Raw genomic sequence first — 72,089 nt, 5'->3', positions numbered from 1 at the left:
TTGTTCGCGATCAATAGATCGCTGTACCGGCGGATCGGCGATCTGGCGATCTAGCAGCGGGAGATCGTGTAGCGATCGTTCGTTCCGCGATCGCGCACAATACGAATCGTACGTTCCGGGGTCGTACCGGGGGCGACTGTCTACGTATACCACACTTCGGATCCGTGAGAAGTGTGCTAGCCGCTCACGGACCCGTACACCGCCTCGTGCTGCGCTGGTTAAAGATACTTTCGACGACGATGTATCGTACGCGTTCGTACCCCGTTGCCACGGGGTGCGGCGCCAAGGCCTTCTTCTTCGAGACATGGGGTGCGAACGCGCGACGAACACCATTGCAACGCCTCAACGTTTCAGAAATCCGTACCAGACATCGTTCTGGAACGAAATCATCCCGTAAAGATTCAGTCTCCTCGATATCGCGAGCCTCCCTTCGAATCATCGCGAGGAGGATCGAGTGCACGTCGTTTCGTCGGTGGAATAATATTTTCGAAGGACACCGATACGCTTTTCGCCGGTTTCTCAGGCACGCCGGGCATCCGTTGCCCGCGTAAGGTATGCGGCGTCAAGTATCTTAGCCGGGCAAAAGTTATATTATACCGAGAGCGTATCTGATGTCTACATGCATGCTGCTCGTATATAGCCGGGCATTCACGCCGCGGCGTTGCGCAGGCCCCGGGCACGAAATAATGCGCGAGGATCGGCCACGGCAGCTGCCGCCAGCCTCGCAACGATATCAAAGGATTTGCTGATTCAGAGGCGCGCACACGGGCAGCCGAGCCGGCGCAGGAGGCGCTGGGACCAAGTGGAAGAAGAAGAAGAAGACCGGGACGAGGAGCGGCGAGGATCGTACGTTTCCCTCCGCGAAGAATCGAGAACGTCGATCGATCATCGAGGGCGTAACTTCTTCCACGGGGCGCGGATCTAGCATAGAGAAATCGAGAAGGGGGCTGACAGTCGTTCCTCGCTAGGAAGATTTATTTCGTCGCTGAAAACGAGCCCGTGGGAGACGGCCAAAAAAATTCCACCCCTTGTTGCGCGAGGAGCTCGCGCTTTTATCTCGCGCTCCTAGACCAAATGCTGTTTTACCACTTGACCTTACACCTTTTAAGGGGATATCGTGGAAATTGCATGATTACTTCTCGAAACGAAACGATACGAGGTATTCGCATTTCCAGCGATTATTCTAGCAACAATCTATCTCCCCGGCTATCGAGTCCGCTCTTGAATGCGCTTGTTTCAGTCGATGGGATCTGCGGGGTGTCCCTAGGGCGACGTTTCGCAACGCGATTTATCGGCCGTTTATTTATTTTCGCCCGTTCCTGTCAGAGCGGAGCGGGCCGATACTGGGGTGTCGATCGCTATCTTAATTTCGTATTGTGATCGGTCAAACGGTGCTGGACTCGCGGCTGAATGGCCGAGCTTATAGTACGTACACGCGCGACACTTGGATCCCCCGTAACACCCTTTTCTATACAAGGTGTCCAGCTAAAACTGTTCTAGTCTGTTTCGCCATGGACTACTACGAATAAAGCAATTGCGAATATTTTATCTTCAATTCAATTTTGTAAACGAACGTCTGATGGGGTGTTAAGTACCACCCTGAACCCTCTGCTGCGTCAGGAGGATAGGTTCGTCTCAATTTTTCCAAAGGGGACGGTGTATTATATAAATTGTTGTAAGTAGATAGTCGTGTATGACACCTTGTATATCTCCAAGACGACAACGTGGACACTTACACGATGACATAGTGCGACGAGAAACTACACGGAATTTTATAACACGTCGCGTGCAAACTATCCCGTGTCCCTTGTCAGGCAATCAGCGACGGTTTGTGCCTGTCGCGACTGCGAAGGTGAAAAGAATTTTTTAGCCCTGGTTAAGCGTAGATATCGCCGTAGCATTCCTGTCACACCGTTCTAACGTGAAAGTACAAATAATTTAGTTACTCAAGGAACGTAGCGGCGTGACTATTGGGACACCTCGAACGCATCTAAGAAAGAATGCGAAAGACTCTGGCGGTATAGCAACATTCGAACGCATAAACGGAGTGCAATTAAACGAAAGATCAGTTCCCAACAACTGGTCCGCTACAAATCGTTCCACGCTATTTCATCCCTCGAAGGGGATCATCCCCAGAAAATAAAAGAGCAGAAAAATTCGAAGAAGAAACGCTGAATAGCTGGCGCGAAAGGAAGGAGTGCACGGAAGGCCCATAAACCGTATAATTTACGTATTCCGGGGGTGTACAATCTCGTTCGAAATCTGCGGCGGTGGCGAGCCGAAAATTCCCAAGACGACAGCTCAGGTAGACGCGAGCATCCACGGCATTCGGATCCGCCACGATTAAACCGGTGGGAGGAGCTCGCGATCAGATTAATGACGTCATAAACCCAATAAAATATCACCGTCAGGGGCAACAATGCGGGCGAATCCCCCGGGGAATCGGGAGCGGGGACGTCGTGCTCTCGTCTCTTTCGTTTCCACGCGTCCGCGCCGTTTACCTTCGCCCCGCCGCTGATGGATGATGCAAATAACTGTGCCTGGTCCTGACGCAACCGTCGAACGGTCCCGGAGCACTTTTCTCAGCAGGTGGCTCGCTGCTTCGGGTGGCAGGTCCGAAAAATAAGAGGAAAGAAAGAGAGCGCGCGTCTCTAGGCCGGGCAGGGGGGGAGAAAGAAGAATGCAACGCTGCGCCCTCGCAAGAAAGTCGAGCTCGACCTCGACCGAGGATGCTCTTCTTCCTTTCTCGTTTTTTCCCTCCTTTGTTGCCTGGCGAGATCGACGGATCGCGCGTAGGTCAATAAAAACGAAAGTCGGTCGAAGGGTAGGCTCCATAGCTTGCTTGGTCCTTCCACCGCTCTCTGACCCACCTTTCGCGCCGTCTGCTCCGTAACTTCTGCTTAGACACTCGATACAATTATTGCTATGTTTTATGAACGTCAGTTTAGAATTTCTCTTCATGGTGTCGAATGAAATTCTTGAAATTTCATTCCACGTAACAACCAGCGATCAACAATACCGTCGAATCGTCTCGTTAATCGCTCGTCCACGAAAACATCCACATCCTTGGACGCGTACGCGCATCCCCGTAGCAGATCGGATCGCGTTTAATCGACTCTGGCCGTCGGTGAAGCGAGCAAATGAGTCTGCCTAGCGATGTTCGATGGAACATCCGAGCGATCTGTCGGTGATACCGACCTGTCCGTCTCTCTCGCCCTTCGCGCGTGGATGTACCGACAAATTCGTGTCCCGCGGCGAACGAGGCAGATCTGTCACATCCGTGGAGAGCAATCAGAACCCGCGGCATGTATATCGCGTTCCGCTCGTGTGGATCCACGGAACCGAGGGTCGTGGGGGTCGGATATCGATAGTTTGAATCGACGGACGATGTCTCTCGTCGTGCTCATCAAGACGCGACAGGACGGCACGCCGGCTGCTGCGTCATCCGCGTCCAGACGCAGGATGTACTGCTCGATGACCACGTCTTCCTCGCCCTCTTCGCCCTCCCGCTTCCTACCCCTTTGTTTTTCACGCTGGACCCGCGAACGGGGATAATCGATACTCGCGGATCTTCAATGTGGAGCTCCGTAATTACGCGCTCCTTTTATTTCCGCCGGAAGTTCGCTCGAATGACATCCTTTTATCTCGCTTGTTCGATTAATGAGAAGCGGTGAGAGGGGTTGCGAGTAAAGTATCGCGCGTGTTACGGTGCGTTCGTTCAATTGTTAATTTCAGAATACAGAAGACATTCTTTGGAGTTTTATTTAGAAAGTTTGTCGAAAAGTTATGGTATTATGGGTTGGCGAACGTCTCGCGTCAAGTTCTTGATGCTTTTCATTGGTAGTCACGACGAAGAGATCGTAAGATTTATGGTGACTTTCGCATCGAACGATGAGCCAGCTTGATTGATTTGTGCTTTCTATTATTAATGCACAGAAGTATGTTTGAATATTATCTACGATCCTCGAACTTCATTAAATAACGATACTCTCGAACATCCAGTAATGTTAAAAAAAATTGTATATTAAGAAGGAAATCTAAGCGAATAAGGAAATCTGCTTAGAATGAAGAAGCGTGGAGTCTATGGCAACGTTTCCCTCGCGTGGAGCTGCTTTCCCCAACATCTTTTTGGCATTTCTGTTTTTCTTTCGTTTTATTGCCTCTAATTGCCTGTACACGACGACCAGTGAAAAGAAACGAGAAGTTTGGAGCTGTGAGCCGATGGCTCGAGTCAGGTACAAAGCTTAAGTCTGAAATATAATGCAGGTCAACGCGGCTCGAATTTTTAGCGAACACCGGCGTGGTGTAAAAAAATAAAAAACTCTCGCTCGACGAAACGATCTGTAACAGTTTACGATGAAATTTCGGGATAAGTCCCTGAGTTCGTTAATTACACATCGTACCTAGGACAACGTTCCAAACCCTAATGGCACTAAAAATTCTGGTTGTTCGTTCAGAGGCGCGATCTCAGGTATCTTGGCGGTTCCACGGAAACCAGGCTGTATCCTCACGACAATCGAATCGATTATGACTCATTCACACTGTCCATTGTTCAGAGATTGCCCAAGGGCATTGGTAATCACTTTACGATGGCCAGATGAGCCCGAGTGATCATAAAAAAAGGTAAACTACTATTATATTTTATTATTTTGGTTTGTTATACACTAATACCGGAAGACGATTTTTAATTTCCACATTTTTTAGGTCGAAATGAGGAACTAATAAAAAATGTTAGCAAAATCTCAATTATAGAGTATATAGAATATACTTAAGCGAATCTTTTTTTCTTTACGGTTGTTCACAAAAATACCCAAGGATTATCTGGTCGAGTTTGTTATGCGTCCACCGAAGACAGTCGTAAAACCATGGACGTTTCCTGAGAAGAACGCGTGCACCCCGAAAACGAGCATAAACATTCCACGAGGGTGTCCGGCTATCTTTCAACGGTCTAACCGTGCCCGTGACTTTTTGGCAACGGTACGGGGTCGGACCCTGCTTTCTTTCTTCTTTTCTTTTCTTTTCGCCTTTCTCCCGACTATTTTACCAAGGGGAGAAATCGTACGGTTCTTGCATTTTTATGGCGTCGCGCGCGCCGTGCAGAAAAATACGCAGACCTATTCCCTCGTTTCGTGTAGAAAAATGTGGGTCAAGCCGTAAGAACTTTCGGCCGACAGAAGGGTTCGTAACTCACTGGGGGTAGTCGCAGTCGCTTACCGTTATTCCGGGGGAGCACTCGTAAAATTATCCCCGCGATTTTTTACCATTATTGTATGCAACGCCAACGCGAAGATTACGGTTGGTTCGAGGCCGTGAAAAAAAGATGTTCGAGTGCAATCTTTATGCTCGCCTGTATAAGGGTGCTATTGTCGAGTTTGGAAACAGTTTTTAGTTTAATATGGGTGACACTGCTGGTAACTTTTTACGAGGGAACCGTAGAGTATAATCCCTTAGGCAGAATTTTTTAGAATTCATTTTTAATCCCTGAGAAACCTAATTTGTATGTTTTCACCCTCAATAACACCAAGTGTGCAACAAAACTATTAAACGTGTCTAAAATTAGAAAATTTCGATGACTGCCTTTTTTAACGAAAGCGAAAAGAAAGAGCTGTATAAGCCTCTTTTCGAATTACCACCAAATCTACACCCCATTTAGGCGATCTTTCCCCAATTTGTATGCGCCTCGCGCGTACGCAACCAACTACGTCTGCCGATCGAAAGGGACGCGGCAGACGTCCAATGGGCGTATACCTCCAGGGTCGTCCTCGAGTCACGTCGATAGAAGCCCTCGAGAAGGGCGCCGAAGTGGAGCGTTCTCCAGGCGTATCGTTGCGTGAAACCGACTCATCGTAGCACAACGAGTGCCTAACGACGGGCATTCAGTGCGTGCCCGTTTGGCCACGTGACATGCAAAAATCACCCTCCTGTTGCCCGGAACCGGGGGCCTCTGCTCCAGGAATGACTGGCCTGTGATTGGGCCCCGAAACTCGAGAAGAGCACGCTGATCCTGCCTCTCTGTCCCCTCTACGGACGCTGGGAGACCGCGTCGGGCTAATTCAACCAACAAAACGAACGTTTACGCGCGTTTTGCATAAACGCTTACTCACGTCGTTCCCTGGTTTACTTCTTCGCCTCTCGACCGATCCCTGTCCCTCTTCACCCTCCGAGAACCGTAACAGGGGAGTCTTTTATTTGCCTGATTCTTGGTCGATTTTCGAGGGATTCTCGAACCTCTTCCCTTTGGTCACAACGGGTGCACGGTTCCTCGAATTTTTAATGGTGCGTTCCAAGAAATTTATTCTTCACTTTCGAGAGCGAACATTGAATTAAAGTTAAAAGATAACGTCGACGTTGATGGATACAGTGATTCGAGTGAGAAATCGATCTTTATCGCGTCAAATTTGACAATTTCACAAAGAAAGTAAAAACAACCCCCACGAATGAAGACACTTAACGCGCCACGCTCGACACTCGGCGCAACATTCGCGTCGACCAGCTTCCATCTATCGCAACGAAACGGCACTTCGTTACCTCGTATATTAATGAGCGGCCGGAACTACCAGCTCGCCGATCCGAATTACTCTCAATCACCTCGCGCTGCCATATGCTCGCCATTAATTACCCGCCACGAAAACTCTTAACGACGCAGGCTGCACGATCGATTTTAACCATCGAACCCTGTCCAACCACGCGTTGCCCGCGTACGCGCCGACTATAATAGCGCGGAGGTGCTACTAATGATTGTCGATAAAATCAGGTAATTATGAAGTTATCAATTGTATCGTTAAGACATCCACGCACATCATCTACTAGTTCATCGTGCTGCGTCTATCGCTTCTGCGAAGCAAACTATTCGCTCGCATCGTTAAGAATATCGTAACACGATAATTCCCATGAGAATGCATAAACATCGCAATCCCTTGATTACCAAAATTCTTTTAATCCATATGTATCCAAAAAAAAAAATCTCAATACATCCAACAGAAATCTAATTAAACGAAAAACCGTGCATACCTTCCGCTTACAAGTAGCAAGCACCAAGAGATTAAGAAAAACAACAACCTGCGAGCTGCGTCAGAGCTTCATCCGCAACCCCTCGCGCAGAAGAAACCGTCCCTTCCACCTCGCATCGCCGTTCGTTGGCAATCGCTCATTCGGGATCACGGTATATCACGCTTCATATAGAATGCCGCAGGGCCGATGAATTATTGACCGGCCAGTGGCGTCCGGCCGTTCGTTCCTCCGGCAGAGACGATCGACCATACCAATCCCGTTCGCGGCAATGATGAATCCAATCATAATTTAGTTACATCTTATTAGACTCCTACCGCGCCGGCTCACCGTGAGACCGCCAGGTATATAGCCTTCTTAATCCACGAAATGCATCTCCCTGCTACCCCATCGGCCCCCTCGCCCTTCACCCTCTCGCTCGGGAACGCTCCTACGCCAACCCCTCGATTCCTCTTTCCCGCGCGCTCGCGTTTGTCCCTCGCTGCTCTATGAGACTGCTCATCTTCCACGAAGATTATTGCGAGCCAGAGTCTAATTTCGAGATCAGACACTAGCGGTCTTGATTCATTTGGTCGGCGTGCCTACGTTGCTTGCGTTTCGCTCGATAGGGTCGCTGATGGGGTACTGGAACTTGTTGCGCGTTCGATATGGCAGAGTTGCAAGGGTCTCTGAACGTTTCAGAATTCGCTCCTCTGTTTCTTGTTGCTTAACTTGTGAAGATTTTATCGATGGATAGAATTTTATGGCCATTTCGATTATATTTTTCGTTGCTATCGAACGACGAGAAGATGATGTTGAAATTGAAGTAACAGAACCCATCCAATTTGATCACTATTCAGTAATTACGTTAGCTCGGTAATCAAACGAAAGCTGGAGCTTCGAATCAATCACGATCCTGACCCAGCCGCGATCCAATCTTACGCTCTTCTGACCCCCGAAGGAAATAACAATTTTCGCGAAAGATCCAGTCAAAATTGAAACCTTCCCGAGGCATCGCTCGCGTGACAGCAAGCCGACGCGGACTGACGTTAATTCGACGTCACCGCGTTTTAAATAATTACGAAAACGTGTCATCCGTCCGAACGAGGCGAGACGTTTCACGAGCACGAGTCCACTAGAAATATCGATAATTACCATGTGCAGTCGCGAGCCACGTCCGACGTCCATCGCTGTTCAGTTTCAGACGGTCTCGGACGTCGCGGACCTATTAAGAATCGTGTTCGAAACGGACTTTTTCCACGGTGAACTTTTTCTGACCTTTCCTCTACACTCGCACGGTAATTAAATCAGCCTTAAACCACAGAGATAGCCCGACGACGTTGAATCGGATGTCAGACCGCGATCATTGTTGGTATATCGAAACGAGTAATTTGTATGTTAATGAAAACAGGCTCGGTTAACTCATCGATCGGGTGTATAATGAATGTTATACAAAGTGAGCGTACGTAACTGGCACGAGTTGCATCTCACCTCTGCGCGGAGGCTTCTCAGGAAGATGGACGCAGGAATTTTACCAACGAATAAGCTCTCTCGCTGGCTGATCCACTTGTAGAACAACGCTGAATACCTCGCGCTTGTCTCCCATTCGATCGCTTCCAGATATATTCGAATACCAACTGTTATAAAGACACCTATTTAGCTAAACACGAAACAGTGGAAAAGCTGGAATACCGAGACAAGACTCGACGATCTCAGATAAAACAAAGCGAAACCCTGATAAACACTTCGCCGTGAATAAATTACTCGGGAACTCCGCGGCGTCAACCTGTACCTGTCTCTTGTACCTGCGTTCCAACAAGCGCGCGCGCTCAAAGATCAGTGAAAACCGAACAAATTCCCCGATCGCTATCAATATCACCGTGGTATCGCGCGTTTCTTCGTTTCGAGCGCGGGCCCGCTCGGTTTAATGCACCGGTGATCTTTGACACCCGTTCAGCAACAAGGCCCCGCCGGGTGCCTGACTCACGTATTTTATGGTCCACGGGGCCAGCGTTTCGCGGTTCTCACGCTGCCTTTACGCAGGAATGTTAAAAAGTCGTTCCTCATTAAACGAACTGGAACGGAATTCCGAAACGGTACTGGGAATACCGCGCAATCGGCCCCGCGCGATTCAGCGGGAGCAATATGGATTGTGGATCGCGTGTACCGCGACCCGGCTATCTCCTGTTGCCGCGTGCACACGCGACGCGTGAAACAGAGACGCTCCTTCTCCCTCTCGACCGAGCCTCTGCACGAGAGTTGCAACGACTCACTCGACGAGAGAACGTTCCGATGAGGTTCGCAGCTTTTGCCTTCCCTCGAATTCCACCAGCGACCGATGCAGATTGCTGCCTTCTTATTTCCTCGATCGATACTGTTGCTTCCTATTTTTTTTTCTCTTTTTTCTTTTCTGTTCCGTTTCGAACGATTTGGAAAATCCATAATCCCGTCAAAGTTCTCCATTGTGTTGTTCGATTTTTCCCAGTAGGAAACGATTCAGTTCCACGAAGCAATTTCGCTGGGAAAAGAGTTGGAACTCGTAAGAGGCTGCGAGCAACGCGAGACAATGGCGCTAAGAACAAATTATGCGCGGGCACGTTCGCGTAATCAGCCGTGGCTAACTGTGTGATTCGTGTATTAGACTGGTGGCTAAAGTTTTGACTACACCTGCCCAACATCGTTTGCAATTGTACACCATTGAACAACGCGAATATTATACGACCGGTTGAATAGAATTATACGTTCACAGTTAGCTGGAAGAGTAATTAAATACCAAACCGATCGACCGGTAAAAATTCACGCGTTTCAAGCTCGAAGCTCGCGCGCGCGGTGTTAGAAGCTGGTCAACGATTTTCCGTTCTAAGTTCGCGGAAAACGAGGAGGAAGCGAACGGGTGACAATTTGAAGCGAAGTGCCACAGATCAAAGGAAAGAATTGCGGTCGGCTAAACGCCACGTTCACACGTTCACGCGAACAGGCCTTTGTGGTCTTTCAGCGGTTGATTCATGCACGGAAGCGACGTTCGAACGGCGCTTCTTTGCGCGAGAAAAAACGCGAGGTTGCAGCCACGATCGATACTCGAGATTGGTCAACGATCAAAAATCTCGCGATCTTTCTTTTCACGACCAATGTTTCACTCCAATTACCCACTAACCATTTCCATCCGATCGATTCCATCCAGTTCGCGTGACACCTGTAAGCACCGTGTCCCGCTGAAGCATTTAAACATCGATGGATCGCGCACGACGTCGTTCCAGAAGCCACGAGCTGCTCCAATTCCTTGACCCGTGACCCAAGCTGCTCGTTCATTTACTGTTTCACCGTTTCCACGTCGATATCAGCGTGACAGCCGAGGACGAAGAGGAATCCCCTTGAAGGGATCAATGGCGACCGACCGCCACCGTGGAGGACGAACGCGGAGGAAGAGTAAAGGGGAGGCCGAAAGGGAACGATGTCGAAACGAAAGCCGCTCCAGAATCGTGGTAGTCGTGCATCCGATAATGAGGCTCGCGCGGCATTTTCGATCCCGTGCCGCAAATAATCCCTTTTCTCTACATGGGAGGCTCTCATTATCGTGCGGAACAGCGAACAGGCCCGTTGGAAGGGGAGGATGTCGAAGACACGAGAATCAGAAGAAAAAGACAGGGCAAATACGAGCGAAACGAGCGAGAGAGGCGATCGAGGGACAGAGTGGAGCTGCCCTGAGGAGCGCAGGGCTCGCTGTTGTTTTATTTTTTTCAGAAGCTGATTGAGATCGCCCGAGATCATTTACCGGTCGACCTGTTCCGGGGCCTGGACTAATCAGATCAATCAGATGGAATGATCGCGAAATGAGTTCGGGATCATTATCCTCTTGGGCCACGGGGGCGTCTTTCTTCGTTGCCCCCTCGCAGCTGTCCTCGTCCGGCCGCCGTGACGGCCCCCCCCCCCCCCCCCTCGATCGCAAATCGAATCGTGAAATCGATTTCAACCGCGATCCGCCGGGGCCTGCGTCCACCTCTGCGCGCGTGCAATTCAACTCGCTCTGCGTTCCGAGCGAGGTTATTGTTGTCCGCGGGACACGTTTATCCGCGATTAGGAGGTCCAGCTACCATTGCTGCACCGGTGGCAATATCGATTCTCCGCTCTGCTCGAACTAATTTTTATCGCTTCATTCAATTATTATGCTTGCTTGCGAGAGAAGAAGTTCCATTCCGTCGTTTCGAATTAAAATTCCTTCTCTGCATCGTTGTTGAAGTTTATCGAGGCGCAATTGATTTCTATTAAATTACCGGCGATATTTCAACTACCACGCTACACTGGCGATGTCATTTATTCAGTTCCAGCTTGAATCGCACGATTCTCTAGATACGCCTCCGTGTCCCCTTTCGTGACGAGAACACGCGGAGGACGCCTACGGTGTTCTTCATCGTTCTGGAATCTAGTCTGTAGAAATCATCGATAATAGAATGTATCTTAAAACGACCATCACGATCTGTTGTTTAAAACAAGACGTCGTAATGATTATCGCGTTTCCAGACAGGGGGCTCGTTCGCCACGCACCGAGACTCTCCGTTCCAGACTTCTCACGGTAAATCAGCGCGCGGCTCGAAACAATTAGCCGGCTCATTAAGGAGAACGGGGGCGGTGCGGCCACGCTTTTCCACCGTGTAAATTACTTCGTCTCGTTCCACGAGGAACCGCCTCGCCGCTCCTCCGTCCCCCTGAACGACCGCCGTGGAAACGATTGGGTAATCAACGGCGAAAATGATCGCTACAGGCGAAACGAGCGTTCTACGAGGAGTCATCTCGCTTTCCAAATTGATTTATACCCACTCGCGCCTCTGCCATCGTGTAAATCGTGCCCTAGTCCCGACGAAACGCGGCGAATTCGGTCCACGACGGGATCATTTGCATCTTTTTAACCGTCGGCCTCTTGGACGCGTATCGAAACTCGCCGTTTCTCATGGGATAATCCTGAACCTTGTAGCAGTTACATGTTGAGAGGCCCCAGGAATATTTATGCGGTCTCGAGCATTCTGTTTGGAAAGCTTCTAGTTTTGAGTGGGCCAGACTTAGTCAGGCTGCGTGTTAGAAATAAATTTCGGTAGGTTCCCTCGAGACTTTAGGACCCACGTAAATGGGTACACTCCGCTGGATTCGATTATTTTAATTTAATTAAGATCTGTTTGGCGTTAGATAGTAATCAACGTGACACACTTCTCTAGTTTTTAAGCTCGCGCCAGACCACCCGGGAAACGCTCGACAGATGTCAGTTTATTATCCACTCATTGGGAAATAATACTCTAAAATTAGAGTCGGATCCGGAGTGAAAATCTTTCGTAACGGTACGGAACGTCAATTAGAAGAAACCACGTTATTTTCTCCGATGTTCTACGAACTACGCGACCGATGGTTTCCTTTATCCACGGCCGCGCAACGTTGAGCTGAAAGTCTCGCAACTATGGGGTGGAAAGTTGATCCGCTTTCGAAAAATGACAAACGTTTTGACTCGAGCACAATGGGTCCATTTCACCAAGACTTTCACACGCGGTGTGCTTTGTCGTGTCTGGTAGGCGTGGTTGAATATCGCAGGTAGTCCCTTCGACGGGACTCACCCTTTTAGGACGCCTCGATACCGATACTCCTGTCTCGTTTTTTAAGCATTTCTCGGACCCTCGATCGAGCTGGCAAACAATTTTTTACGCTGCCACTTAAAAATTTCAATCGAAACATCGCGATCTATTTCTCTCGATGTTTCCGTTTAACTCGCGCGGTCCGATTCGCTCGACGCCGATCGCCTCGAACGCGACAAGGATCTCGCGGACCGGTCACTCGCCGGTGGGCCGCGCAGTAAAATAATTTACGCGGCAAGTGTCGAGAAGTTAAACGGAGTCAAAAGTGAAGGAAGGATAATTACCGCGTAATGTCGTACTTTCTCCTCGGAGCGTCGGTGTACGCGCGGCCATTTACATGCGTGTAAAACGTTGATGCTTGGAAGCAGCTTACTCCGGCGATATTAATGTCGTGCTAGTAATACGCGTGATAGCGCGAGCGCGAGTACGGCTGCGCGAACGGGCCGTATGATTTAAATCCCGAGATTAAAATGAATAGAAACCAGCCTGGAGACGACGCCGTTTACTTAAACCGCGTGGTTTTCGTTCCATGGAAAATTTCATTCGAACACCTCGGGTTTATTCTTGGCAACCTAACCAATTTCATCTCGATAATCTTTTGAATTATTGTAAGAGACCTTTTTAACCCTCGACTCTGCCTTGGTAATATCGTAACTGTACTTTAAATGAATTTTTATTGAGACACTTGATATCTGTTATTCGAGAGCGAATATATGTTCGTGCTTGTACCTTAGGCATTCCAGGACTCCATGGGAATAGTTAACAGTAACGTTGAACGTATTCCTGTTTTATCATATCGAGAAATTCATATTCCATTATTCAGTGTTTTCTTGAGAAATGTAGATTGTCTATTCGAAACAATTTGCACCGAAACGACGCCAACGAGAAGATTCCGCGTCTGGAACGTATGCTCCATCCAGCTCTCATTCTTCTCCGCGTAGATTTACAATTGGAATCCGCGATACGCGCGGACGTAACATAAATTCCACAATTTCCCGCGTATTTCGTCGGGGAAATTTACGGTCCTACTTATCGTCCTGGACGAGGCCATTCGGCAGATTTTTCCGCCGCTTATTTACGCTCCGTTCCGCTGCGCATACGAATCCTGTCGTTCGCCGAGCGTCCGCAGGACACGTACCAAGAAATACAGTGCAGATCGTGTTACTCTCGGCCGCGCCATTCGCCACACGCGACAATAAAAGTCTCGATGATATATTCCGAGGCGCAAGTGCGTTTTAACGATTCAACGAGGGCCTTAATCGAGGTATCAAACGATATCAAGAACATCCGGGGAAAAGATTCATTCGCGAATGCCTCTTTGATTATTCGAGCTCTTTTAAAACCGCTTTTTAATAAGTGAAACGGGACTCTCGGACGAGAGTGTTACGTTCCAAGAGATATTGCCTTGTTTGAACACTTTGTTGAACATAATTCAATGCGAGTCGCGTGGAATGGAAAATTTTGTACCATCTTTAGTTACACCCAAGCGTGGAACGAAGTATGAGAACCGAATCTATAAATTTCGATCCGACGCTCGCGTACCCCGCCCCGTTCTTGATCTTTCGAAGGACGCGCAGGATCACGGTCGGGGATTTCCATGGTGCGCGTCGTGCGGTGAAAAGGCGGTCGGTTTCGTGAGCAGCCCTGCCATGGTGGAGCGTCGGTTGCCAGGCAGGGCTCATTTTGATTGATCGGGCAATATAGCCTGCTCGCCCCCCGCGGTTCGTGCATTACCCGCCACGACGTGGAAAAATTACCGGATTGAGATGCACTCATTAATAATCCTCGCGTACTCGCGCGCGCGCGCGCGCGCGGATCGAGCGCTCCTCGAGTTCGATCTTGAACGGCTGTGACCGCGGTCCAAGTTTAATTACTCGCAAACGAGCGCGTGACGAGGCGCGCAACCGCCGACGTGAACACGGATTCGTACGAAAATCGGTGTATCTCATCGGACGATCGATCCACGATCGAAACCAAAGTTCTGATCGATACGTAGAAAATCGTTCTTCGGAACGCGTAAGCCAAAAGGTTACAAAATGCTAACCGTACGATTATGGTTCCAGGTATTGGCGAAGCAACGGCAAGTTTCGAGCGAAAGAAGTGGTCCCTAAATCGCGAGCAGATCCCGCGGGGTGGCAAGCGTGCACCGTCTCCTAAATAGACGATCGAGGGGGTCGTTCGCCACCCTACGACGGATAAAACGCGTTTTCTGGTCACTTATGGTCAGCAACGGGCCGGAGCCACGTGAAACTCGATATTCGTTTATCAAGGATCCACTTTGCGCCGTTGGTGGACCCGTTGAATTGCTCCCGGTTTCTTGTCGCCGATCGGGACGTAAAGCAGCCAGGGTACACGCGGTCCGTGTCCGTGAACGCGAACGTGGATAGTTTTATGGCGGCCCTCTGCCTCCCCGTAATGCGTTTGGCTAAGAACTCCCGTGCGAGCAGGGAACGAAGAAAAAGGACGTGGCCCGTCGGGGGAGGAGGCAGTGACTTAGCCCCAGAGAGCAAGGAGCCAGCGAAGAAAGAGAAGAAAAGGAGGACAGAATGGTCTTAATATCCTTTGATTTATCTCGGCTGGGTCACGGCTCCTTTGCTCCCTCTTCGCTCTCTCCCTTTCTCTTCCCGTTCACCTCTTCCTCTTGTTGTATTTCGCTGGCCCGCCTCACCCCTCGGAGCAGCCACCCCCGTGCAAACCGCAACGCATGGGCGGGCCAATAAGTTTTTAAATAACCATAACTCGTGGTTTTATGGGCGAAACGGCGCGCGATGGCCCACGGCCGCTCTCCTCGCGTCGACGATAACGGTCAAACTGTAGCGAGCGACTTGTTTGCTTTAGCCCCCTTTATATTCGATTGGTTTCGGGACTGATCGCTCGAGCAACTTGTCCGACATTGAATCGAACCCTCTAGGCTGAGAGGCTGGCTATGCTTCGTTAAGAGAATTATTGCCCACCACGAGTCTGGACTGACTCGCAACCTTGGGGTACGCGCGATCGAATCGCTGAGATTAGTTCGAAGCGTGATAAAAGTCTCTATCTTTCTAATTTCACGCGAAATCCCGTATCGAAAATCGCAGCTGATTGCGCGGAACAAATCTCCTCTGCTCAGAGCGTACAAAAGGTCAAAGGTAACTATCAGAATCGCGTCATTGGACCCGAGAGTCGTTTTAAGGTCGCCAAGACGGTGCCGTTGAGTCTGAAAGTCGTTTGAGGGCCAGAAACGAACGCCAAGGTCGTTCGAAGGTTAAAGGAGGTCATCGAATTCGCTTCATTGTATCTGAAGGCCGTTTAAAAAAGGTGAAGGGAGGTCGCCGAGGTCGTGTCACTCGCGGACACGTTCCACGTGCCATAAATTCTCAGCCGACTACCACCGTTACACCGGTCCTCCATCGGCGTTTCGTGCGTTCACGAAACCTTTCGCGAGGTCGTTTGTTTTCTCACGCAACACCCGAGACAGGTTCGCGGCGAACGGACGAAGCTGAAACGAGATGAGGGAGGAGAAGGGAGGAAAAAGAAAAAATAAAAAAGAAAACAGCGCGGGTCGAGCCGCGTCGGAAGAGTGGTCGGCTGGAACGCGAACGAATGAACGGGGCACGAAACGTCGGGGCACAGATTCGTGTAGATCATTACAGAATGGAAGCTAGAACAGCGATGCGGCCGGCTTTCCTCCCTCGACGGACGGGCGCATGGCGGCCCGCGCGCGTTCTACACGCCGTGTCATGTCGCGGAGGCGCTCCTACTAAGTCACGGGCCATTGTTCTAGTCGGCCGTTTGATAGACGACGCTCGTTCGGTACACGACTGCCCGCGAGCACATGCGTCAGGGGTTAGACGATGATGAGCATCCGTTGCCCTTTCCGATGCTCCTTTTGTGGTTCGAACGATTTTGTTATTCAAATGCGAGCGCGCAGATATGGATCGGAGCCGCTGCACGGCGTTCGCGATCGGTTTCGAGCGAAGGACGGTGCCTAGGAGTCGCTCGATGCCCCGGCCATTCGTACTCTTCTGTTACCGTTTGCCAGTCCGACTTGAACCAGCGACACGAGAAGCCTTCGATTGAGTTCTGGAACCGGAGTTATTCGAATGCCTCGTGGAAACGCTAAAGGGCACCAAATGCGAGGTTGTAATCCGTCGAACGTGCTCCTCTTGGGTAGTTCGTGCCTGCGTTCTATACCGACGGTGTAATAAAATCTGACGATAGCTTCGGCACATTGGGGAATAAATAAATTTATGATTGTTACGTAACGTCTATTGAAAGTGGCTTCCAAATCCTCCGGAATTCGATTGTTTCGCGATTGACTGCGAATCCATTGAACCGTGTCTCTATAAGCTCCATAAACGCCATTGTTATCCTGCAATACTGTTACTTTCCTTCGTACCGTCTTAATACCACGCTCTGTTCGGCCACATTTAGCTGCCGTTTCGAATATTTGCCCAACAGTGCCAAACTTCTCTACCTGGTACCATTACACTCTGCTAATCTCATTACCCCTTCTCTGCTACGCGTCTACCATTATCTCCCGATTATTTCTCAGTCCATCGAAACCTCTTGCAATGTTAATTTCCCTTTTGAACGTCTCGAGGACGTCCACCCACCGAAATCGCGAGCACGTCGGTGGTCCCCGAAAGAAGCGGCCGTCTCGGAACGTTTGGCTACCAGATGAGTGGGTGGTGCTAAGAGCGCGTAGCAGGTTGCGCGGCGATGGTGCCCACGAAGCGTGCAGGCTTGTGCAAGATCGTCGTGCACGAGCGTGGCATTCCCGCCCGCCTCGTTCGCCGTGTGTGCGTGAACGCGCGTGTCGGTCCCGAGCGCACGGACGTGGCACCCAATGAGTTTAAATCATGCCGAGCAGACCGGCGAGAGAGGCGCAGCGAAACGCGTCCCGAGGTGCGCGCCGGGGTTAAATCATAGAGGAGTAGCAGGAAGCCGCGCGAGAGCGCCGCGGAGCGTTTCGCGAGGCGAACGCGAGGCGAACGCGAGGAAGCTCGGATCGCGGCGTGTCTGCGATTCGTTTCGAACGATCGGTGGATAAGCGACGGGGCCGGAGCAAGTGTATGCCCCGTCGTGGGGCAGCCAGCTTTCGGAATGGCCGCGGTTACAACGCGACTTCGATGGTAAATCTCAGGTCGGGATTTATATTGGCGGATGAACGCGGATCGTTAGAGGCACAATGACTGCGGTTAATGCGGGGACCACGAGTACGTTCGAGCGAGCTGAAGATACCGCTGCCGTTCGGGGCAAACTGCCGCTCTTTGGTGCGGATGTATGAGAAATGATCAAGATTGGGAGGAATCGGTTTAGAAAGGTATGAGCCCAGTCTTGGCGAGCTCGTTAAAGGGACACCCGTGTACGTTCAGATTTGTATTGCGATAGGTGGACTCGTGAGACACGCATTCAGACAAATTTCGCGTAATTGCGAATACGAGGCAACGGTATCCGTTCGAACGATCCTTCCGACCGTGGAACAAGAAAAGCCTAACTCCACTGTTGCTCGTTTCCGGCATGCGGCTCGATCATCGTTCGGGTCTCTTAATCCTAACAAATCGAATTCAACCGCCTCGAAGCGGCACGAGTGCCGTGGAGAGAAAAAAAGGAGCGGGAAGGAGGATGATAGCGCTGTAACGAAACGGAACAGGGTGGAAAGGAAACGGGCGCGCAACGCGACGTGGGGCAGATAGACAGAGGGTAAACCCGGAGGAAGAGAGCCGAACGCGGAAAAAAAAGGAAATAATAAAGCGAGTCAGTGCCAGGTGCCTGGACGGCTGGCATAAGAACGCGTCCAAAAGCAGTGCGTGTCATTAGAGAGCGTGAAAGACGTGACAAATGACAGTCTGTCTCGTCTTGAATGCGCATTGGCGCCCCCTATCGTTGCCATTCGTTTGTTTGCGGTCACACATTGTCGTGCTGCGCGGAGAAAAGGCTCCGGCCGTGGCAACTTCTTCGTTTATCGTCGGAACCACCGCCGTTGGCGTTTTGCGACTCCTCTATTTCCGTCTCGCTGTGTGTGAGAATGTGATTCGCCACGGATCCTTGGGGATGTTTTGACGGCCGGTTGACGAGCGATTGTCCTTTCTTTCTACTTCTGCCCTTCCGACTCTGCTTCCCTCTCACTCTCTCTCTCTCTCTCCCTCGATGCATTTTACCCTCCTTTTTTTTCCCTCTTCCCTCTTCTGTTCACCGCCGTCCAAGCGGACAGACTTCCTTTCTGAACTGGGCCTTTCGAGTGGCCTCGATTAACGAGCACGCTTTTTTTCACGTTCCCGTACTTGATGGACTCTGACGAATATAAATCGACCCTCCGCTGAACGGTTGGGAGTTCACGGAGCGATGGCCAGGAGCGGCTATATTTCTTATCGCAACTAAGAAAGATTCGTACGATTCTAATGTAACGACGGATACGATCCCTCTACACCTCTCGCTGGAATCCACAAATCAACCGTTACACAAACGTTCCATCCGCACCTTAGACCAACCCACCCCCTACTGTTAGCGCGGATCCCGTACAACCGTCCCGCGAGAAAGCGGCCGGAGGAACATAACTTCATCGATCCCCCCTCTTCAGCGACCCCCCGACCTTGACAACACGAGCAATAGTGGAACGAACGGCTCGATACAACGCGCGATAAGAGCGCGGCTATCGAGTTCGCCTTAAATCCAATATCCGTCGTTCCGTGGAACGACGTCCACGTTGGTGGCCGGTAGTCATCAGCGGACAATTTAACCACTGCGACGCGTTCAACGATCCGGCAAGAAGAATCGTCGCGGGGAAAAATAGTCTGGACCACCACGGCGGCCGCGCGGGGCGCCGTTTCGCAATTACCGCGACGAAAGGGAAGCTTACGCGTGGTTCGCCGTGGCGCGGCAACCTCTCGGCTGATGCCGCGTCTCACGGATCCATGTTAACACGGACGGCCACTAATCGTTCACGTTTTCGCCATAAGGGCTGATTCACTGGCAGCGCCGCTTCTTTACGGCATTGTTCGCCGTCGGCCCGGTCGGATCGCTATCTTAACTAGCCTCGTGCGCGCCTCGCCGGTAGGAACCGGTAGCTACCGAGCGGCAGCGGCCCCGGTAGTGGCTCGCTAGTAGCTCCGCGGAGCTCGTAGACATGATCGTTCCTGCGGCGTGTTCTACGCCGTGCTGGGCCACGGCCTATACGTGACGGCAGTAAAGTAAACGTTCCCGTGGATGGTCCGGGGAACGTCCGAACGGGGCCGTGGAACAACGACGCGCGGCTCCGGGAACCTGGACCAGAAGGCAACGACGAGAGGTTGCATCGCGGAAAACCGTACCGGGAGAAAGAGAGATCGAGGGACGATAGGCTGGGGCTCCGCCGCGAGACCGCGGAGAGAGCTCGAGGCGAGCCAGAAGGTGCGAAGAGATGGGATTGGCCGGTGCTACCGTGGCCCCCCAGTGGAACCCCTATCGCGAGGATACGAGCAAAGGTCAAGTTACGTCAAGTTGTAACCCTCCTTCTTCCCTTCTTCTTTGCTCCTCTCTCTCTCTCTCTCTCTCTCTCTCTGTCTTTCTCGATCTGTGCATCCCTGTCGCGTCCCCCTGTTGCTCCTTTTTCTCCGTTGGCGAGCCTGGTGTACTCCGTTTCCTCGAGGTCACGTCCTTCCCGCGCGAGACGATTTGCGGTTATGGGGGCCGCGGGGAATCGTGATCGTACGATTGGGTGCGAAGCACGCCGTTTCCTGCGGTCGTGCCGCTGGTTAGAAGCCGCTTTTTTGGGGATCGTCGCCACGGTCTGGCTTGTTCAGAATTTGCCGATCGAACAGCTCGATCTGGCTCTCGAGATGAATCGCGTTAAGCAGCGAGGACTCGTTCTCGGGATTTAATCGATTATCGGGGCCCAGATACGAGGAGTAAATAGAGTGACGTTCGAGTCGAGTATCGATCTCAATTTTATGCCCATCAGTCGCGATCCATCATCCGCGCGATCAATTTCGAGGAATCAACGCGTGGCGGTCTACTCTGGCGATAATTCTCATTGCCAGTTGAATGGCTCTCGGAAAAACCGTTGAAACGGATATTACCAATTCGCAATAACGGTATAAATTTGTCATATATCCGACGATCGATCGTATCGACACGGCGAAACCGAGTCGTGGAACAGTGTCGCGTTAAAGGTTATACAACGATTGCGTTCTGGATTCCTCTGATTCTTCCAATGTGTGCGATGATGAAATTTCCCTTCTGCGAAATAACAAACGCAGTCTCATTATTTAACCAGCACAGCGTGCTGCAATATTTCGCGAAACAACCGTCGGACAATTTGAATTTACAATGTCCTGCGGTCGCGATCGTCGTGAGCAGCGCGCCACGTGGCCAGCGTATTACTTTTTCTTCCTCTTCTCGCGACCGCACGAGGACTTTCGCCCAGCCAGAAAACAATCAGATGGCCACCAGGAATCTCGCTCTAATGAATAATAATCGATCGTTCGAGAGGTGCGTTCACCGCGGAGCCATTAGCCCCGTTGCTCCGTTTCGTGGCGCTCCCGACAAATTGATTTCACTTTCGTAAACGAGCATCACCATTCTAACGATGATGGTGGCGTCGCGTCCCGTCCCCGCGGCCGGTTAAATACGCGTTTCGGCGATGAAATATCGAGACACTCCGTCATACCGCCGATTTTTGCCACTTTACAGCTTTCGAATCGGTCCCAATAATTCAACGTCACGGATGCCATCGACGAGGCGTCCGTAAGCGAGATTGAATTCAGGTGTGGAAACTTTTTTGTTCACTGGCTCTCGTTAATTTGTCACGACACGAATGGTCACGAGCTGACAGCTCGTGTCGCATTTTCGGCCGAGAGACACGAACTGGTACCCGTACCGGAGGCTGAATCACTCTTTCCAATTATCGATTCAGTTTGAGTCTAAAGAGCGCCCGGAAAGACAGCTACAAATATCGCTGTAAAATCGTTTTGATTTATACGCCAATCGATCGAGATAATAATAACAGGTTATCGGAACTTTTGGTCACCGAAGATCCCACACGAAGCTCCACAGTTCGTGGCGACAATCGCAAGTCCCGTAATAAGGAGTTCTAGCTTCCGGGAGAACCGCAGGAAATGCCTGAGGAAAATCGACGGCCGACCTTTACGATTTTCAAGAACGGCCGAGTGTCCCGTAGTAACTGGAACTAAGAGACGCGCGGCTCGCAAACGAGTCATAAATAAATTTGTGGCAGAGATTAGCGAGGCGAAACCGCGAAAGTTACGGTCCACCTTTTGAACACGTCCTTCTGTCTCTCGCCCCGACGAAGGGTTAGGTTGTCCCTGCCCCGACGTTCTCCCTCTCCGTCGCTCGTTCCCTCGTTCTCACTCACGGTCTCCTTCCTTTTGTCCTGATTGTGTTCCCTTACGCCGAAGACAGCCCTAAATAAAATTTGACCGGCATGCGCCGGCATAATGGACTCTCGTATAGCTCGCTACGAGCAGATTTACGATTTGCTGCGGGCCGATTGCAATTTCAGCTTCGAAGCTTAGATGGCTTCCTGTTTGACGCGAACGATATAGCGTGCGTTGACGAACCCCAACGTGTCTGGTTGGAAATTAACGTTTCTTTCAGAGTAAACGCGTGGATGGTAGTTGTTGGAGAGTAAGATTAGTTTTCGAGAACGTCGAGGCAAAATTCACGGAACTCTCTCTCTCTCTTTCTCTGGTTCTCTCGATATTCTTATCTCTGATTTTCGCATAATATGGAATAGGTGGGTACTTTGTGCTTCGAAGATGAAGGAGATAGGCGCGGGAAGCTACGAGTTCAGGTAGAATTTCAGAGACGGACAGAAGCCACGGTGAAAGATGCTCTCGGATACTGTCCGACGATGAAGAGCGCACAATCTCCCCACAATTTCCACTGAGAACCTACATTTGTGCGCAAAAAGCAAAGATTGTTCCCAAACATCGAACAACTCCGAGGCCACAATACTCCATTACCAAGGGAGACTTGCGTGATCTCTAACAATATCGTCAAACTTTCCTTCTACTATTACGATCTTCGAAACGAATTCATGGAAGCCTCCGACAAAAGAAATAACTCTGATTTCAATCGCACGCGAAAACTCACGCTTTCGAATAACTGTTTTCCAAAACTCTGAGCTCGATCGTTCGCCACTTGTCCAAATTCCATTAAAATCCTCGAATAGAAAAAAGAAGAAAAGAATCGCTCGTCAAAACAAACACAAAGCAAGGCCGTAGAAATGGTAAGTAATCGCGTCTGCGTAGCGGGCTTATTGTCTCAACCGGTAGGCAAGGTACGACAATTTCCTGGCGTATTTACCAGTATTAGGATAATCTCATTTGTGGAAATGCGCCCGCTCACGGCAGTGGCCGACCGGTGACACGCCCCGTGTCGTCGATTCCGGGGCCCAAAATCGACGGGGCACGAGGGGCGGAAAACGGGTCCAGCCGGTACGCGTACGCGTCCCCAGGGACACGGTACTTAAGGGCGCGTTTGTTCTTCCACCGTGGCGGTATTGTACGTGGCCGAACGAAGACGGACCAGCGAGCAAAAGCCAATCCGTAGCCTTAAACCGCGTACCGTTACAGATGCCCCGAAGAACGAGCGACGCTCGCTCTGCGGGAGCGGCCCGAAAGGGCTGCGCCTTTAATGCCGGAAAATTTCAACCCGAAACCCGCTCCCGGGGGAGCGTTTCGTTCGTTCCGATAATTTGTCTCCGTCTAATTTGCCTGCTCGTGTTCTTGGGTCGGCTTGCGGTCGAAGGTTGTTCTCGAACTGCTTCGACTCTATCGATTTACCATTTCGCGATGTCTCCGTAAAGAGGTCTTGGCGGCAGACGCGACGATTCGAACGAGTTCGCGTTGATTCTCTTAAACGAAGCTACCCCCGAGGCGCAGCTCTGGAGTCTAGCCTCCCTTAATCCGGCTCGACCGATGTTATCCAGTTACCAGGATTGTGCGCGTGCGGTATCGTCGCTGGGATCTTATCTCGAGGACTTTGACCAGCAATCTGGTTAGCAGGAACGCCGGTTCGTCTCTAATCCGCGGATTGACCGTGGCGGCGGAGTCCGAGTAATCCCGTGGACGCGCCACGGGGGCCATTTTCTGATCTCTCCACCGAAAGCAAATATCGCAAAAATCGTGACAGCGGCGCAGGCGGCGATGGTGGGAGAAAAGGTGCGCGCTAGGTTAATCCCAATTTAAATGGGATCCATCCGCATTTACAAAGGGTCCCGAGGGAGGCAGACGGTGGGCGGTGCAGCGTGGATTTGGACGAAAATCCGCAAAAGAAGATCCGGACGCGGGCGACCGTGAAATTGTCAACACAGAAGGCAGAACAGTGGACGTACCTCTGCTCTGAGACGGGTTCGCAGATAAGTGGGAAACGCTCCGTTTTGTTTCGGTGCCACCCACTTGTCTCGATGGGTCCCAGGGATATTTGATATTTCAGGTGTCAACCCGGGTGCGCGCGGGTTGTTTGGTTACGAGATAAATTGTGCTGCGCGTGGAATTTTTGCGTTTTATGGATAGCTCCGTATCGTCGTGCTATCCGGAATGTTTACGAAATCGTAGATAGAAATTCGCGCGCAATTAACGTCTCCTCGCGACGCATAAACTTGCCCCGGGATCGTAGCGATTGATACCGCATTCCGAAATGAGTGACATTAACGAGAATACGCGGAAAGTCAGGGCGCATCGGCGGGAGATAGGAGCCGCGCGATTACCCAAGCGGCGCGTATCGAGGCGGAAACACTTTAACGGACATAGAGCGGCTAGAAACGAGCGATCGTAATTGCTCGATTGCGGCTTGCGCGCGCTCGCGCCAGATCCCCGGGTGGAACGAAGTGGAGAATCGTGTCCGCGTTGATATCGCAATCGCGTGGTCGCGGAACTCGGCGAAATCGCCCTCGCGACGCTTCCAGGAACGAGTTGACGACCACGTTGACCCGTCGTAACGATCCTCGTCGAATTCACGTCCCCGGATCGTGTCGTGAATACAATTACGATTCGCGGAAACCCGGCACACGGGGCAAAGGAGCCGCCGCGAAATTTCCCGCTTTTACGCGTCTAACCCCTGACCTATGTCGCGACAAAGCTCCTTGGCCACCTTTCTCCGCGCTACGGTTCACGCATACCGATTTTACGAACGCCCACCTTTCGCATAAGTGCCCTGTCTAATAATTTCCGATTTTTCGACGCGTTTTGAGATATTTAGAGATCTACGTGCACCTAGCAGCGATCGCGCTGCCAATGTTAAACACCGTTCGAGACAGGAGCTCCCAGCGTTGCCGATCTTTCGTTCTACACAGGGTGGATCGCGTCGAGCGGTTCGCAGAATTAAACGACAACCTCGTTCGATCGCAAATAGAGCGACTCCACCCACCACGAGCCCTATAAGCGACGGACAATTCAAAATATTCCCACCACCTACGGTGCTCGTGCAACTCCCTTTCAGCTGACCTTTTTCAACCCTTTCCCCAGACCCTTCGGGTGCCGCTTCGCGTTTTGTTAATTTACGATACGGTACGCCACTTGACTGCATTGTGGGTGACCGCGTCCCACGGTGCACGCCACAAAATCTACTAAGAATCGCTCGTAAATCTTTGCACCGCTTGCTACCATCGTAGTACCGTAACCGAATTACGATCGATCTCATTTTTTCAAGAACTTCCAAATACCTTTCGTAGAACTGCCGAATTGCAATCGTATACGATAAATTGGATTAAATGCCCGATGATAGCGGGAGACACCGTACCAAAGTATCGTTGCAGGGGGTAGTCTTTGAAACTCGAAGTAGAGTAATAAATTGAAGGGAGATTCAGGAATCAGGTACCCCCGAATTGGGTACCACGGTATATAAACCCCAGTATTCCCCGAATTCGATTTATGACGTCCGCCTTTAAACTCATTCACCTTCCTGGGAACTTTGAAATAAATTGTAAAATGCTGCTACTTCGTTAAGCATTTCATTATACAAAGTTTATTGCTCGCACGGAACGCGATCACGAGCCACTGATAGCATTAACGAAATACCTGGAGGGAAACCTTGAGACGTATAACGAGAGAATATCGCGTCTACGTTGCGAGACCGCATTGCGGATCGGCAATACCGAACGTCCTCACTGTCCAGCGTTCGATCTTAATTCACCGGGGAGACGGTAACCGGTGCGCGTCGAGCGGGACTCGCTCCTTTTCAAACTGGCGAGAAAAATTGCTAAATCATCGACGGCGCAACGCGTTAACGAGAATCGAACGCGCGTTGCGCCGACCGCGAACGTTATAATTTTAGTGGTGAATCGCGGCTGCGGAGAATAGAGGGATGACGCAATTACGCTCTCGTCGCGACCGGTCGCGGACGACGCCGCCGCGGATTTGAATGTAAACCGCGATGACGCCGCGACTTTTCGATGTAACGATGATTTATTAACCGGCAGCCGGATGCGGCAGCGCGCGAGCACAGAAATGGCGTCCACGATCGAGAGGGTCGCGTACCAAGAGGTCTAGGGGCCTGCCCGATCGAGTTTCGTGGAAGTAGGGATCGGTCGGCAGCGGAGGATTAGCCTCGAAGGAAAATCGCAAATAACTGGATTTCCCGATTCAATGACACGGTAATCCGCTTACGAGATTCGCACGGGCTTAGGGGCGACGTTTTGACGTCTAACTGGATCGATTAGATCACCGGCGTGTTAAACCGGGCGGTAGCTGACTTTATTGGTTTTAATCCGATTAAAACAGGCCTCCGTGTTAAATGAACATGTTTGCCAACAGTTGCATTAGTTTTCTTAACTAATTGGATTCATTAAGGGGTTGAACAGATGAAACATTGGAAAAATTAACCCTCTAGCCAAGTAGTTTAGAATTTACTCCACCGTAGCCGTATTTCATTGAGAAATTGAGTCGCTTACAAAATCTCGAACGACGAATGTATCATCGTCGAGTCTCTCACGACAGAAAACGTGTGACACATATTTTTATCCGCTGATGATTCACGCTGGACAGGTATTTCGATCGGACTGGATCGAAAGCTGCTTTACAGTGTCAAGGTGCTTACGAAATCTACTAAATGCTATGGGAGTTTGTCAGACACGATGCACGTAGGCTTAGCCAAGGATAATCTAGACGAGTTCTCGCGAGAAGTAGGCTACCCGACACAGTTTGCTCCTATTTTGAGTATCCGAGACAAATGATCCCGCCCACCGTAGCCGCAGCGTTTCAAAAGATCAGCTAATGCCCATGCTTGACAACATTCCTGCGCCTAATCTCGTTCGACCAGCGTATCGAACCCAACAGCGGCCATGTCCAACCACTTTGAACTTCTCTTCCCGATCCGTACAGAAAGCTTACCATTCAACGCGAGTCGAGAGCGTTGCGACTCCAACCACGAAACTTTCTTCCACTTATTTAAAAGCAACCAGAGACAGGCGAGACATATTACACCACATACCGAAACTACAAAGAGCGCGTATTCACATTGTCCGTCTTCCGCCTAGTTTCTCCATGTCCGACCATAACTTAACCGTCTCCCGACCATCTTTAGGTGGGTTACCAGCCGCGTGGATCCCAAATTGCGACACCAAACAATCACCCACCCTACCTCGAGCTCGAGCGATACCATCTCGAGATTAATCGAGAGTTAGGCCCGTTTCTCCGAGTGTTAGCGAAAATACGAGCAGAGAGGAGACATCGATGCTTGGGCAATTCAGAACGCACATAACCGTGTCCCGTTAACGCGATCCGCTCCTCTGTCCGCTCGTTTCCTTTCTGTCTACTCTGCGAGTCAGGTACCTCGAAGCGATACGCCCCGACCGGTGTCTTCCTCGGCGCGGTCTGTCGTAAGCTGGCCCAATTTCTATGGTGGCGCGCCTTATAAATCGCCTCGGATATTTTACGAGCTTCGCATAAAGCGCCTCGACGAGCCGTCTTGGTAACGAGCGTTCCACTTCTTCTTCTTCGTCGTCGTCTCCCCTTTTCTTCTCCTATCGTGCTGGTCTCTTTTCTTTTCCGAGTTCCTTTTCACAGTCAAATCGAGTTCCGAATTCGAACGATACGTAAAAAGCATCAAGGTGCTTCTCGTAGTCGTTAAAATGGTCTGTGACCGTCGCGAGGACACTGACGACGCTTTTTATGATTTCCATCGTGTTCCTATAAAAGACTCCGGACAACGGACTATTCGGACGGTCACTGTTAAACGTGAATGCGTTGCACTGTTCTTGGTCGCGTTCCAAATGGAAATCGTTCATTCGAGAGGTTTTTATTTCGGTTAAGCTTGTCCCGTAGCCTCGTAAAGAGAGATTTGGATGCTTAGTTAATTATCCGAGGCACTTGGTTAATAAACGATGTATCCGTGTACGAGTCTTCCTCCGAGGACTCGACTTGTTAATGGCGTTTCGCTGCCTTTAACGACTCGCGATGTTTTAACACTTATCTCTTTTAATTACTAAGTTTATGTTAAATTTATTACGACACTTTTGGGAAATTTATGGAACAGTTAAGTCTTGCCTGTCTACGTCGACTAAGAATTATTTATATTTCGTCGTACTCGTGTTATGGATCGCGGAAACTCGGGGAAGTAGTTGAATCTGGTATGAGCCAGCCAAACGTGTCGAGAAAATATACGTCCCTGTAAACTGATTATTTCTGCCATAACATACCAAAGTTTCACTTCAACACCTCTCAATGACTCCGAATCATCCCAGCCATTCCTCCAATTTACCCCCACTTGAAGCCACACCCCCTGGAACTGCGATCTTCCCAGTCAGCTGCGTGAAATCCAGTCGATCGTCATTGTAACCACCGAAACGTGTCGATTCCTCGAACAAGGAGTTCCCCGTGAAAGCTGTACGTTCATCATCCCGGCTCGTTGTGTTCCACTCCCGATGATACTCGAGCGCACAGAGCGAGAGAGGGAGAAAGAAAGAGATGCGAGGACAGAGGAATAGAGAGGCGACGCAAAGAGAAAAAAGGAATATAAGAAAAAAGGAGGAACAGAAATAAGGGAAGAGGGAGAAGCTGGATCCAAGCTGGGCCAGGCACTCCCCCAATATTTTGACTACCGTGTCAACGAGCCGGCGTGGCGCATTCAGCGTGCTCGTCGGCCCGTAACGCCATTCATTCGGCCGCGTTACCGCTCCCGGAGCAGATTTATCGAACGACGTGTCGCCGCGTTCAACGCATCGCGCGTCCTAGCGGTTAGATTTGTGGCCGTTGCGGTTTTGTCCCGCGGGATGAAAAGGGCAGCGTACGCGCCGAAAGCCGCACGGGCAATTACAGCCGACCACTGTTGGCCACTGTCGCCCGAGGACGCGCGATCGTTTCCAACGGATTACCGTCGCGCGGGGTGTATCTGTTCGCGCGACGATACGCTGGCTCTTTAGCAGATTTTACGTGACGCGACCAGTTCCTGAACGCCTCGATGCGCTCGCTGTTGTCACCGTTTCAACAGTTCTTCGTTTTCTACTTCGTCTTGCCTCTCTGCCTCGATCGTAACTTCTCTGGCGACCGTAATTAGAGCTACGTACTCGATATGGTACGAGCGTACGAATGTCCAAGTATATATTAGCGAACCTGCCTCCATCCATCACCCATCGATCGTCAACGCGATTCGTTAACGCCACGGAACTATTCATGAGGCTCTTCCACTTGGTCGCAGAGCGTAGATAGGGTCGCTAGGACGCCACGACAGGGTGCATCTTGTACCGTGGAGAAACAATGGGGGACCGGAGTGATAGCGGAGAGGTTGATCGGCTGAAAGCGAGTCAGCTACGAGAACCCTCGTACCCAGAGGAGAGCTCAATCGTGCGGAACGATATTCACCGTGTGGTTCCGTGTTATGTACTGGCGCGGTAGTTTATAGTTGTCATCTATTAAGCGTATTTAGACGGAGGGGTTCCTCGTCACAGCCAGGAACGGGTCATTGCTTCCTGTCGTCGATTCGACCGGGAAAGTAGCCTCTTTCGAACGTTCCAGGTTTTCATTCCGTCGATCATTCGAACACGATTGAAACCATTTTTATGTTTCGTTATATTTCATTGCAAAATATTAGAGCAACAATTTTGAGTGGAAGTACTGGTACAACTGGAATGATCGTAACTCGAAGACGGTCGGAAAGCTCGATATCCCACGATAACGATCAGAGTCGAGATGAGAGCCATGATCTTGCACCGTTGCATCAGGGCAGCTCCGATCGAAAGCAGTAATTATCGATTCGTTCGCGTTCGGTCGTCCTTTACGGGAATTCATTAAGAACTCTTTGTTCGCGAGGGGTTCACGGACTGAGAGCGGTGCCTCGGACTCCGGCAGGGCGAACCCTGTAGACGCGTGGGGAGGTCCGCGCGAAGGTCGAGCGATTTTCTGTAATTAAATATGCCAGGACCCCGCGAGTGGGCGGTAGGCGGTGGGCAGTCGATTTATCGCGAAAACCGCGAGGACGCGATATTAAATTTCAGATAGGGCCTGGTAGTCCCTGCACATCGCCGGATTACGTTTCAGGACTCGCGCCGTTTTACCACGACCTCGTATCGACGCTTTTGTTTCGACTCGAGCAGTCTCGTTCTGCACTTCTGCATGGTCCGTACCTACGAAACTTCGTTTCATTAGTCCAAGCCAAGTTTTGTTCTCAAACTTGACACCCCGTACGTTCGCCATCCATCCTTATCGCTCGTTACACGTACACACGATCGATTCAATTCAGCAAACCACACAACGCATAGGTACTTCTAATCAACCGCTACTATATTCGAACCTGAAAGCGGTGGCCATAAACTGAGCGTCTCGCATTCAATACGGAATCCGTCTGAACGATCAATCAGAGGCTGGCGATTGTTTAGCAGCCGTTGAAAAGCGGACGAGGAAAGAAAAAAGGAGAAGAATCTTTGGTACCCACGGATTCGCCGTTTTCACCCTCATCGGGTGTCATAAATTTCTGCTGATTAAGGGCGCGATAGAAAGTGCACGGGAGTGCTGCACAGGCTCGTTACGAACGCGTATCGAAACGAGGCATCTACCGTTCCGCCGCCTAAACGGCGTTCTCACGGCCGTTAGAATCCTCTTCCGGCGGGCGCAAAACGCGCGGCGATTCGACACGGTTCGAGAGCGTGGCGCGCGTCCGCAACACCACTAGACTCTCATTAGCGGCATTCAACAATTATCCACAGGGTGGCCCTGGCGACGGAACGGCTGCGCGCGATCTGTTGCATCGAGAGGTAGTCCCGTGACAAATCGGACAGATGTCTCGAGGCCTAGTTAGGCCCGGGCCACTTTGTCACCGACACTCGAACGTCACGATCGATGCTAATCGCCGGATCGATCGTTGTTGATTCGTCATCCGGAGGCGTCCTCGGCGAGTCATTCACCCTCGAGTGGATACTTTTTTTCTCTGCTGCCTGAATTCCATGGGTTTCACCGAGGGGTGATTTCGAGGAAATCTGACGATCGAGGGATGATATTGCGAAACACGAATTATTGAGTTACTTCGATTCGTGATAGAATTTCTTCACGTTTCACGTGTCACACGACTCGAGGAATGAAAAATCTACTAGCTGTGCTGGAAGTTGAAGTAAATCAATTACTCGAACGTCTCGCGCCATCCTTGACATCGACTCGCACCGGAACGCAAACGATACACGAGGCACGTCGAGTACCTCTACGGAGAGTATCGATAAAAATCCACGCAACACCGCATCAATCCAACGACTCAGCTCCGGGAGCACTCGAAAAACCAGGTGTCGACGTGGTATCGGGGTGGTAGCAGGGATTCAGCGAGTCCACGGAATCCTGGCACGGTCTCTCAGCGGAGGATTCGATCTCGGCTGGCCGTAGATCATTGAAACGTATATCCAGGGGATCGCGGGCTGTACCTGCGCCACTCACGGTCCGCTCGGGAGAACACAAAGTAGATCCGAGATACCGCGGAGACGGTGCAGTTCTCTCTCCCCAGTTCCCGTGGGGTCGCGACGCTCGTATATGGCCGCAGCGATGACTTCCAGTCGCGGGGCTACGAAGATCGAAGATTCGCCTACGCCCATTCCCGCGGAACGCGGCCCACCTTTCGTCGAAGGACGCGGCGCACGTTCGAGATCCTGTTTCCCGCGGATCACTCGAAATAATTCCCCGGCCAGCCTGAAATCGATACGCCGATGTACGACGTCGGGGTAACGGGCCGTCTCCCCCTTGGTAGGAGGAGCAAGAGTTATTCCCCGACGGGGGTGCAACTGGTGACCGATAAGTCTTGCCCCGATCGAGCGACTGTCGCTCGATAGTGGCTCGCGCCACTGGGAAAGGAGCCGGATATCGTGGCTGCGTGGCTCCTGGCGTCGTGCGTTAGCCTCGCGATCCTGCTGGTTATTTGTGAACGCGAAGTAGATTCGGGTGATTCCTATTCCACCGAATAACCGACTACCGTGAATCAACCGCTTCAGCTTATTTTAATAAGTAAACTTGGCAATCGTTCACCCTCTCGCGATATCTCCTGCGGCCTGTCTCGAGGAAACGCGCGGTGCGCTAGCGAAAGCCGAGAGATTTAGCTTACCAGAAGATCAGAAGCCTAAAACCACGGAATACGAGGAATCCGTCGACAGTGTCGTCTCGCAGTCGTAGTCGGTAAGCCAAGGTATCCGTTACGCGGCTATTTGTAAGGCTGGAGGAGAGCATTCCGTCCGGAAGGAGCTCACCGTTTCGTAAATCGACGAAAAAGGCGCTTTAACGAGTCCTAATAGGATTCGCAGCGCTGTGAATTCCTTTCGGGAACCCAGAGGGATTCCAGTCAAAACGTCGTTAGCCGTTCGAGTTCGCCTGAACAGCGTGGGTCATTTTTCCACCGAACTCGTGATCCATGAGAGGATCCTTTGGCGCTGGACCTCCGTTACGGTGGCTGTCCTGCGTGAATGGTCGCTCGAGATCCGACTCGTTCACTGACTAAACGATGTTTGCCCACAATGCGCTCGCTGCGTTTCGAAGATGCTCCGAGCATCCCTTTCTAGGTAACCGAGTCTCGTTTCTTCTGCTCGTTTTTCATTCAATTTCCATTAGCTTTGTTTCGAGAGCTCCGTTGTACGCCTTTCAGGACACTTTAACCGAAGATATTTTTAGCTTTGGAAAAATTTATGCGTCGACTGATTCGTTTTTCTTCCAGCTTGAATTTCAGCGCAGGTTTATATGGAATATTGCATAGAGAAATGCTAGTAAAACGTGTGATTACATTTCTATTTGCTTAGAAGTTCCACCAAGTTTGTTAAGCGCTTTATGATAAAGATGTAAGAGATTTATGGATTAATTAGAAGGCACGTTCTGATCGCGATGATAACTCCTTCGGCACAAACGAACGTTTGTTGTTAATTATACACGAACCGTACGGAGAATATAATTTATTATCGAATCGACGAGGATTCGACGAATATCGGAAACCGTGTAGGTATTCAATATTCATTCCCGATAATTCATAACGAGAAGATTTCATCGAATGAACGAGTGGTCTTCCGTCCACGCAGCGAATAATGGCTCGAAGCAATTGCTGTAACAGATACGAAACGTGGCTCTTATAATCAAATATTACCATAGCTATCCATGCTCTTTAAAACTTTCATTCCACTCGTTTCATGTCCTAACATTCTAGTAAAACAGAACTAACCTCCTTTCTTATTTACACCTACATTGTAAACGAAAAGAGTTAATTGCTCGGAACAAAATTCTACTTAGAACGGACTTCTATATTACCAGTTGAATTCTACGTAATGTAGATACAACTTGACATAAATTTTCCCAAGATAGATACAACATCAGCAACAGAAAATTCCAACGAAGGCAGAGCCAAGAAACGACTTCACTGCGCGAAGGATGAAAACGCTCAATTCCCCGTCGAACACCAAAAATGTCGGCATTCCACGGAAGAAGCCTACCAAACGCTGGCCATACGCGGCGGCTTCCTAGGTGAGCTCGCGGCGCTCGCAATTAATAACGCGGGTCTCGCGCGGCCGTCCGTCCGGAGACTTTAACGCCTGCACAGGCGATGGCGCGCGGCACAGGCCGTGAGAGTCGCTCGCGGAGTTTTCGCGGCGAGAAGTCGCGTCCCGTACGTGTCCCTTTGACCTCTTCGCGCGTCTCCACGGCTCGCAGGGACCCGTGACGCTTAATAATCCGGCGCTGGTAATCGATTACCGTGACGACGAACGAACGTCGCGATGGCGGCTTGTTCGCATACGCCGCGACGACGATCCGCGTCGTAGTCGTGGTCGTCGTCGTCGTCGAGCTGGATCGTCCGAGGAACGTTAACGCGCGAGCCCTCGCGTTCTCGCATTCCGCCGCCGCGCGGTTCGATTAATGAGATTGAATGCCAGTTTTCAGCGGCGCGCGCTCGCGCGGAATTCAATTAATCGTCGCCGCGTTCCTGAAATCTCGGGAATACCGCCGGCGATCCGACTCGAGCGCCGAGCTGTAACGCGCTCGAACGTCATAATTCAGCACCGTGGATAGCCTGAATTTCAACGGATTGTAATCGCACTGTTCGATCGTGCCGCGATGAAATCGATCGTGACACATCCTGGTTTCGTGAATTGGACGAGCGTCGAAGGATGTACGCGTGAAAATTAAGCAATCCTCCGAGTTGCGAGGAATGATAGATACCCGAGGATGAAACGTATACGTCATAAAGTTGTGTAATTTTGAGAGTTGAAAAAAACGATGGACGTTCGATGAGCACAGAATTTTGCATTTAAGATTATTTGCGAAATCCATTATGATTTCATAATCTATATTTGGAAATCATCTACGTGTATTTTAGACCCGATGTAGATGAATGATGCCGCGTTGTTGCGATCCTGCAGCGATGATGCTATGCGGTTCGGCAAGTTTATATCTGAAGACCACGAAGAAAAAACATGACAGGTTGATTTTCTGAGTTTTATGCAATCGGATAGTTGAAGGAGGACTTTGATATGACACAAGTGAAAAGTTGGAAAACCTGTCGGGTTTGTATCGGGTGACTAATGTAAGAACATTCAGAATTCTTTTCGTATATTTTCAAGAAGTTAGGAAGAAGAATGTATAACTCCATAATTTTGAAACCAAATAGTAACACAGCATTGATCATGTTTTTAACACTTTCAATATCTCAACATGTACTTCATTTTACATCTTTCGTATATTTTTGTATATTACGTGCGTTCCATACTATTATGCATATTTAATATTCGAGGTAGATGCAGGAACAATCGCAACCGCTAATGATGCATCTTTTATAATAGTAAAATTGCATCATTAGAAACATAAACTTGTGACAAGTTCTTAATTCCAGGAACATCGTATCGCGCCTCATCTGCGAGCTTATGTTTCCGCTTAACTCCGTTTTCCATCAGTCAAACTGAACTGAAACGGTACCCCTCGACTAATGACTACGGTAGTCCTGGTCGTTCGTCACAAAGGAGTACAGAAAAAATGCTCGCGTCGGAAAAAGGTCGCAGCCATGTCACTGGGCGGCGGCCCCAGCCTTCGAGAGCATCGCGAGGAACCGTTTCACGAGTGGTGACCGCTCTCCACGTTGGTGAAGAGGACGATAAATCTCGTTTCCTTCCGTGTCGATGAGCAGACACCTTCTGGAGAGAATGAGTTCATATCTTCGGGGGCAGAATCGAGTTCATATTAGCCCCATCTGCCTCCTCGGCGGAGGGCTTCTGCATGAGCGAGCACGCACACAGGGACGAGACAACGACGGACGGACGCGCAAAATACATCCGGATTATTTTCGGCCAATTGATCACGAATCTGACGCAGCTCGCCGCGCCTCTCGTGTTTGCTACACACCGTCGGACAAACCGTGGAGCTCTTTCACGTCGCCTCTGTCCGCTGCCAGCAGTCGGAGGAATTATTTATGTGCGACCAAAAAACATGTTCCGATCAAATCTGCGCCCTTTGCTTTTTCCGATTTGTTGGATATTGTGGGAGTGCTTTCGAACGGTGTATTTAAGATCAGGATGATATGGGAAACAAAAATGGTACTTTCACGCTAAGATGACTAATACGTTAATCCTTGCTCTATTCCAATCTGATGTATACCAGAGAATTAAAGTATCTCTCTCTTCGGATTTATCATCTAACATTCTAACATCTGTTACACGATTTTGGACCGACGAGAAGAAGGCCAGTGTTTCAAAATCTACGCCTGTGATGCAATTCTTACGATTACCGACTCGAAGACGCGTTTCACGGTATCGTCCCTCGAATATCACATTCTATTGGACATCGACATCATCGAGTCTATCAGGCTCGTAAAAAAGACCGGAGTACCGGGACGAAGCTAAGCGGACTTTCCCAGATTTGTAGCTCCGCTTCTCGGCTGCGCTCCGGCATTATCTCGATAAAATGAAATCGGTCGTTAAACGAGGAAGCAGGAGGGGTACGGTCGTGGAAAGAGATGGGAGCAGAAGAAGCGGAGGATTCGTAGGGTCAAGACGCGGAGGCAGAGGGGGCGAAAGGGAGCGACGAAGAGGCGACGATGACCACCGAGCGGAGGAAAGAGACATGGGACGAAGGATCGAGAGCAGGAGAAGAAGCGTTTTACGTTCGAAACCAGTTTCTATGGTTTAATTTCTACGGGTGGACATCTTCTTTAATTTATGGCGCCGTCCAACCCCGTCCTTCCTGCCCTCCTACTCTCTCCCCTTTGAACGCCTTTCGACATTTTATTGGGTCGACCAGTTTCTGTAACTCGTCGGATTCCACTCGGTCGCCTCTCCCGAAAAATTCGAACGCCCGTAACAGACGATCTCCCCCACCTTCTCGCTCGCGAGAGGAAGCCTGGACCCACCTGTACGATTAACCGCGTTACGTTCTGTTCGATTAGGCGCTGCGTCTAATTGCCGGTGGGTGATTTCGCAAGGTCGAACTCGTTCCCGCTCGGCACCGCGCCGGTGGAAGCGACAAGATCAACGATTCCGCGCCTCCGTCCGCGCCGCAACGTTCTCTCGCTATGTTTATCGGATCTGTACGTTAATTGAAGCAGCGAGCGGGTAATAGCTATGATTACGGCCGCTTACGTCTCGCAGACCAGCGACTAAATTATACGGGTGAGCCCAGAGCTCTGTTCACGGATACACGTAACGCGCGCGCGCGCCAACGCTCTCGACCGATTCGCCGCTATTGGGACGAGGTTCCGGATCTTTCGAGAACGACTCGGACCAACCGATCGCGGTTGATATTTTCGAAAGGACACCGTGTCGTGGAACACTGCCAGTGCAATCGCGAAGGTAAACGCTCGCGAACGGGAGACTGAAAATTTTAGGGTACGCGAGACGAGCTAACGAGTACTGGAAATTTGTCTTCGTCGAGGCATAAGCGGTAAAGTTCACGAATATCCAGGCGGATTTAAAAAGTCCGCTTCCATCAGACCCACGTAACCGCTAGTTTACAAGAGAGAACGCATCGACGCCGGATACCGAGTAGGGAGAACAAAGTTCGAGCTGGTCGTTTCTCAGGCCGGCTAGAGCGGTCCGCTCGCGCCTCTCGCAGCCGGCGATCGGTTACTCCGCGGGGGCATCACCGGCACGAGGAACACGAGGAACGGTCGAGCCTCGCGTAGCAGAGAGTGGAGGAGCGGAACGATCGCCGCGAGTGGGGAACCGATGGGTGGTACCTGGCCAGCTGGTCTTCAGGGACCGAGGCTGACGGGATTGGCGCAAAGAACGGGCCCCATCGGGGCCTATTGGTCGAGGCTGGGACAGGCGTGTACCGATGGGCAGGTACAGGTGGCCTCTGGCGAACGGGGGGAAATCGGTTCCCGTCGGTACGCCGTGGCTCTCCTTAGGCGCCTTCGATGCAGTCGAACAGGTCGCAGCGATCGCGAAGCGCCAGTCCTCTCCCGTCCATCGACGTGGCCGCACCGTGACTCGTGGATGTTCGAGAGAGACAGACGACACAGGGCACGCAGAGAAAAAAATCGTTGGATCGAGGACGGTCAGGGAAGGAGAGACAGAGAAAGGGGGAGAGAGAGAAAGAGGGAGAGAAAGGGATAGAGATAGAGATAGAAAGAGAAAGAGAGAGAGAGAGAGGGAGAGAGAGAAAGAGAGGAACGAACGCAGGGTGGAGGTGTGGAGAGCAGAGAGCTGGAAGCCACGCTGGGACTCGCGTGGATCATCCAGAGCAGAGTACTCGGGGGCAGTCGACGGATTTGCATCGAAGGGAACGGTACAGGCACGCATAGTCCGCCGCGTGTTCTTCCCAAGGGGGGTGAGATCGATCGCGTGACGTCGCGTCGCTTAGGTGAAGACAAGTCGCGGTCGTGGCACTGTCGCGCACCAGGAAGAAACGCGCGCGCACAGTGCACGGTGTGTACCACGGCCACCACGTGACTTTACCCACGTCCGGACTGGAACATTTTTTCTCGCGCAGTGTGTGTCGTTCGGGTTCACGGGACGATTCCGCGGGTGCTCGCCGCTGCGTCGAGCAACGACAAACGAAGGGTTATGGTGTGCAACGTGTGACACTGAGGACTCGGACAATCGACGTGGACCGTTTTTAAAGTTGGTTTGTGGTGCGCTGAGACACCGGTTGGCCCGCTCCTGTGGATATCGTCTGACTGCGAAGGTGAGTGCTGTCGATTCTACTTCGCGGATCGCCGAACGCGTCTCCTATGCGGGCGTCGATGTCTCCGGCGCCTGCGATCGCGCCTGCACTCAGAACTGTCCGGGCACTGGAAATTGCTTTGTCCGCGCTACTTGCGTAAAAAGTGACTCGTGACTTTGGAAATTCGATGTTCGACTAACCTCCTGCTTTAGTAACATATAAACACGTTTAATACTCCATTCGGAACAAGTTTATTTAACACTAACGGGCAATTTGTCTAGCAATTTATTCGTGTTTACCGGTGATTTCGAGGATCGCGGAAGAAAAACACGGTGTTTTAAAAGAGAATAACGATTCCTAAGCGGGGAAACTATGGCGGGAGCGCGAGGGGAGGAAACGAAAAAAATGGTCCGGCTAATGATAGTTATAAAAACTAGAAAATAAATCACTCGCGTTCAGCCAGTAATCACCGGCGTTTCGTCAATCTTACAGTCCATTCACCGCTCCATTTATCCCTCGTAAATTAAAGTCTACATCCAAAGTGGCTGCGTTGCTCGCGATTATACCACGGCGTGAAATTGATAATGCAACCTAATAGCGGCCTAAGTACGCTCGACCGTTAAAAATGCCCCTTCCACTAGTAAATTTTGATTGGAATATAATTGCGAAACCGTGAGACCGTATGCTCAACGCTTCGCCGTTGTTATCGCGATAAATAAGAATAATCGCTGGTTCATTATTCTCGCCTTGTGCTTGACACGTTGAGCTTTCAGACCATAAACGTTTGCGACATTCCCGTTGTTGTCTAATGGATTTTTCTTTCGCCAATTATCCAGCGACACTTTACTCGATCGTATCGCGTTCCGTGATTCATTAAACTGGGAATTGTCGATCGCTGTGCACGTACAAAGACGAGCCATTAGATCGTCCGCCAACTTTTTTTGCTAACAATGTTCCAGTAATTAAACGGGAGGCTTTCTTTAAAAGTTTGTGTGGAGAATCACGATTATCGACTGATATATTTTCGTTCGACACTTCGTACAAGATTTCGCAAGCATCGAACATGAAAACCTTTGATCGTTCTACCAATTTTCGCGCTCTTTCGTGGCACGCAGACGACGAAACCCTCCGTAGCTAGCGAAACGGTGCGGTCGGACGGGGTTAGTCGCAAATGAAAACATTATCGTCACCCCTCGCGGCCGCCTGTTGCTATAATATTTGCCTACTGGTAGACAGTGGCGTAATTCGGGCCGCACAAAGGCCGACACTTTTGTCGTGGAATAAAAGCGAGCAAGAATCGTGGCGGAAGCGTAGCGCACGCACGTGTGCAGCCAGAGGGAGAAAGAGAGACCAGGCGAGCGGAGCGTTACAATTATTATGCATAGGTGCCCGGCTAGGGTCTCCCATGTCAAAATATATTTATTGCCCCCCTCTTTTCCCTGCCTTTTGCCCTCTCTCTTTTTTCACCCTGGTTGCGGTGTGTCAGCCACCATTGTCGCCCTTTCATACGGTTATTACCCACTTGTACTTCGGTGGAAGCCTGGAGAGGCTCCAGAAATAAGCTACGTGCAATTCTTTACGCGTCGAACGAAAAGAGGTGACGCGTAGATAGAGTAGATCGTCGAGCATCGACGCCTCCGAAGTAATACTTTTGCGGATTACGTAGCCCTCCGGCCAATTTTAGGAGAAAGTTCGCAGAAAAGACTCCACGCTCGCGAGTGAACTTACTTTTGAAGAAGATCCTCCGATCGGGAGAAAGCGTGAATTATACATAATAGTGTTAAGCTTTCATCGCGACACCGTGCAATCTGGCATCGATCGAGCATTCTCAGTTTCGTCGCCGGTACATCACTTTTCTCGCGACAATTAACCGTTCTACTCCCTTGGCCACGTTCTCGTGAGCCGTCTAAGAATCGTCGATCCTCATTTCCATATCAACCCTCGTGGCCAGGGTCGTGATCTGACTTAACGCCTTTTCGCCATCGCCGTCTCACCCTTCCGCCAGTCGAAATCGTAAAACATCGCACGAATACGCGTCCGCTTGCGCTCGTTTTTCCCTTGCCCGCTGGCGGGAACACAGATGTCTAGCAATCCTGCAAATCCAACCTGTCGAAACCAAGTCACGTCGAAGTCGACCACTTCATTCGTCGAATCTATATCGCGGCATTTAACGAATACGCCGATGAACAGAGTCAAGCGGATGGTATGCGTTCTGGCCAGGTTTTATCTCGACACCGTCCCCTGGAACATGCATTTAACGGTACAGAGAGTGGCTCGAATCGGCCGGCCCGTTACTTTTCTAATCTGAACCGATACGCGTCTGTACGAGACGCGATAATTCGCGAATTACAGGGAACCACACTCATCGACGCTTCCTTGCATTCGCATTTTCAGCCGGGGGAAACGGTGGAAACGCTCGCTTTTATCGCTTGTCCGACGCGGCTGGTCAATTGCTTAGAAAGTGGCCAAGAATGCGTGTTCCGATTTTTTATCCTCCTTCGTCGACGGGAAAGAAACGGTTCGTCATTCGCTGCGTGGACACAGAAGAATGGTACAGTTTACCTGGGAAAGAAACATTGCGTTCACGTTGTACTACACGCGTATACCGTGGATATAGTTTAACTTTTTTAATCCAATTTATATTTCAGTTGATCAGATTGACGCGTGAACAGTTCTTTACGATTCCTTAGATGCGATCTTGATATTTGTTCTATTCTATAGATTGAATCGAATAGATCAGAGAGTTATATCTACATTTTCTCCTCTATTTTCAGAGTAATTCTATTCTCGATGAGATTTAGTGACGAAGAATTTGATCGTGAATTCCCGTTTTTATCGTCTGATATTAGCTACGGTACGTGAATACTCCTTTTCGATCCATTTTTGGAGGCGCGAGGATCACGCGCGAGCTTCCGAGTCAGTTCCACCGTGATACCGCCCGTGGCAGTTAGCGTCGCGCGTTTACGATACCGTAAATCAACCGCGACGCGCTTAATCGTCGAATAAAAGCAGATTAAATTGCGGGTACTCGCCGCGCGTACCCGCGGATCGTTCCGGCGGCGAGAAAAGCGCACATATAAAATCTGTTCTCGAAATCGACGCGCGTAAATCGACAATGGCGCGCGATTAAATCCGGGTTTACGACGAGACGTGCGCGAACCGGGCTGGCAGAGATTTCTTTAAGGAACCCTCCGCGTGTATTCGCCGTTTAATTCAGTACTCGCTCGTACTTTATCGTTTCCTTTTCGATCTCAAGGTCTGCGGGAATAAACGTGAAAGATCGTTCGCCGATTCTGTCGGAGATAATTGGAAGGCCAGGGACGATGATCGACCAGCTCCACTTCTTGGTTAATATTGATTTTGCAAGGAGCAACGATATATTTTATCGGAACAACCAATTATCAATAAAAGCGATTTTTACTTCAAAATACGCCGACGACACGGTTTTCTGAATAAAATTTGTGTAATCGCTCCGCGAGACAGCGGTCCGCTTCTTTCTCCCCCTTCTTTTAAATATCATAAAACGAGGGAGAGAGTCGATCGAGTTGGTTTTATTCCGAGGAACGTCAGTCACGTACACACGCTAATCTATGCACTCGAAGCATGCTATTAACGGAACAACTCGCGTGTTCGAGACATCCCCTCCGCGCCTTCTGCTCTTCTTTCTGCTTTACTTTTTTCCTTAGCGAGACGTCCATAAGTGCCTTCGTAGGTGATACGTATCCTCCGCGTCTCCTCTACGATCCGAACCGTAAACGCAGCCTCGAAAACTGTTCGATCGACTTCCGTTATTAACATGCTCCAGCAGAAAGGCGCACGGGTCCCTCGTCCAGAACGTACACCATTTCTCAGCGTAACGAATTCCGCGCTCGTCGTCCCGGAAGAGGATTCTCACAGAGCGGCAAGGGTTGGCCTCTGTCGATTAACTTCGAGTGGCTGAGGAAAATCGACGGAGGAACGAGGAAGGTAGACGGTGTTAAAAATTGGATCGGTCACGGGCCGAGGAGACGAACAATGCTCGGCTCCGTTCGCCAGTGGAGTCCTCCTCGAGGACGCAGAGCGGATCCGAGATAGATCGAGCGGGTTTCGCTCTTCGTGGGGCTAAACTGTCGCGATAAATGATCCTGCGGAAGGTTATTAATTGTCTTTGACTCCCAACCGGGCGCTTTGTGGATCGCGAAAACATATTAACCGAAAAGGAGCTGCCGTCGTCTTCCCTTATGCCATATGCTCGTGAACGGACGCGTATACGTGCACGTGTGGACCCGTTGCGAGTCTGCGTGAGGTTCGATGTCTGCCGGTTTCGAGTGTCTGAGCGCGTACACAACGATCTGGAGCATCATTTTTCAAGGTCTCGATCGACGTGCCAGCGAGGCGCGGCCATCATCCATCAAACCGATCGTTAAAAACGCATCCAGGCCGATACAAATTGCGCGACCTGTGCCTGGCCGCATTCTCGACGCACTCCAGTTTCCCTTTCCACTCGATTTTCTTACATCAATTCTATCGTCCCCTGCGACGCTCGTTGAAATTTTGAGGCGACCCGTGGCGAGCAACAGAGAGGTGGACCGGCAATGGCTCGCAAAGGAATTCGCTGGTAACCGTGCCCGAGTCCATTCCTCTTCTCGACGATGGAATTTTAAGCTGCCTCACCACTGGAGATAAATTTCAACGTTGGAAGCTAAACCGATCGCCGTCGTGGAAATTAATTTCGTTTGATTGTTACCAACCGAGCAACGCCGGCCGTAATTAGGTACGCTCCTTAATTCGGATTAAGTAGAATCTACAGGGTTCAGTTATCCTCGGTTGCAGTGGGTTTAAGTGGTTTAACATCGAGTTATAGCTTCATAAAATAGCGTGGTACGTTCAATACGTGTACAACTATCGGGAGACTCGAAAAAAAGTCAAGTTATACTTATAATCGTGGCATTTAAAGAACGCCGTTCGCTGGCGTCAAGTTAAATTTGAGGAACTTACAGAAAGCGGAGTCGATCAATTTACCGGGCGACGTAAGTGACTCATATAGAAGTTTAACACTTTCCACGGCGTGGAAGTCCCCGAACAGAAACTTTAATCTCCACATATTTCTTACTTAGCCGTATATAGCGATAAATTGGAACCGATTAAGAGGAATTTCCACGGTCATCCAGAACACCCAGCTGAACGTAACACGCGATAACATAATCTAGAAGCACTAAACGATCCTGTTCCCGGCTCGCGTTTAGCTCGCGCCTCGGGGTAATAGCAGCCGAATCGTCCCGTTTCGTACCCTCCTAATTGGCGATAAACGGGCGTAATCGTCGGTATATATTTTAACCAGGCCGCATGATCCACGCGAGCGGCCGCGCGTAACCGCGTCGCGCACGATAAGATCGCGGGCACCGGGTGAGTTTCGCGTCGAGAAATCCCCTCCTCCCCTCCTCCCTATCCCTCCTTCCTCCTTCCTCCTCGTCGTCCTCTCGAAACGCGTACGTGTGCGAGAGCCAGTGATATATCGACCCGTTCTTTCGAGCGGACTCATTAACTCATTAACTTAGCGAGAAAAATGGCCGGCCGTATATCAAACGGCGGCCAGTAATCAAGCGGTCATTCTTAACGCGGCCTATAAATTCGCGAATTAATATACCCGTCAATTAATTAAATCGCGGCGTTATTGCTTTCTCTAGCGATAGCCGGCCGGACGTGGAGGAATTGTAACAATCGCGCGCGTACCCTGTTAACCGGGCGTAATTGCTGCCAACGCGACCGGCGTGCTCGGTTCGCTCGGCTCAGCGATGGAAACGCAATCGACCGGTCGAACGGATTATTCGCGGACCGTTTAATTGGACGATTATCTCGCGCGCGGTTTCACGATCCCTCGACTCTTTTTCGCCGCGAGCCCTGCCGCGTCGCGGCTCTGTCACCCTCGGGCTGTTCGAGTGAATTTCGCGAATGCGCGTCGGATGGCAAGCGTCGTAATTGGCAGGCCCGAAAAATGAAACGTCTCTTCGCACGCTTAGAACCAGCAATAACGCGATTCGTTATTCGCGCGTTGCGAAATTTAAAGTATGCTTTCCTGTGTTAGCTTCTACGCAACGAAAGCCGCTACAGGCAAGACCTGATTATACATTTCCTTTGAAATCGCTTAGAATACCTTCCAAGGGATTTTTAATGCAAATTTCCTTACCCAACAGCGAGAGCACCACGCCTCGTAACCACGTAATCCACTTAGGTAACTCTGAGCCCAACATTACGCGCAACATCCCAATAGAGAAAACATCGGAATCGTCGAAAACCGTATCTTCCATCTATCTCTCGGATCTTCTCTATCAGTCCCTTCAGATCCTCGACCAGCGATCTTCCTTCGTTCCCCCTTGCTCTACAAAGAGAAACTACCCAAGTCGTTCGGTGAAAAAGGGTTGCTGGTCGTCGAAGGGTGAAGCGACAATGGGAGAAGTCAGCGAGGGGAGCATCGCGTGGATAAAAAACTGTCATAAAGGGATAAACGTCACACGGGACTCGAGTTTAATGGCGCGTGAACGTACGACGTGCCCCTGGACGCGCGAGGCAGTACGAGTCGAACGATGACAGGAGGGGTCCTCCTGTTCTCCGACCCCGTCCTGGGCCCCTTCCACGCTCAGCTCGCGTTCTCCTCTCGAAACCCGTAGCCAGGGCCGTCAACCGCGTAAGCTGATATTTGGAGCAGGTCGATCGACTTCATTAACAGACGAGTGCCAGGCAAATATTGACTCTGCCCGTGGAAGAACTGGGGTACGAGGTGCACGTGTGTGTACACGAGGCAGCGCTCCACCTCGGAAGGCTCGCCTTTGTGCAACGTCCGCCGCGTCCTGGACCAATGAGACGTCGATGGCCAGATTATGGAGTCGTTCCCGGTGCTCTCCTCCGCGGCGCGGTGCTCATTTTTGCATATCAATGCGCGGGAACGCTCCTTGGCTGGTAGTTCGCGCGTTATCTGATGCTTCGTGCCGGTGATAAGCGTCCGAGGGCTCGGCGCGGGGCTCGAAACCGCTTCGAGCGCCGGGAACCGGAATCCTTGCCATGGGAACAAATTTCACGGAAGTCGTGGCGATCGTTTCCGCGAATGCCCCGCCTCGATTAATGCATCGTTCGATCGCGTATTCGTATTGTCCCTTTTCTGCCCGAGGCTACGAGTCTACGAACTCACTTCTTCGAGACCACCTTCGCTCCGTCGGACTAGACTCGCTCGAAACTCGTGGACTGGAGTTCGCGAAACAGTTTAGGGCAGAAAGATCGCTCGACGACAGCAGCCTTGGCCCGAATCGGGGGCCAGCTCGTGGGATAGAATCGATATCGGGCAGTGCAGATCCTTCGCAAAATCAATAGGCTCGACTACTTAAATGGTACCGTTCCGTGCTGGTTATAGTCACCGGTCGGCTACGGGCCACGGATACGGCCACGGGAAGGCTGAATCGATGCGCTCTGTGATTTACTGTTAATCGCCAGGCCACTGTTAATCAACGTCGTGCTGCGTGTGCACGCCGCGCGCCAACTACGATACGTATTCCCGCGCGCGCACGCTGCATCGCTGCGGAAAACAACGCGTCCCCGATATTACGCCGCTCCGCGCCCCGTTTTTGCGCCGCTTAACCTTTCCTCTTGCCGCGTGAAAGAGCTGCTGCCCACCGGAGGAGCCTAGAGACGGGCCCAAAAGCTCTCGCGGAGCATTTCTCACGCGTCCCGCTCCTGCCGTTTCTGCCCGCCTTCCAACGGAATTGTGCGAACCAGGCGCCCGCGTTTCGATTTCGTTCCTACCAGCGGCCCGATTTTATTCAAATGCCATCGCAGCGTCTGACGAAATCGCGGTGGATTACTAAATTTTGCAATTCGAATAGCGAACTGTGGTACAAGGTTTTGAGCGGCAGCGGTGTAGTTTAGCTGGCTGATGGTGGAATTAGGATTGGTATTAATTTTCGTCCATAATTTGTATAATAAGCAATAACGGGGAAGATTGATGAAGAAAAATTTGACGTGGTTTAATAACCATATAATATAGTTAAAGCGTGGTCAAGGAGGATAAGTCTGGTTGAAACCGCGTAACCTTTAGATTGTATAATATATTGCAGCTTTTAGCACGTTGATCGTCAGCTGCATCGTATTTTATATCATTAGATGCACCATAAATAATCTATTGCATAACCGCTTGCTACTCGCGTGTTATTTTTTACACTCCGTTCGGAGGCGAAATATTTTCCACTACATAATAACATTCTCCGAATTTATGATATATCCTTAAAACGAAGAAACGAAATTCTGAAAGACCACGAAACGATTCGAATGCAAATCAAACGTTGTCACATCGAATTCAAAGTTCGAGAAGGATCCTCCCAATTGCTTAATTCGGGTAGCCCGCTGAAACGTGTCGGAGTTTCCGGCAGATTTGCTCGGCGAACCGTCGACGAGCACAGCGAGTAGGTCATTGTCGTGGAATGAGAGTGGTCCGCTGAAAAACACGGCAGGAATCGAGGGAAAAGGGAAAAAACGGTGGACACCTACGGCGTTGCCCGTATCTCCACGGAGAAAAAGGGGAAAGAGGTTGGTCTCGGCTCATCAGTAAACGGAACGAAAGAAAGAGCGGGCGTCAAACGACTGCGTCGAGAAAAACTTGGAAACCCTTAACGAACCTGCGAGTCGACTCCTCTTTTTCACTCTCCTTCCCCCTCTGCGCCGCACCGTTTCTCGTTTTAATGCTAGGCAGACTAGTATTAACCCGTTCACGGGCGCCAGCTCCTCTCCTTTAGGAGAACAATCACGAATGGGCGATTAGAAGCAGCTCGCCTCGCAGCTCCCCTCTAATTACCGTCACTTTGAATTCTCGTTAAGTCGAGCCGTCCGTAAAAACGTGTCCTTCCGGAAATTGCTACGCTACGCAGGATCGTTGTTACCGCGTAGCGTCTCTTCCATATCGATACGAGCGCTTCGAACGTCAGGTTTATCGACGTTTATCGCGAATCGACAAGCAATTTGTGTATCTTGATCTTTTTTTTTTTTCATCGTAAAAGGATCGGTGATTTAGAGGCAGCTATGTTCCCACGATTTGCACCGTTCGCAACTATTTTTTCTAGCACAATCCTCCCCTTAAACGTGACAACTTCGACGGCTCGCTTGAATTTCAAGAGGCGAGTCATAATTATGCAATTAAGCGTCCTTTTCCAGCGGGCATATTAGAAAACACTCGGTTCGGTATTTCGCAAGGCCTCGCGATGGTCGAATGATTTGAACCAGCCATCTTTGGCCAGGATAAACGCGATACGGCGACGCATTAGAGGAAGCCAGGTGCGCTCGAGGCTCCTCTAGGTAAAGCTTCCCTTATCGGATCATCGATGGTCTAATTTTATTCCAGTTTCGCCCGGAGAAACGCGACCATCGTCCTGACACCGACCCGTTGGACAGATGGCCGATGGCTTTTACCGAGATAGCGCTGATTTATGAACGCCCGCTCGTCCACCAGGCGCTGTCTCGCGCGGAGAGCGAAAAAAGAGACGCGGATAATTCGAATTGAGAGTCGAGAAAAAGCTGTTAATGGTCCGCCGTCAATTCAACGTGGAATTACGTTGGATTATTAATAGATGCAAGGATGATCGTGGCGGAGAAAACGTGGCGGAATCCCAATGATGCACGCAGTTGGAGCAGAGTCGGACGAAACTGTGCGACAGAACGCGATTGCCTTCGAGAGAATCCTTCATTTACTTTTCTTTTAATTACCATAATATACATATACCAATAAATGAAGAAAATTGGCAATTTCTTATACCTTCGTTCAGCGCGAATAAATTATCACGGATCTTGGAATCCTGATTCAATTACAGGGGCAGAAAGATTAATTTCTACAACGCATCGATACAACGATAGAGAATGAAACTACGCAACAATGAAGCAGCCTCGTTAGAGCGGATGAACATCGCAAATTTACGAATTTTTATGCTCGAACACTGTAATCGTTTCGAGCTTCATTCGAAAGAAAGTTGAACAATTCGTCGATGGTCCTCGATCAATCCACCGACGAATTACGTCGGATTATTAACAGACGCGACAATGGACGCGGCGGTGAAAACGTGGCAGGTCGCAGGCGCGCGTTATAGGTGGTGCAAAACTGCACACGGAGCGGAGTCAGAGATCACGTCGAACGAAACAATGCGGGAATGAAGACAGGCGCTGGATGAGAACGCGAACGAAATCGATCGTCGTGAGTGGAGGATGCCTGAAGCATTAGCGCAACGTTGAACCGTGTCAGGGGCGATAATGGTCGTAAAGAAAGCTGGCACCGTGGGGGGAGGATAATTTTTCAAGCTCTCCTCTTCCCGGTAATCCAAATAGCATTCGAACATCCGTAAGATATTGTGGGAGGAATAAAAATCGAAGCGAACGCGGAGAACCGGTTCGTCATCCCCCTCGCCTCTACCTCTTCGTCTCTCTATTAACCTCCGCGTCTTCTGTTCCATCTCTACCTCCCCCGCGCGTAACGACTCCTCTTCTCGTCTCTTTAATCTCGCCAAGGATGAGACGGACTTAACCGACTGACGCACCGCCTTATCCTTCGAATAACATAATTTCTATAATTGCAGATGAACCAACAGTGCAAGGTCTGCGGCGAGCCGGCGGCCGGTTTTCATTTCGGAGCGTTCACGTGCGAGGGTTGCAAGGTAAGGGGACTATTTAATCATCGTTTGAACACTCATTGTTCGGTAGGTTTACAGCTTGAGGAATGCGTTTCATCGTTATCGTAGCTCGTCGCGATTCGAAATGATATAAAATGTACTTACGAACCGATCGGTTCCATCGAAGCAGTTCCAGAGGTATCCGCAGCATAATCTGCAAAGGACACACAACAAATTTGTTAACAAACGAATATCACTTGGTAGAGCAAACGAGAGAAATTCGCAGAAAGTGAAACTGATCGGTTCGACCGCTTATATAATTGACGCGTTCCGCGATCTCTTCACCCACTCGTTGAAATCACCAGCGGAAGTTCGTGGCAGCGGCGGTTCGCGCTCGTCGTTTCCAGCCGGAGGTCGCGCCTCATCGCGTTCACTCCGATTTAAAAAGGCGGGAAGTTTAATAAGCCGTGACGAATCGCGACAGGGAAGAAGAGGCACGTACGAGTCGGACTATCGTCGTGGAAGGTGAGAAAGTCCCATTCCGCTGGACGCGAAAAACACTCGCCCGGCTCGAATCCGTAAGTGGACGGGAGAATCGAGCGCGACCAATCGATTATCTCAGATCGTCCTCCTTCGAGGACGGTTTCGTGGGTAGAACGCGATTGTCTTAGAAATCGTGACACATGGCGGAAACCGGGGACTTTTTTCTATCGTGCCTCACCGTCGATAATAGATCGCTCCATTTTCTTTTCCATTTACCCTATTTTTAATTAACTCTTTGCATACGCAAAAGAATATATATATATATTGTATTTCCACAAGAAATTGTACACTCTAAGAAAGAAAGATGACCCGGAAAGGAGAGAAGGGAGATGATAGGAAATTTCGAAAGCCAGAGACGGGTCAACTGTCTCGCGAAAATTTATCCGCGAACCTCGCCACGTTTCTGATTCCAGGGAACTATAAACGTCTCGCGTTTCGCTCAATATGCTAATGCCCATGCGACCAGGTGGCGTTTTATTTTCAGCGAATAATTTTCCGCCTGGGAAAGGCTCGTAAATCGATCAGAAGAACGGCGTTATAACGGTGGGAAAAGCTAACGCGACATTGTGCGAACCTTACATGAAAATCGAGATGAAAATACACCGATCGAAAGCTGTAAACGATCGCACATCAGAATCAACGAGACGTCGTATTCGACTACCCTACTAACCCGAATGTCGAACAATTTTTGAAGCCTCTTCGAATCCCCCTTTTAACGGGTCTGAAAAGACCCCTCGTAGCGCTGTCCGACGACAAACGGGCACGTTCGTACGTCAGACAGCAGCAATGAAAACCAGGAGGAACGGCAAAGCGGGGACCGCGCTTTCATCGCGATGTCCTTCGCCGTTCCCGCGGCGGCGACGATCGATAAGGACTGCAAATAATATTCAATCGGCGGATTCCGCGGCGCACGTGCGCGCGGGAACGCGTACGACTCTAACGGAGGACAGGACAGAGCTGGTCTCTCTCGTTAGGCCGCGTTCCCTCCGCCGCAGCCGTCGTCGTCGCCGCCACCACCGCCGCCGCCGCCGCCGCCGCTGGTCCAAAGGGTGTTGACCCTTGCTCTTCTCGTCTCTCGTTCCCTACCCCTCCGCCTCTACCCGTCTCCGGCGTCCCACTAATGTGGTGCACCGTGGAATATCGGTACCGCATACTAAGTGACCCATCCGATAGTAATTGGACCTCATTAAGGCAACCACGGGGCCACGGACCTGTCTCTGTTTTCTGCCGCGTGCGTTCGGTTTCCCCGAGACCGAGCCAACAGATAACGCGTTTTAGGTAAATTAGACTCTCTCTCTCCCTTTATTCCCACTCCCCGCTACGCTCACCGGCGGATCTCTCTAGGATCGAACGACCCGAGGAAAATACGGCCTACACGCGATACGGATTTATGTCTGGATAGCTATCGGTGGCTTTGAAAGCCTCCTTGTCCGCGATCGGCCTTTTCTCCTCGCTCGACCTGTTACGTGGATCTCCCTCCCCTCGCCTCTTACGGTTTTCTCGCCCTCGTTCGGTATATAGTGGATGCCTTTACGATAAGCCGGCGACGCTTACGTGTTTATTAGTGGGTTTCCTGGTCGAGCGGGGCCTCGAGTAATGGGCGTGCTTTTTGAAACGGGTTACGTTTCGGGACGTACCATTCGATGGGAATACGAGCGTGCGTTTCCTCTAGAACCAGGGAAGTCCTCGTTACCAGGACAAATCGTTGGCTCGCTCCGTTCCAACGGGGCCTCCTCGTTCTCGCCCTCGATTTAGCATCGATCAAACACCGTTCCCCGGAGCGAGACCCAGTTGATCGCGAAAATTTCTCGTACGAATTGAATGTTTAATTAATGATCGCCGATCGCCACCCGGCGGGATCGCATGAAAGACGATACGGCTGACCGGGGAAATTAATATTATCATCGTGGCCGTGGTACACGTAGCCGAGGGGAGCAGCCAGGCACCGGAGCGTTGCTCTCACGGCGTTTTCGATGTTATCGCCGGGATATATAACGGCGCCATCGGGCACTGATATCGAGGGTCGCCACGAGAGAAGGTGAGAATTAAAGGCGCTCGAACTGGCGGCCGATTTTTCATCCGCGTCAACCAGACGACGTCTAAGTTCTTTTCGATGTCTGGGTCGATTGTCGTCGGTGCTCGTAACGTCGGGTGGGGTGCTGGTCTTTTAGCTGTCATCGCGCGACGGATTTAGCCGAAGATACGGAGATTTCGAGATTTTCGAGCTAAAATTGGGTCACGTTCCGACTGCCACGTACGGAGAAATATTAAGGAGATTTCGAATTTATCTGTGTCCGAAAGAGAAACTCCGAGAGAATATAATTATAATAATCTGCGATAGCTTTTTGAGCAAGCAACGCGGACGTACAGCTAACAGGAATGGAACTTTCAACTTTCGCACATGGCAATTATGCAGAACACTCTAACATTCTATAAACGTTAACATTGTCGGATCCATTTAAAGGCAGGAGCCTGACGGGGGGAGGGGCGCACAACCAGTTACGACTTCGCGCGTTCATAAAGAATTCCGCTTTTCCATTTATAGACCAGTGAAAGGAGAAAAAATGAGGGTCAACTTTGACATTGTCGTTGGCAGCGTCGACAAATCGCGAGCGATCTATCTCGAGTTTTTACTCGTAGCTTGCGCGCGTCGACACGGAGCATCTCCGCGGCGAAGACGTTCACCATTCTCACGGAGTCGGTGGCGTTGAACCAGAAATAGTCCGAAGGTGGAATGAGTTCGGGAAATATTCGAAATAATTTACCGGGCCGCGCATTACGAGAGCGAGCGGAGAAGCCGAGGGACACTCATTAGCATACTAACGACTGCCTCGAATTCCCGACGCTACATCGGAGAAGAGCAGCCTCTCCCTCGTTCGCTCCCTTCTCGTCCCCCTTTTCCGCCTCGACTTCTTCCATTTTTGGTGACACCACGTTCTCCGCGTCTGTGTGAAAGACGACGCGTGATCCAGTCTTCGTCCTCGCCGGACCGATCGGTCAGCCGATGCGTCTAAACTCCACGAAAGTTGGTTAACGCCGTGTTTCTCGTCAAACTGAGAACCCACAATCTCCCTACCCTCTACTCTACCCTACATAATCTCCACTCGCCCAACGCTCCATTCAGCCGTGTGCCATATTCACGCCCGAATTCCAGCACCGTTTCGTGTCTTTGTAAAACGAAGAAGCCCCGCCGTCGGTCAGCAGAAGGTCGTCCGTGGCGGACGCGCGGACGGTGAGGAGACGGCGTCGCGTACGCGTATGAATATTAACGCGCGCGACCCGGCTTCCAACCTCCGGCGCGATGCACCAATTTGCAAGGCTCGACACGGTGGTTACCGTGTCGCCCGCCGGAAGGGGAGGAGAATTCGGGGATTCGCGGCGCGTTCTGATGCAAATCGCCCGTAGAGGAACCATTGTTTCCCGCGCGACGATTATGCGTCGACCGACATCGCGACAAATTCTTTTTACACCGCCCTGGCCCGCTCGAAACGCGTGATTCACGCGCTGGTCCTCGCCGCTCGTTATTCATCGCGCGACAATGGAGCTGCGACGGATCGAGGACACAGGGCCGATTTCGTGGCGAAATCGCTTTCCACGCCGCGCCGCAGCGACGTCGATCCTTACGAGGCGGATCCTGTCGCGCGGCTCGCGGGCCGTTCAACCTGGAATTCGTGTCGCTTCCGTTCGAAGTACCTGGAAAGCCACTTAGCGCGTGGAACTGTCGGCTTTTCCGGACTGGTGTGCGCGACGAGCGGACTCCGTTTATTGCCAGGGAACGTTGGCGAACGGATTGGCTAGGATCGTTGAAACTGTGCTACGAATTCGTAACGCTTCTTCGTATGCTAATGACAAGCATTATTGGACCAGTTCTATTCAGGCACGGTTCGCTGTCTAATTTCCTGTTACCATCCTTTTTATTTCCAATCCGACTGGGACTACTCGAAAGAAGTCTAATAAACAACGCGAAACAGCTGAAGAAACGTTCCCCCGACATCGCTAAAACAACACGCGCGCATCATAAATCAAACATAGCGTAATTGAATATATTCACAAATCGAATGTACCCTGCCACAGCTTTTGTACTTTCAACAACCCAAAGATTTATCACCATCAAGCGAACGTTCTTAGATCAAATTTCCCATTCATAACCTCTCTGGCTGCGCGGGGCACCGATCGAGCTCTCCCATTATACCCTGGAACCTTGTGCAACAATGCAACGCGGGCATCTTTCGCAAAAATTCGAGGTACATGGAATCGGATCCAAGTAGTGCTCCGCGGTGCACGCGGTACGTACGTACATACGTCGGTTACATCACGAAGAAGTAGATTACCAGAACGTTTTATGCAACCGCGCGGGTAGCCGGTTCACGCAAACGAGAACGCGCTTCTTCGTTCGTTTCGAACCGCGGAGAGGAGGCAACAATGGGCACGGGACCAGAAAACCGTCAGGGAAAACGGTCGATTTCCATTTTCCACCGCTGGCTAACCGTGGATTTCGCGACTCGAGCCGATTAGCGTTTCCCGTCACGATCGACAGATTAGTCGACCGGTTCGTCGATCCTTTTTCCCCCCATTTTTTTGTTCTCCTCTTTTCCTTTACCTTTCCTTCCTCCATGACCGCTCGCCACTTTATTGCTCTCCGGTACTGGGAGTGTCCGGTCGACTCGCTGAATATATCGACTCGGTAGTGCCTCGAATAGAACTGTCACGTGCCGTATTTTATCCGAGGCACCGCGGCGCACGGTGAGAATCGGGCCTCTCCTTTCGTTCGGTGCACGCGCTCGTCGCGAATCGTAACGATTCCGCGCCAACCCGGCCAAGTTACGCAAAGAGCTGGAACGCCGGGACTTTCGACGTTACCCGGTGCGCCTATTGCAATTGTATCGTCGACGCGCGTTTGCGAAACAACCGCCGCGGCCTCGCGAGCTACGACGTAAATGAATTGCCGACGACGCGGCTCCATTTTTTCCCCTCTCGCGCTCCCCTGGTGTCCCTCCTCGAACTTTACGAAATTTCGGAGCTTTGCGAAACCAACCCTCACCGCCACTCCGCGTGCACACGCACGTTTCGCGAGACGTGTACGTCAAGAGGATCCATTCGCAACAACGGCGTTTAAACGGCCGGCAATTAGGCGACGTAATAGCGGCAGTTAAGCCGCGGAAACTGCTTCGATGGAGGCGGAAGAACCCGCTCGGATTCTCCCTCTGCGTTAAACACGCGCCAGCTTATTGCTGGCTTAGCGTCGCTTTACGAGGGAGTTAATTGTACCGGCCAAGATATCACCGCGAGATTAGCTCTGTGATCGAGTTTACCGCGCCATTGCTGTCTCGAGACAACTCGACGAGACTGGAAAAGCTAGTTTTCTTTGCTCTAATTCGTTTTTCCAACGATCCTGGTGATCTTCGTTGCTTCTAAGGGAATAGTTGCGATCGTAACACGTCGCGATCGGTAGCGATTACCAAGAGGAAATAATTTGCGAATCGAGAGACGCGGAAATAAAACGTATCCACTTGGAGAGCAATGAAAGTCTTCAGAAGCGACGCGAGACCTCGACAATGTGCACACTGGTCGCGCGTAAAACGCACGAGAGAAACGAAACCGCGGACGACGGCGCAGAGCTCGCATAAAGCAGCGATTTACGAGCAGCCAGGGTGGCTGGCTAGCACGGAAACGTTCTACTGCCGCCACCTCGCTCGTATATGGGCCAAATCGCGGCGACGTTCGGTTTACGCGCTCCTTTTACGAGCCAATAAATCGCGATCTATCGATCCGACGCCGTGGACCTGCTCCCTCCTCGCACCCGTCGAAACGACAACACTCGCGATACAATTTAACGCTCGCTGTAATTTATAGGCCTTTCACAAATTAGGGGTGTTCGTTAGCAGGCGCTAGGCGCTTCGAGGTGAATCGGAATTTCGTAACGGGACATCGAAATTGATAGTTGCTCCATTGCTACGGTTCTCGTTTGTCCAGAGTTAATAAGGACGGTGAACTTGAAGGATGACGACGGTGATTGTCCGTCGAGGGAATTATAGAGGATGGCTACGTTCTACATACTTCTGATTTTCGTTCCTCTTTTTATTTGCGCCACTTCGCTTAAGCAGCGAATCTTACCCCTCTGCGCTCGACGACTTTTTCTGTAGTTGCGTTTAGTGTGATATTTTGCAAAACGCTTACCAGCACATTCTGAATTGCCAGGATCTTGTGGGTGATCGCTGCTACTTCCGGATTCACTGTCTATTTCTCACACCCGATACGTCATCACTGTTTGCGAAAATCAAACTCGCGTTAAAACTTTAAAACGAGTGGCGCAAAACTTCGCGATACGTGTGCTTCCTACGATCGTCGAAACTATACTAACGCTAGACACGTCGTATTCAGAACTACGGTCGTAGAGGAACATTATCTTAATCCCCATTTGACGTCACAATGTTATTTTGCGATCGAAGACATAAACAGCTTAAGGGACCTATTCCAATACTTCGCTTCTATCAACTGGAGATAATGAAATTCAGCATAAATAGAGATCATGACGAGTGAGAGTCGTCGTTCGAGCGCGAAAGGTTAACTTTACAGAACATTTTACCAATCTGTCTACCGTGTTTTTCATCGATGGTCAAAGAGTTTCTTGGTTAAGCTCTCTCGCGTGTCCTAACTCTCGACGAGGGAATCGAGATGGCCCAGTTCACGCCCCAACGATCGCGCGACGTCTGTCGCCACAGACCTCGCGCCCTTGAGGACGCTCGTTTAGCATTCAGAGCGACGCCCTGCGTGACGCTCACGTCCCGATCTTTTCAGAACGATCGAGCTTGCGCAAACGCAGACCGGCCGGTTTACGCAACCGGCGAATTCACGCGAAATCCGTGGACGCTTCGAGCTCCGTAGACCGGATCCAATTCGCGGCGAAGAAAAAAGCGGGGCTTCCAAACGCGAAGCTGCATTCTCAGAGCCGGGCCGTCGAAAATCGCGGCTGAACGGAAGCGGCGCGTAATGAGTTGCGCGTGAAATCGTCTCGACTTCTTGTTCGCCGCTCGAATACATCGGAACGATGCGTGCTCTCTGGTCGCATTTGCATGTGACACGGCCGCAGCTGGTAACCGAGCGGGAGGTGCCTTGTCGAGGCTTTCTTAACGATTCCGCGATAACTCGTAAGATTTTCATAAACAAGGAAGAAAGAAAAATCGAATTTATAATAATACCATCCACGTGATCTCGTTTAACATTCTTTCAAACGGAATTTAGAATCTCTCGATACGGTTCTAAAGGATAACGATACCCCGTGGCTTTCACCGGAAGTGCACAGCAGAGACACACACGTCCGACTAGTTGCAACCTCGTAAATAAACGCCGGTCTGGGGGTTGCGTCGCCTCGACTACGTTGGCGGCGACCCGTTGTCTGCTAAATCTGTCCGTCTGTCCGCGAGACAATCGTCCTGTCGCCGTTTGCTCGCGACCACCGGTGGTTCTCCGAGTCACGCGAGCCACGGATGAAATATCGAACGCGTGCCAGCCGCGGAAAGCGTTTCTCGAACGATTATCACGGGGGAATCGGGATTCACGCGAGCGATCCGTGGATCCCTCGGACGTTCGACGATGCCTGGCGTGAATCATCCCGAACGATCTCTCACCCGTCCGATTCGTGTAACGAGGGGAAACTCGGTGGCACTGTTTCCTCGAGATCAGCCTCCCGTGTCTTCGATGACTTTTGAGAAGTGAAAGCGAATAGGACGCGTGGCGGTTCAGATAAAATTCGCTCGTTCCGCCGTCGCACGCATTCCGTTGAACCGGCTGTACTTTTTATCAGCGGATCTCTCGCAAGTAGCGCGTTCCAGTTTCATTTGTCACTCGCATCGATAACGTATCTCTCGGGATCGCGGCGCTAAATCTCGCGCCCGCGGATATTCATCGTCCACCCTTCCGTTCCGTCGCGCCAGGTGAAATTTGATACGAGCATTCTTTCCCCCGGGGGACATAATAGGGAACGTAGGCAGCGTACGATCGCGAGATCACGGTTCGGATTAAGCAACGGTTCGGTAGCGATTCGATAAACAATCGGTGGCAGTACCCGCAGCCGGCGTACAATTTATCCAACCGGTTACGAAAGACCGCCGCTCCGTCGATCGTTCGACATTTTCCATGCACTTTTCCCCTCCCCCAGGCCTGTTGAATATGATCGAGCAATTAAATCCATCTCGCGGATCGCCTCGCGGGATAATGGCATGCGCGCGGCCTTTGCGACGGCGACATCCGCGCGGCGCGAACACATTTTCCCGGTGCGCACGCAACGAATAAATCACGGGGCCCAGCGCGATCGATCACGATCCCGTGAGCCTCCCAGAACTCTCACCGCGTCTCCTCGCGATTTATCCTTTTCGGGGGAGTAGCTGGTAAAAATAAAAAGAGAAAGGGAAACGGTGTCGACGATTAGAATTGCAGAATTTTGTCTGTCTAACGTATCGTTCCAAGATATCCATGCGCAGAATCGAACCGGAGAATCCACGAAATATCGTTACAATTCTCCGCAGGAAAAAGCGTCGATCGGTAAAACGCTGCGAAGAGTCGTACAGCCGAGATCCGAGGCGACGTCTGGCCGCGGATCGCGGACCGTTCAGCGTCGGGAAGTCATCGATCTTCCGGCGCGAGACGACGAGACCAGTGTTTCAGTGCCGTCTCGAAAGCTCCGCCGTTCCACGGGGGTCGGTTTATGGCCCTGTACAGGCTCGTACGTCAGCGATTTTTCCAACGGCGGCTCCCGATATGGCCGCGGGGAATTTGTCTGCGCGCGAGCTATTTGCTTACATTAGCCGTCCGCGTCGAACGGTCGGATCCAGCGAACGGATAGCCCAGCATGCGTGCGGATTGATGCATGGAGAACCGGCGAATCGCTGAACGGCACCAATGCGCCCGGTGGAAGATACGAGCGCGATCGAGTCTGCCCTCTGCGCGACGAAGAGGGATAGGGGAAGAGGTTAGACCTCGGGAGACGGCACGTGAGAAAAGCCTGGGGAACGAACGAACCCGCCTGGATCGATGCTCGATACCGGCGAAGAATTATTTCCCGAGAAAACGCCGCTCCGCGGCCTGGAAAAGTTATGCTCCTGGCCTATAGCGGAGGTTTCCACTCTCCGCCGAATCGGTCGAATCCACTCCGCGGTTGGATCGGCGCACAGACCGCTCCGCGATTCCGTTCGATCCTCCCGTTGATCCACGATCGCGATATTCAAATTTGAACGCGTAGCTGGGAACGCTGCGTGCTCGGAGAGAGGAGTTACGCGCTGCGAACGATCGGGATTGTTATAAATTAATTTGCGCGAGTATAAAACCTCGTGGCAGATAGATCGCGGGGGTTATTGAAAATTGTGTATTCCAAAAGTTCGATGGTACTGAAGAACGTACTCGACGCGCTATAAATTAGATGCGCGTTCGGCGTGTTGGCACAAGTGTACGCAATCGCCGACTATTTTATTGCCTCAGATAGAAGTATAGACTGGTGATAATCAATTGCAGACCGTCTAATACTATGCCTCGCGCGTAAAGAACGATAAATTATGATGTTGCGCCGAGCACGTGTGCCAAGACCAGGAAGTACTCAGGCTCGCATTGTTCTTTAACATGCCGTAAATCGGAAAATAGGCGTCTAATAACCTACGTTCGCTCAAACGGTATTCCCTCGTCAGTTTTATGCTCCAGATTATTAATCTCAGAATAGCTGGATCAAATTAGAAATTATCGTGTATCGCAGGCATACCATTATCAACTTGATAATTTACAGCCCGTATCTGTCCTATCGATACACAAGAAGAGGAGGAGGAGGAGGTAGAATGGAAATAGATCGGAGGCATACGAATTTCTAAGAAGTTACAGAAACGAGTTCCAGTTTCCTTGCTGTTTTAAGGAAACCGCGCACCGTGTGGCGTCACGTTCTCCGCGAAGCAATCAATCCTAAGCGTTCCGCGAGCTACTCTATGCAAATCAACACGTGCCGTAAATTCCCGCCATTGATCAAGTTATTAATGATACTACCGCGAAGTCTTCGACTTTCCTCACGGGAGATTGTTCTCTTGAACTTCGTTTATATTGCGCGTAGCGCCACGAAATCGCGATAGGGAATCAGCATACAATGACGCTCGTTCATTGTTCCCCGCAGTTAGGAACTGTCAACGCGCGATCTGCAATTCAATCTTCCGTGCCCCGGGACATGGAAGCATCCAGCGTCATAAAAGCACGGAAAACCGCGCGGACGCGAACGATGACGAGGCATTTGAGTCCCAGTGACAATTGGGGGGAGATTTCTCGCTTATTACTTTCCAGCAGGAGGAATCGTGGGAAACGGTGTAACGTTCGTCGCGTACGTCGAACCGAAGATCGTCGTCTGGGATCGTCGTGACGAGGAAATCGGAATTTCGGTCAGCCCTCGAACGCTGACTGGTTTCACTTTTTCCCACACCGGTCGCGTAACCTTCGCGAGCGCCTCAATTTCTCTATCGAGTCCCATCGAACCTGCGCGACGGCGCAATCGCGGCGCTCGATCGGCTGCGCGACGCAACGCTTGAACTCGAAACGAAAACGAGAGTGACAACGTCGTTCAGCATGCAGAACGCGCATCAGCCAAGGTCTCCGCGGCGGCATGACGTCAGAGTCAACTCCGTCGGTTTTCAGTGATCCCGTTTTAGTCGTGTTTCCCTGGCTGTCCGCCAGAAATCTCTTCGACCTCTCGGCCGAACCCTACCGCGACCACCATTCCAGCATTCCTTCTACCTCTCCTTTTTATGGGAAACAAGTACGAAGCCAGCGCGGAATCCATTGCGAACCCTTTAAATATCGCGTCCCTCTCACTCGAAAGAATTTGGCCCCGCTGCCACGAGCAGTTCAGATCCATCGTATCGTACCCCGTACGCCACGTTCTCCCTTTCAAGAAAACCAACAATATCTCCACCAATTACCGGCGAACGCTCCAATCAATCGAGCAGAACGGGAATCGCCGGCTACGCGGACGGAGATCCCGACGGCGAGGAATCAATCGGCGGAATGTCGATCGTGCCTGGTGGCCAGCGATGCGTGGAGCCGCGTAATAAAAGCGCGAAAACCGGGAACGTGCTATTCTCGCGCGGCGGCCAGGCTGGAAATAGCCGCGAACAGATCTAGATAAGATTGCTATTGGCTGGAACGGCGTTGTCCGGCGTGGAAAACGCGATTTTCCAGGTGTCGCGCGACCAGAACCGGGATTGCTCGTCGCGGCGGACGGCAGGTGGTACCACGTAGTGCCAGGACATCGGATCCAGATCGTTCGGGAGGAAAGTCGCGGCGAGGAAGGAAACGCGGACGCGACGCGGACGCGACGCGGATTCGCTGGAACGAGGATGACGCGCGTTCCTCCGCGGTCGAATCGTCCGCGTATCAGGGTCACCGCGGCACGGGCGAGTCACGCGCTCCCGCGCCGGGACAGAGGCGGGGAAATGCTCGCCTCGTCTTTGCGGAGTTGACGCATCGGAGAGTGATTTGGTATGCCTGCGCATTCTTTTCGCGGGCAACGGGAGTTGCGAGCCGTTTCTGGGACGGCCAGGGGTCGCCGTGGAATCCTCGCCGGCGTTTCAAGCGGAATCGATCCGATATCGAACGAGGTCGATTCTAAGTGGATCGATTCGCTGGTCGGTGTACAGAAATAAAACCGTCTAAAGATCCTAATCCTCGACACCAATTGCTCCATTATCACCAGAAATTATAAGCGACTGTTTTTACAGTAATTCGAAAGTTCGTACGACTAATTATCACCAGGGATCCCATTGAACCATATTCCTCGCTCGGCTAGAGCGCTCATTGTTCGCAGAACACGGACGCAGATGGACGCGTTTACACGCGCGTTGCCGAACAGTGGCACGGGTGAAAATTACTTTAACCTCGAGGAGGGTACTCCCCTCTAATCGCGTTAACTCGCGACGTCATCCGTCTGTCGGCGCGCGAAAGTAGATGTTTGCAAGCTCACTTAGCTCGGACGCGCGACGCCGCGCGTAGCCAAAGGTCGCGCGGCTCTGTTCGCGGAACCCGCTCGAAACGCGAGCACGTCGCGCGATCGACCAACATGTCCATCGAAAATTGAGTTCCCGGAACTGTGAAACGTCCCCAGTTACATCTCCCTCTCTCTCCGTCTATACCTCTCGAGCAACCTCTCGAGCGAAACTGGCCGCGACTGTGTTTACAATCCCGAAGCTGGCTCGAAACGGCGCCGATCGGCCGATCGCCGTTCGATTCACGTCACGTGCGGGGAAACCATCGGCATGCCCGCGTTTTTTTTCCACCCGGGTCCGCTCGTGGAAATTGTTCCCGCGGCGAACACGCCGTGCCAATCGCATTCCCGACGCCGCCGGCTCGTGGAAACGCTCGCCGTGTTCGGCGCGCGACGAAATTGATCGACGCTGTAAATCGCCACGGGAAACGGAGGGGCGGTTTTCAAACGCGACCGAAATGGCACCGGGGGAAATTTGCGATCGATACTTGGAACTGGACGACGGCCGATTAATACCGATATGGACGGTGCCTCGAGTGTCCTGCATGACGATTCCGAGTTAATAACGAGCCTATGCGGCCGCTCGAACTGCATAAATGGAGTGTCGATTGATAGCTGTTTCTTCTTTCCTTGTTTCTTTTTCTTTTCAATCACGCTTTTGGTAGTTGAGCGCGAGGTGTTCAGGTGGATAGGTTTGTAATCGTAGCTTCGTGGAGTTCAGATTCGAAGGTGGTTCCAATTGGGACTCGGGCCAACTTATAATTCGCACAGTGTTTCGACGTGCTATTCAATACTATCAGTCTCGATACGCTTATGCATATTCAAGTAAGATAATCTCTCATTGTGATATCGGACAAATGATTTCATCCGTGAAACTCATTAGTTCCACGTCCGTTTCATTATTCATGCAGTCCTCCGGCGCATCGGACGCGTTCGACTGCGATACGCGCATCGAAGACGGATATCTGGGCGAAGCTGATACAAATTTCATACGACTGGCTCTCCGCGTATCACCATTCTCGTACTCCCAAGTGACCAATCGGCACTCACACTCGCCAGAACAGCCTTAAACTCTGCTGGCTCATTGAAACCCATTAACCCAGCTCTCGACCACCGAACCATAATCCGACACGTTTCCCGACCCCATTCTGGGAAACGACCTCTTGCATTTTTCATCGATAATTTGTCAAGTTTTCCCGCGCTCGCCCGGCCGTTCACGATCACGGATAAACGGTTCACCCGGCGGCGTTTCTATATGGCGTTACAAATCGGCCCGGGATTCCGGGCGTGCCGTCTGATTTGCGCTAATCTATCGACCTGTCCATGACGGATATGTCGCGGCCCTCCGTAAACGGCGGCCGTTTCAGCGGCCGCGGAATGTTTTTTCTTCTATCTTTTTTAACCGCGGCCCGATTCCGATTTTCTGGCGTCCGCGGTACGCGATTCGCGACCGGACCAGTCTGCCGGCAAAAACGCCGATACGCTCGCGAACTCTACTGCCCGTTGCGCAATCTAGCTCGCGAATCCTGTTGTCCACCTTGTTTTCTGTCTACGGTCAAGTTACGCACAGCTGACCGGTGTGTCTTGCAATCCGCCGATGGAAACGCGCCGACCAACCCTCGCGTTCTCCACCGTTTATTTCAACGTTCGCGCGTAAATCGATCAGACGCGAGGATCTCGAATAAATAATATATATAGAGAGAGGGAGAAGAAATGTGTTTTGAGCAACGAGAATTTCGCAGCCGGAAGTGGTCGGATGCCGGAGCCGCGGTAGCCACCGCGTGCACGCGGATGGCATCGTGACCCCTTTCGCACAGTCACCGGTGACTGCCAAGGATCATCTGGCGTACGGGAGCCAGTTTCATCTAAGATCGAGAGATTGCAGCCCCGGGTACCGCTGGTCCGTTTTCATCTCGCGATCATTACCAGTTCGCCGAGCGTACCGCACGCCGTTGTTCCACGGTCCCAGCGATTAATCAACGCCGTCCGTCTGGCTACTTGACACTGGGCAACCGTTCGATTCCGCGTTTCACTTCGATCGTCGCGTCCACGTCGCTCCGTCCGAGACGGTGGAATTATTTTAATTGCGATTAAATAGAACGAGAGAAAGGAAGCTGCTCGTTAGCCGATGCCGTGGGCCCGATTAACGGCTGTCGGGTGAATCATCGATGACACCGCCGGTCCGGTAATCTGCTGGCTTTATCGCCGAGTAATCTGGGCCACGGATATCGATGCACTCGCGTGGACACTTCCAGCGGATGATTCGTCGATCCCAATTGGAGCTGGTACCGCTACGTGCGAGCTTTCGGGTTTCCGAACCCGTTACCAGGCCGCCCACGTGGCTAACCGCGTCGGGTAAAGCCCAGAATCCGAGCGTTTCCGGTTCGCGATGATATATGGACGCCGTGCATCGAGTCTCCGGGTTTATTCAGCGATCGAGAGTCATGGATAACGGCGCGCGGTATGATTACTTTAGAGCTGTGTCTGCAAGCTGTTCGAAACGATTTGATTTCATTGGAGTCGAGCTCGATGGAATGTTGCCCCGGAATACTTTGGTGCGAATTCTGTAGATTTAATTGGAATTGGGTCGTATCGAGCGGTATTTGGGTGTCTGGGATAATTTAGGTACGATGTTATTGGGAATTGGCTGTGTTACATCGATAGAATGCAAATGATATATCGAGGAAGGGGCGTCCGGCGTTCGATAGACACTCGATTAGCGCGGAGACTCGAGACAGAGGGTACCGCCGCGTCATGAATTAGTTCACGATGCGCCGTGTTCGTCGGCCGACAGGCATTTAACTTTACGACCAGCCACGCCGCATACAATGCTCTATCTCCACCCTTTCGCAGATCCAGTCCCCGTCGTCCGGCCTCCTCTCTTAGACCGAACCATGCTAATTCCTCTGACGCGCGTAACGTTAAATCTCTGACGTTTAATCCGCTGGGGAATCCGCGCGTGGCCCGAACGCGTCTCGTCGATCCTTTATATGGCGCGCAAGCCGTCCTTCGAATGCAATCGGTTGAATCGTCACTTCCACGTTGCGCTTTGTATGCAAGTCAACTGAATGACTCGCCTTTCATGGGAGTCCCCGCGAAAATCGATCAGATATCGCTCTTTACCGCGTTACGTTTCGCCTCCTCGAAGTCCGTCAAAGAAGTCACGTTCGATACGAAAAATTTCTCGCGAAAATTCGCTTCCGCGACACTCACGAGTCCCCTTCGTTTCTCTGTTCACAGTCCTTCTTCGGCAGAACGTACAACAATCTGGGCAGCATATCAGAGTGCAAGAACGGCGGTGTCTGCGTGATCAACAAGAAGAACCGAACAGCCTGCAAGGCGTGTCGCCTACGAAAATGTCTGATGGTCGGGATGTCGAAGTCCGGCTCGAGGTACGGGCGTCGCTCCAATTGGTTCAAGATCCACTGCCTCCTTCAAGAGCAAACCAACGGGAGCCAGAACGTGAACCCAGGAGCCGGATCTCCTTTCGGACCCGGCTTCCTGCCGGGATTCCTGCCCCCAGCCCAGAGTCAGCAAGGTAGCGGAGTGTACAAGGACGGGAAGGATCGCGCGTCACCTAGTCAGGAGGACCTAGCCCTCCAGTCGCACTTGTTGCACGTGGCGATGTTGAAACAGGAACGCGAAAGGGGGAACAAGTCTCCACACCCGGACGACGTGGCTCTTCAGAACCAGCTTCGTCTGTTAGCCTGGCAGAAGGAACGCGAACGGGTCAGCGGCAACCCTCAGCAGCCTCCTGGAACGCCACCCAGGGACACAACTCCACCACCGTTCTACAAACACCAACAGCCGCAACACCCAGGCTCGCCAATGTTCCCCATGAACTTCGCTCAAAAGGACGGCGTCTGCGTGCCCACTAGTCCATCCGACGTCTTCCGGCCGTTCCTCCCGACCTACAAGAGGACAGCTGACACTCCGAGCGACAGCGGAGCGTCTTCTGTGGACGGTGGCGACGGCCAGGACACCGAGTCCAGGAGTAATTCTGCGTTGAGCTATTTCAAAACCAGCGCAGCGTCGCCCACCCTGTCGGAACGCGAATTCCCACCGAGGAAGATCAACGCCACGGTCACACTGACGACGGGGTATCATCCTCATCAGAATCTGGGTTTGGTTTACTCGCCGCCTGGTCTGGTGACGCCAGCAGCGTCCCAGCACTCGCCCAGGGGCGGAGATCTGTTGCTGGTCAGCCCTAGCCCGGGTGGCCTGGCGGTCGAACAGGACGAGCCGATCGACCTTAGCGTCAGGTCGAGCAGAAGCTCTCCGAGACCCAGCCAGTCGTCCGAGGAGGACAACAGGTCGAACGACGATCGCGACTGCGATCGCGAGAGCCCCGCGAAGGAGGAAGCGACGACGAAGAGCAAACCGCTGGATCTGACGCTGGGTGTGAAGAGGCCAACGGAGCTGCCAATGTCGTTGTGAAGCCTCTAACGACCTGGCAGGCCCGCGACGGGCTGGTCCCGAGTCTCTACTGGCGCACCATGGGTGCGAATCGAGCCCTTCGTTAGGTGGATGGAATCTTTTTGAATGGCGAATTTGAGGGAGTATCGACGTTGGAAGAGGAGGGAGATAATGAAGATCGACTCTTGGAATTGTCAGTTGGGAGAAGAATGAAAAAGACGCTGGAAAATCGTTGAGGAAGAATCGTGTTTCGTGTAGGAATCGTTGTGGATCGTCGATCAACTCCGCCGCGAAAATGTGTTCAAATTTGTACATAGCTGTCACAAATCCGATCCGGGTGACGAGAGATTAATTTATTCGCGTATTATTCATTAACTCTTCGCCTCGACGCGCGAAGATCGCCACGCGTATTATACATACACGAAGGAGGAACGGAACAAGTAGCATGTCCCTGTATAAAGAAACCGGAAATTCGCGGTTATACCGGCCAGTAGTGGAGAGAAAGAGAGAGAGAGAAAGAGAGAGTGCCTTAATATAATATATTTATATAAAATATTTCTATATTGTATATGTGTGTATGTATACTTGGAACGGACCGCTTTAAGATCTTATTCTCTGTTCTACGTACGATCCGTCTCGATGGATCCGTATCCTCGTCCATGTGCCGTGCAGCGAGGCATGTGGGCGAGGCGGAGGGAGGAGTGGAAGGATCGGAAACGATCGCATTCGCGACCCTGTCACAACGAGAGGCCAGTTAATAAAAGTGAACGAGAGAGGTGACGTCACGTCGTCGGTGTATGAAACAAACGTGCATCTTGTAAATATGCAAACGGGAGGGTTGGGGTGGGGGGAGAACAAAAAAAAATGTGCGCGTAATTCGAAATGGCGGCAGGAGACGTCTGCAAATTAGAGTATCGCTTCTACGCTTCCGCTTGATGTACGGACCTCTCGACTGGCGTAACGGACCAACATTTTACTCATATTTCTCTTACGACTCTTTTTATCTGTTTTTCTTTTTGTACATAATAGCATGTAAACGGTGAACACGAGCGGCCAGTACCTAAACGTATCGCGAAATTAAATATTTTTGTTTAATCTATGAAACGAGAGACTCTGTTTGACACCCTCCAACACCTCTTCCCGTTTCCGACTGTTACTTTCATCGAAGTGTACGCGCGAAACAAAATAATTCGGTCCCTTGGCGAACAGCGTCTGGATTAACGAGAAAAAGGACAGGACAAAAGATGATGGAAATCCGGCATCCGATCCGCGGCCAACCTTGAAGATCATCGGGCACGATTCGATTGCATCGGCGAGGCACGGGACACGGTCGACCGGGTATATATAACGCTGCTCACCGCGGCCGCCATTAATCAATTGCAGCAGGAAGCTGCGAGAGCGTTGCAAAATCGTCGAGTTACGGATACCTGCCCACGCGGCTGACCTTGCCAGGTCGGAACGTTCCTTCCACGTCCGGATCGCACGCGATCGTCGCCGCGGCTACCTTCCCAGCGTCCGTGTCTTCGACGTGACGCGAGCGTCTCGATTATCGATGCTAATCGAGCGTGCCATCGTGTACACGTACTAGCCGCGCGATAATTACTTTACGTAACCGCGCGAAACTCAAACGACGTCCACCGGGGAATCCACGTTCGACTAACGCTGCACACGACTAACGCGGTCCCGTGAATCGTTGCGACGCGTTCGAGGAAACATTGGAGGCATCGAGAGGCACGTCCGAGGGCGAGAGGTTAACTCTCGACCAACGGTGCTCTGAATTCATCGGGGCACGTCCCGCAGAAATCGCCATAATTCACGGGGCACCGTGACTCGCGGGAAGGGAATCATTCATTTCACGCGGTAATGTATACGCGACATAAGGGGGCAGCGTTCCGCGCGCGCGGTAGGTATAGCTCGAAAAAACTGGTACACCCTGAAAAATCGCAACTCCGTCCAAGTCGATTTGTCCGGCTGGCGAACCGTGAGCCTGCCGTTGCGAGCGCACGTACATGGACCGAACGCGGGCCGCGTTCGCCGCTGGTCTCTAGTTCATTCTACGGTCAATTCACCGGGGAATATTACCCAAGTATTCGATATCTGTTTTGTTACGCTGGAAACACGCGGGGCTCGTAAAGAAGAATGAAAGTGATCGAGATATTACGAGACGATTTCCGAGGTTCTCGCGGTCTCGCGCAGAGTTCCCGCGGCCTCCCGTGGTTCGCTTTACATTTAAATACGTTCCTCTGTGACGGAAAAATAATGTTCGTCATTAAGCGAGTTCACAGATTTATTACGCGGACGCAAAAAAGGGCATGAAAACTGTATGATCTTTTTGTGTCCTTTTACGAAGTTCCAAGAAACATAAATCGAACGTCTATTTCCAATTCTAGCATAATCCCGATAAACAAATGCATGTCAGCAAAAAAAAAGGGGAGAAAAAATCCGTGTAATTTATGCCGGATCGAAGCTCGATGCACAATGTTTCGTTTTATTCCATCGAACGAAATGAAACGATCGATACGCGAATAGACGAACACCGCGTCGATTTTTTTTCCCCCGCGAGGCTACATCGATATTCCGCGCACCCATCGCTACTTAACGAGCCGGATCGATTAAGGATTACGAGCGTCGACGTTGATAGGTTCATTTGCACAAAACAAAAACCGGAGACAGCACGGGACGACGTCGCATTGTCGGGATTCCTGCGCCGGTGCCGGCAACCGGAAGTCCTTTAAGATGCACGGGAGGCGGCCGAGCGAGATCCCTCGCGATACCTTTCCGGCGGCCGTATCTGTCTCGCGGTTCGGGGAGGAAGATCGGCTCTGCGAAAGGAGCGACGCGCGTATAAAATGCGAGAGGCGGCCAACGTAGCGCACCAGTCAGCTCGATGTCAACAGCTCTCCGGGGACCTAGAAGTCCATCGAAGACACGAGGAGCCATTAATCGACTACTTACTCACGTTCTACGCGGCTCGAATAAGAAGTCGCGGCGAGCTCGTGTATACACAATCTCGTGTCTCGTGTTCCATCCATTTTTTATACTTTTCCACCGTCCCGCCGCCCGCCCGCCGTCCTCCCTTCTCTTGTCGTTTCAACGGTTAAGAAAATTAACGATCCGGGAGAAACGGAGAGAAAAACGGGAGAGGAAAAGGACGACCGTAATGAGTCTTAATTGATTACGACGAACGAGTAGTCTCGTAACTCCTGGCCGCGATAGCGGTGAGTAATGAGCCGTGTCTTCGAGCGATTATTGTTTTATATGTTTGCTACGTCCTGTCTGCGTCGATCAATAGAGATCCGTTGCTCGTTGGGATATGCGTTTCATTGATCAACAGCCAGCATCCGAAATAGAGATAATTAATGTAGAGAAAGTGCAACTGTAACACACGGTAATCTGATCGAAGCGTCGACCAAGCTATCGCAATTGCTCGTAAAACGGAGCGCACGGGTATAACCTACCTTTTCCGCGAGGCATCGAGAACGCTAAAGCTTCCTCGAGAGCCGCGCTGCGTGTCACGAGGATCATCCCATAAAGAGCGATCGACGTGGCAGGAATCGAACGCGCCACCAGTCGAATCCACCCGATCCAGATTTTGATAGTCAAAAGGGACGAGGCTCGAAACTGGTCCGCGACGCGTGCTTACGACTTCCTGCATGACCATATACGCGGTCCTAGTCGCGGACGATCCCGTGGAAGAGAAAACGTCGAACGACATCGTGGTTGCCCGGTTCGAGAGGAGAAAGAGAAAGAAAGAGAGAGAGAAAGAGAGAAGGACCACGAGGAACGGAGCAGAGAAGAAGGAACCGTGGCGTGCACGAAGAGCGTTAGGGGTTAACGAGGGCCGATCGTGCGATCGGCTGATCTTTCCCAAGAGGCAAGGCGGCCCAATTAGAAGGCACGTAAAAGCCGGGCGCATAATCAGCAATTTGTATTGTCGAGGGATATGGCTGTACTCTGAACAACGGGCTCTCCTCTTCTCTCTGGAAGCCTTTCTTTAACGTCCGCTCGTTCCTTCCCCTTTGCCTATTACGATATATGTATGCACGTGGTTCCATCGCGAGTTCCACTCCGCGAACCCCTGTTTCACCATGGCGGAGACCACTTTGCGGGGAATAGCTTCATACGCGAGACGACGCCAACGATCGAGGCGGTACGAGGACGCGTGGGAGTAGGGGGGCTAGATTAAGCTATGCAATCGCCAATTATCGGCAATTTAGTCCGGTTATGACTCAATTTATAGTAATTGGGCCGTGCTTCGGGTACGCGTACTCTTGTCAACTCTTTCGCTACGTTTTTACAACATTATACAAGCCACAACGCAGACAGACCGAACGAAAGCGTTCAACGAAGCATTTAATCGTATCTCACATCCGATTAAATCGCATTCGTGGCCCTGCCGATCTTGCTGACGTAACTGCGTAACACGGTTGTCCGACTAGAACTGGCTTTATCTACTGCCATCGCGTCTCGATATGCCGTCCGCTGTCAGATACGCGCGCGTTAGTCAAACTGACATCTACGACTCGCGACGCCATCGGAGAACGATCTTCCACCCTCTGACCATAACCACGGCCAACGTACACCCACGCAGGCGCCGCGAAATCCAAAGGAGGGACGTATTCGTCGAATTTCCAGCCGGTCCAAAGCAACCAGGCACGCGTCGTCGAAGAGCGACGTCCTTGTTCCGCGTGGGACCCTTTCCGGCTCTCCTTGTCGAGGTTGCTTCGATGTTTCGCAACACAGTTGGTCGACGGGATCGTTACGTCCGCCGGCCGGTTCGCGCCCGTTGACAAATTTGACAAGACACGCAATCGATCGCTTTTAATCGGCGCTAATCGATACAGCGATCGGTTCATTAGGCGGGCCGGGCTTCGTTTCTCCCTGCGGCCCTCGCGGATCGAGCGCAACAGATATTGGCTTTTCGATCACGTCGGCTCTCACGGAAATCTCGCGATTGCGCGCGCGCCACGGCCTTCCTTCTTCGACGATCTCGCGCATCGATCGATACCCACGATCGCAGCTGCGAACGCTGCCAACCACTTTTCCAACGTCCAACACCAATCTGGAAACAAGGTTACCGAGCCGTGGAAAAGTGTCCTGGGTGGTCGCCTTGTTAGTATTAACTCGTTTTCTGCGAATTACTTCTTTCCTCGCTCTTTAAAAGCCGTGATCCCGTGGACGCGATGCGCGTTTCATCGGTCGGAAAAAATCGTCGCAGCAAAAAGATCACAGACGAACCGCGGGCCGTGCGTGGAACAGGAAAAACGAGAACCGAGACGGACGGATTCCCCGGCTGCTCGCGCGGAACAGAGGGAAGTGAAAGACAAGCGCGCCAGGGAAGGAACGCTCATCTCGTCGATCGACTTTCGATTTTCTCCCCGCGCCTGATTGAGTTTCCTTATGAATTTCGTTAACGACTCGGCCGCGAGGAGACGTCTTCATCCTCCCCAGTTGCTTCGAGGTAGCAACGCTCTCGTTGCGCCTCGCGGAACGACGCAGCAGCGCGCGTAGAAACCTGATCCTGTCCGCGAGGAGAGGCAATTATTAATGAAGATCCGAAGGACCCGACGCTCTACCGGGACATTCTTCATCCGCCTTCTCCTCTCTTCCTGATCCGGCCTTAGCAGCGACGGGAGTGCACGCGTGTGCGTGGTATCGCGCGGAAATCGAAGACGCCGCTTTATCACGGGGAAACGCGAGGCTCGTGCGACTGAACCGGCCCCACGGGATCGGCTGATTTTCCTGAATCCGACGACGAATGGTTCGGACGTGGTTGATAGATGAAGGTTAAGATTAAGACGAATATGAACTTTCAATCGCGCGAATTGACAACCTTTACGATTTACGAAATTGAACCTCTCGAAATCCACCCTCGCCTCCCACGATTGCTCCGATAGTACACGTATCCCCTTACCATTAGTCATCCCGAGCACAGTTCATATCCTTCGCTAGGCGTGAAGCAATTTCCCTGAAACTCCATTAACCCTTCGCAGATGAACGACAGAGAGTCGCGGGAAGGTGATGGGACGTATCCTTCGAGCGAGGGACGAGGAAGGCAAGATGGTGGTGGATCGCACTTGTCGTTGCGACGTAGCAGCCTCCAAGACGGCGTTGAAGGAGGAAGAGGCGTATGAAATAGAGGAGGAAGAGGAAGAAGATAGGGACCTCGTCTAGGCGAGGGGTCACAGCCGCTTATGTAAACCATATAGAAGCGCACACTATCTAGCAGCGAGCCGTTTATCTAATAATATTATGGTGCAACGCCAGCGCAACCCATAAGAGGCGCTCGGGATGCACTGGGCGCGATGCATATAGGCGCAGTTATGGGGCTTGCGCGGCTCCACGGGGTAATGCTCGTGCAGGCCGCGACGGGCGCAAGGTGTGCGAGTAC

General features: G+C 51.4%; 1 protein-coding gene across 1 annotated transcript; it reads left to right on the top strand.

Annotated features, from left to right (window-relative positions):
- The first annotated feature begins 37,197 nt into the window (after positions 1–37,197).
- On the top strand, positions 37,198–65,808 carry LOC143424437 (uncharacterized). The gene is made up of 3 exons (XM_076896493.1): positions 37,198–38,140; positions 48,703–48,780; positions 64,523–65,808. The coding sequence occupies exons 2-3, from the start codon at positions 48,703–48,705 to the stop codon at positions 65,717–65,719; spliced, it is 1,275 nt and encodes a 424-aa protein (XP_076752608.1). The 5' UTR covers positions 37,198–38,140; the 3' UTR covers positions 65,720–65,808.
- The last annotated feature ends 6,281 nt before the right edge of the window (positions 65,809–72,089 follow it).

This window comes from Xylocopa sonorina, chromosome 6, assembly GCF_050948175.1.
Source record: "Xylocopa sonorina isolate GNS202 chromosome 6, iyXylSono1_principal, whole genome shotgun sequence".
Taxonomy (NCBI): Eukaryota; Metazoa; Arthropoda; class Insecta; order Hymenoptera; family Apidae; genus Xylocopa; species Xylocopa sonorina.
Note: the sequence above shows the minus strand (reverse complement) of the source record. Positions and strands in the feature narration are given on the sequence as shown.

What these genes read in the sequence shown, in the direction of transcription:
- LOC143424437 (XM_076896493.1), top strand. Translation starts at nt 48,703, where the DNA reads ATGAACCAACAGTGCAAGGTCTGCGGCGAGCCGGCGGCCGGTTTTCAT. An exon ending in TCACGTGCGAGGGTTGCAAG is followed by an intron (nt 48,781 to 64,522) that starts GTAAGGGGACTA and finishes CTCTGTTCACAG; the next exon opens with TCCTTCTTCGGCAGAACGTA.